We start from the raw sequence: 72,089 nt of genomic DNA, 5'->3' as shown, positions 1-72,089 counted from the left end.
TTCACATCTTTCTAAGCTACTCAAAAGGGGTACTCACCTCCAGGTCATGAAATTTTTACTAACAAATAACCTTCTCTCAAACACTCAGCATGGGTTTCACCCATCGCATAGTACCACTACAGCTCCCATATCCTTCACTAATCCCGTAAACCATCACAGGAATAACAACTTTGTATCTGCCATCTTTCTAGATCTATCAAAAGCTTTTGATATGGTCTCCCATTCCAAAGTAATAGATGTTCTAACTGAACTATCCTTCTCACCATCTGCCACAGCTTGGTTTAATAACTATTTATCTGGCCATCAACAATCTGTCCTATGGCAGGGTGACCTATCTCCATGCCTTCCTTTATCCATTGGTGTCCCCCAAGGATCTATCTTGGGCCCTCTCCTTTTCTCCCTCTTTACTAATAATCTACACACAGCTATTCTACATGGTTCTAGAATACAGTATGCAAAGGATTCAACAGTTATCTGTGCTGCCACTTCTCTATCAACTCTTCATTCTCAAACACAGGAATCTTTCACTTCTGTTGAAACATGGTTAGCCAATGTCCATCTAATCCTGAACGCAAACAAAACTAAATTGTTACTCTTGTAACCTAACAAGACATCTATATCATGCCCAACATTTAACATAATAGCCAAAGACAATACTGTGATCTCCACAACAACCCATACAAAGCTTCTTGGAGTGGAAATAGACAATACCCTAAAATTTGACTTGCATGTTACCCTAACAATAAAAAAGTCCATAAGAAACTTGGACGTCTGTATATGCACAAAAGGCTCCTGACCAAAATGGCCAAAATTACATTAGCATAAACCCATCTGCTCTCCAATATACTATAGGCCTCTCCAATTTTAACTAATCTTAGGAAAACTGACCTATCTATGCTAGAAGTTTGTTATAATAAAATTGCTAAGTTTGCATCTAACTGCCCATATAGAACACATCATTGTACAGCTTTAAGGATATTAGACTGGCTTGAACTTCCCAACATTATTCTTTACAACCAACTCTCTCTAACTCACAAAATCATAACACAACCAACCAGAATCCCTGCACTACAAAATCTCATCCTTCCTTACAGTTTTAGCAGACCACTTTGCTCTAAAAATAAGAGCAAACTCACCATCTACAAAGCCAACAACACTGCAGGAGAATCTTTATTTTCCAGCTATATATCTCATATATGGAGCTCCCTTCCTAACTCCATTCTGTCAATATTGTCCACTAACCACTTTAAGCCATCACTTAAAGCTTATCTAAAAAATAAGTGGCTATATTCCTGTACTAATCCCTCATGAATCCTCTGATATATCACAGTATGCCCCAACCATTTCCAACTTCTTCCCCTGTGTTTAATCTTTTATTCCTACCGGCCTGTCTTATCCTTATATCTTGACATAAGTCATATTTTACAAATAGTACTAGTTAAGTTCAAAGCCTACGTTTTGTTGTCATGATGTAACAAATTTGTATTTTCTTATGTATACTACATTTTGTTTACTTTATTGATTATTGTAATTCGTGCATTAAAATATACTGTTACTCATGGAGCTTTCCTCCCCAGGCCCCCATTGAAAAAGACCTATGTCCAGTTGGACTTTCCCAGTAAACAAATGTTAAATAAATAAAAAAATAAATTAAAAAATGGAACTACAATCATAAATACAAAAAATAATCACAGTTTACCTGCTCTGTGTTTTGAGCAGTGGAGGCAAACATTTGCCAACATTAACAGTGGCAATGTTGTGTTAAAATGTCAATCATTTAAACAATTCCTTTCTATTATTTTGGAAAAAAATTGCCCCAATCCTAGAGGTGGTGCTTGGGAGGATAAAATTAGAATATAGATAACTTGTATGGCAGCATAAGTTGGATGCCACTCACTTTTCTGGTATAAATGATTATGCTTCTTTAAAACCATTTAAACTGTGATTCATGTTTGTATTTATGATTGTAGCTCTATTTTTAGCTGGAATGTTAAGTGTCAAAAATCTATAAAAATCTTCATACAATTCTAATATTTAATAGATATATTTTTTAAAAAATCGGGATGAATTAAATACATATGTTATGTAATTTAATTTAAAGATTATTTTGGATTACACAAACTATTTTAAAAGACAGTTTTATTAAGGAATAAGTATTTTTACAAGGAGCAAGTGTTGTATGAATAATATTTTATAAAGGTTACTGTATTTAATTTAAAGGAGATTAATCTTAAAGTGACTTTTTAATTATTCATTGATTTAACTACTTGATTAGTTGGCATGTGATTGTTTAACACTGTGCACTGCGTGTGTGCATGTGTGTGTGTGTGTGTGTGTGTGTGTGTGTGTGTGTGTGTGTGTGTGTGTGTGTGTGTGTGTGTGTGTGTGTGTGTGTAAAGTTTTTGTTCTGAAGAAGTCCTGTTTCTTTGTAACAGGGATGAATAAATAGAATTAAATCATTACTTTTTTATTTCCATCCACCTATGCTAATTATTTGGAAAAAAACATTCAAAAGCAATGTCATGTTTAATAGGTGGTAGTGACAGACTTCTATAACTGCTATTATATCCATATTATGAATGGATGCAAATGGCCGTACACTTACAGAAAAAAGGCAAATAATGTTGAAATATAGTATATGTATGGTACAAATAGTAATATTGCAGGAGACACAAGTGGATAGAAATGAGCATGCAAATTTAACAAAGAAAGGATTTCAGGGTGGCTATTCAGAAGAATAACAGGATAAAGAAAAGGGGAATACTGTAACATTTATTGCTAGACGGGGTCAGTAATGATAAAAGATGAAAAAAGATAATAATGGCAGATTTGTGGTAGTAAGGGCTGGCTGGTAATGGAAGATTAGCTACATGTGTAATTATATATATTATAAACTGCTGTTATGGAATTTAAGACAATTTTGGGAGACACGACCAGCTTTCAGCAAGAAATATTATTTATGGATGGGCTACAATATTGAAAGTGTATCAAGGGAACTAAGAAGAGAAAAATATAACAAAAGATGGTAGGTTCCTGAAAAAAACTATATCAGAATGTTTGGTATGGAAGATTTATTTATTATTTATTTGTCTTTGTTTACCGTGAAAGTCTGACTGGGTAACATCCATTTTCAATTAAGGGTCGGGAAGAAAAGCTTCATTTGCTTACACTGCATTATACTAAGTTCCAGATAAAAACAGAGTAGTTACATTTCTATTTACATTTATACACAAACAGTTGTTACATTTATATATTCTACATTTTACAGAGCTGGAAGTTACTAAAGAGAAAGCCTGCATGGAACTTAGTGGACTGTACAGGCAGCAGTTGTGTATAAAAATTGTTTTGTCATTTCAGTGAGAGGTTCAGTGTATACTGTTTAAGGATAGTATTTGGAGAGTATTGTATGGTGATTACAAAGTCTCAACCTTCAGATGAGCATGTGCAAGACCAAGATTGGTTAAGATGTTGTTTAAGAAGTGGTTTAAAACTACTGAGTTTGTCAGAGTTTTATTTGTGTGGGGATATTATTCCAATGTTTACCAACATATTGGGTGTAGAGCTAGTCTCCTGCAACATTATTTTACTTATTTGTAAGTAATAAGAATTTGTTACTAGAGCGGAGGTTCCTTGCTGAACAGTAAGTCAATAATATGTTATGTAGTGCAGATCATTTTTCTGGATGATGAATGAGTTTGTGTGTTGGAGTTAGGTGTGAATATGTTATGTAGATGTGTAGCTCAAGTCAGTTTAATTGTTTTAAGCTGGGACAATGGTGGGTCCTAAAAGGGAAATCTGTGGCAAATTTAACTACTTTGTTGTAGCAAGAGGCAAGTTTCTTTCTTTGAGTATTGTTTAAGTTTGTTAGGATATGAGTGGGGTATAAGAGAGTTAGCAATAAGAAGGTGGTGGCTAGAGTTCTTCTTGCAGTATCTGTAAAGAATCCATTGATCATATAAAGGGAGCCTAGTTTTTGGAGAGTAGATGTAATGATGTGCAGTATATGCTGGTCATATTTGAGATTATGCCTAGAAGTTTATTGTGAGTTACAGTTTAAATGATAGTATTACTAGCTGACATTATGGGGAAAACTTGCTTTTGATTTTGGGAACCTTTTGAAGTAAAATGCATTAACTTAGTTTTCTTGGAGTTGCTTAGGAGGTTTTATTCTTTGAGCCAGGTTTCTACAGAAGAGAAAAATTTATGGGTAATGTCTTGAAGCTTATTTATTGCTGAGGCCACAGTTATTAATGTTTAGTCATCTACATACTGAGCTAAACTACTATGGTGAGTGGAGGTGTGTAGGTCATTAATGTTGTTGTGTCTTTCGGCTTTTCCCGGTTAGGGGTCGCCACAGTCCAGTCTGCTAATGATTGGCAGTGGATTTTTACGTGCCGAGTTGCCAGCCCTGATGCACAACCTTCAACGAAGGTACGCCTATTCACGCATGTCTCCACACAGAAGATGCTCTAGCTGAGAATCAAACAGGACAACATCTTACTGTGAGGCAACAACGCTACCGCAGCACCACCACCGCAGTACTGTGTAGGTCATTAGTAAATATATTAAATAGGAGAGGACCCAGGATAGAGCCACGAGGGAAACCTGTAGTAACTGGTTGAAAGGATGAGTAGGTTTGTTGCCATTTAACAGCTTGTTGCCATCCAGATAGGTAACTATAAAACCACAACAAGGAGTACTATGAAGGTTCTATTGAAGAAAGTCGAACAAGCAGTTGCTGGTGCAACACAGTATCAAATGCCTTTGACAAGTCTAAGAACATGGTGGACACAAGCAGACCAGTGTTTCTATATTGGTTTATTATATTGGTAAAATGTAGCAGAGCAGTAGTGCTGCTGTGCTGGGACCTAAAGCCATTTGTTTTAATAAGAATAGGTTATTTGACTTAAGGTATTATATCAGCTGAATATGGATGCATTTCTCTAATATTTTGGAGAGGAGGAGAGAATCCGAGAGAATCAACCTTTGTGCAGTGGTATGATGTTGGATTTTTTTCCACAGTGATGGAGCATATCTTTCTGCTGTGGACCTGTTAATTAGTATGAACACAGGGAAGGCTATGACTTCTGCAGCCATTTTTAGGTAATCTGATGGTAGTTGGTCTACAGCTACAGAAGTAGTTTTTAGTCTAAGGATCAACTTCCTTATGAGCAAGGTTGGTACTGGGCTAAAATTGAAGAGCTGTGGGTGGTTTTGATTTGACAGGGCTGGAGAGAGGGGGACAGATGTATTACTATCTAAGAGAGATAATACTGATTGTATGAAGTAGGAATTAAACTGTGTGGGAAACGTCTGTCATATTGTCTGTTGTCGGAGTGGGATTGGTGGTCTTGCCAGGGTGGAATATTATATTTAGTGATGACCAAAAAAGTTTTGGGTTGTTTTTATGTTTGTCTTGTCGGTTGGTACAGTATCTTTGCTTATCCTGTTTGACATGGAGTTTGCAAGATTTCTAAGATGTCTAAATTGCTGAAAGGTATTTGAGTTCTATTTCCATACCAATTTTTCCAGGCTTCATCCCTTTTTGTCATGATTTTTTTGTTTCTTTTGTCAGCCATGGTGCGAGGTTGGACATTACTCTTTTAATACGTACTGGTGCTACATTATTTAAGGTTTGTAAGAATATGTTGTTAAAGTGTTCTACAGCAGTATCAGCAGTTATATTGTTTTAGTTTTTCACTGAAGATATCTTTCCTGAAATTGGCTGAATTTTCTATTTGATTATAGATAATATGTTTATCTGGTTATGGTGAGTTCCAATATTATATGTTGATATGTGATCACTTATGCTATCTGAGAAGCAGTCTACTTTTGTCAGTTTGTCTGATTTGTTTCTAAGAATCCAGTCTAATGTTGAGTGTCTGCCTGAAGTTTTACTGATTCTAGTAGGTATGGTTGGTAATTGTCTGAAGTTGAACAAGTTTACGGATTCAGTGGTGGGCATAGTGGGTTTTATGAGTTGCCAGTCTATATTTAAGTCTCCAAGTATTATAGTTTAATGGTTAATTTGTTGGTATATCCAATGCAGGATGTTTCTAGCAATATCAATGCTATTCCTTGGTGGTACATCAATTGTTGTTAAACACATAGTTTTCCTATTGATTTTTAAGCATGTTATTAGAAGTTCAGCCTTGTTAAATGTGGGCATTTCCTATGGAAGTAAGGTGATGGTTAGGGAATTTTTAAAGATGATTGCTACACCACCTGCACGCTTGTTTGTTTGTCTTGCCTGAGTATATTGTATCCAGAGGGGGGTCTCATTATCCTTCATTTCATTTTTTACCAGGTTTTAGTCGCTATGACTACATCAGGACTGTATGTGGCAAGGTAGGCATGTATGTCATGAATTTTATTGCACATACTTCTTAGGTCCATTTTTAGTAAGGTGAGTTTGTGTTCTGTTTTTTTTTTTGCTGAAATGTATTAGGTGACTGTTCTATTTGGATTTGGAAGTGATGGCTTTATGAACAGTTGAACCTGGGTTGGGGTAAATATCCCTGCTAATTTTTGAACTGATATTTTACAGAGGGAAGAGTTTGGCCAGTTATTTTAGGCTTGGTTTGGTATTTGAGCATACATTTGGATACTTAGTTTTGAGATATTTATAGATAAATAAATCAGATATGGTTTGTTTTTAGAGATAGGGTGTTATGGAGAAAGGCAGGCTGAGTATATGTTGATATGCTTTGTGAGAACTGGTTGAAGTCCTAAGTATTTGAAGGAGGTGGATTTGATAATTGGTGATGAAGGCTAGTAGAGTGAGGTGGAATAGTAAAATAATCTGAGTTAGGAGAATCTTATTTAACTTGGATTTTATTTTTGGTGTAAATAAAGATTAGAAAATGTTAGGACAGTACTGGGAGCATAGGATCATAGGAAGTTACTAGGCTATTGGCCCTGAGGCCCTTATAAGCCTAGCCAGGAGCTTAGCCTATGTTTAAACAAGTCAGCATCCAATGCCCCTGTCACACAGGGCCACAGGTGGAATCCCAGGGGTGTATTTTCTGTTTCCCATCCAGTTATCCGAGTTGAGCTTAAAATGGGATAATGAGGTATTCTGGGATAATGAGGTACTCTGCTTGACATGGATAGGGGCTCTATTCCACAGATGGGAGAGTCTCTGGGTCACAAATCTGTCCCACCAAGTCCTATTGATGTCACAGATCAGGTTGAGGTTGCGCATGCAGGTTACTCGAGTGAAGCTTGACTTGCGAATATGCAACAGTCCCATCAAGGCAGGGTCTGAGATTGCTTTGTATGCCAGACAGAGGTCACCTCTGAGGAGTCTGTATGAAACTGAGTAGAATGACAGGGCTTTTAGTCTATCTGTGTATGGTAGATGTTTGAGGCCCCTGATTCTCCTAGTAAGGGACCTCTGTGGTCTCTCCAGTTGCTGCATGTGCTTTGTGAGGTACATGCCAAAAGGGGCATTGCACTCAATAATGGGCCTTATAAGGGAAGAATACAGGGATGTTTTGATCTACTTTTTCCTGGATGAGATACCCTTACTTATGAGGTGGGCCATGTAAAAAGCTTTCCGTACAACAGAAACAACATGTTGGTCAAAGATCAGGTTGCTATCAACCTGAGAGCCCAAATTCCTCACGACTGATTGTGTGCTTAGGACATTAATATTAATGATTTGTGGGGATGTCACTCTCCCCAAAGTAGATTATGCATTTTTTGGTATTCAGCTTGAGGCCATGTTTCTGGCACCAGTCATTTGTTTGAGTGAGAACCTCTTGAAGGATGTCTACATCACTAGGGGCATCATTAGGGGAGTTGATGACAGCATCAAGCTTTCAGTCATCTGCAAACATGGTCAGCCATAGCCCACTGGTTTTGGACTGCACCTCAGAAAAGTATATCCCAAATAACAGAGGCCTAAGACTGATCCCTGGGGTCAACCTCTCATTATCGGTCTACTGCTTGAAGTGGTTTCCCCTATTTTGACTAGGTGGATTCTAACAGTGAGCCAATTTGCTACCCATCTGGTAACATATGGATTGATGCCTAGTTGAGAGAGTTTATCTATTATATCCTAGTGCGGAATAGTGTTGAAGGCTTTGGCCAGATCAAGGTAGGCGGTCTGCACTGGTTTCCCCTTTTCCATGGTTTTGGTGACTGTCTAAAGAAAAATAAACTCAATGGTGCAAAGGAAACGCACAGGATAACTTCCCCACAAAAATGTATTGTCCAAAATAGCAGCTCCAAAAACGTCAAGGTAAAACCATAAACGCATTAAATAAACAGCACAGCGTACAACATAGACTTCTTCAGATGCCTAACCTTAAAAAAAACATATATATATATATATATATATATATATATATATATATATATATATACGCAAAGCAATCAGTTAGTTAATTGAATAATGGAATAAAATCAGTGATGTAATATCTTAAAGAGTCACAAACATGTAAAAACGAAAAGGAACATTTCCAAAAAATATGTAAATTATTATATAAAAAAATCTTTCTTCTTAAAAAAGTGTAAAAACAGAATAAGAAACTTCGTTGTGTCCATATATGAACTTATGAATTTACAACTTTGATTTTCTTACGTTAAAAATTTAATTTGTAGTTTAGATAAAAATAAACAGATTTCTCATTAATATTTATAAACTGGTGCCATCTGCTAGCCATTTCTATTTATTATTGTTTTTGATGTTCAGCCTTTAAAGTTTAGCTGACCTTAACTTTAGTAATGGTTTAATGGAAATAAAATCATTCAAACCAGGGGGGTGATCTGCTTGAAGAGTTATCTGCCACCATAGTTCCTTATACTCAATCAGATCCTCCCATGGACCACCCCTGATATTAGACTTAATTTGTTCTAAAACCAAAAACCCAAAAGAAGCTCCCTTACATTCTTTACTATGCTTAAACAGTGCATTTGTTTCTTTCCCTACCGAAATGTCATAGTTATGTTCATATATTCTTCTTTTGAGCATCCTCTCAGATTTGCCCACATAAAATGACCCACAGGTTTTACAGATGGCCAAATAAATTATCCTTTTGGTTTCGCAGTTATAATGTTCTGTATTACAGATCCACCTCTTCCTACTCACCAAAAAATATCTTTCTACATTAAGAATACATGTACATTGACTACATCGGCCACATTTAAAGGTACCTATCCTACCCTTGTTAATTGTACCCCCCATCTTATTTTCCAAAATAGCTTTAATACTGTTGGAATTTTTGTAAATTATTTTCTGTGAAATGTCAGCAAGGTTCTCTAGATCAGAAATGGAAACAAATTTTTGCCACGCTTTCAAAAATATCTTTTTGACACAACTATTCACCCCATTATATTCCAGTATTAAGGCCTGTACAAATTTTTCCCTCCGGTCTTCATTAATGACTTTATTAAAGTTGTCTCTGCTATTTTTTATAGGTTTGAACTTACTCAACCTTCCCTTTACTACTTCTTCCCTTATTTGGGTTGCAAAATTCAATTCTCTAAAAACATCTTTTGAAGTAACTCACATTCATTAAAAAAATCATCTGCACTAGTCATTCTACTACCCCTCACAAATTGTCCTTTGACAATATTTTTCTTGCAGTGCATAGGGTGTGCACTCTCATAATGCAGAAAGGAGTTACAAAAAATCGTTTTTCTATAAATTCTACTTTCAAAATGCCTACCTGTTTTATATATTTCGATATCCAAATAAAATAAATTATTTTCAGAGATATTATGTGTAAACCTTAAAAATCCAATTGTATGGTTAATATAAGTAATAAATTCATTCAATTTATCTTTTCCTGCAGTCCAAAAAATTACTATGTAAGGGAGCTTCTTTTGGGTTTTGGTTTTAGAACAAATTAAGTCTAATATCAGGGTGGGTCCTTGGGAGGATCTGATTGAGTATAAGGAACTATGGTGGCAGATAACTCTTCAAGCAGATCACCCCCCTGGTTTGAATGATTTTATTTCCATTAAACCATTACTAAAGTTAAGGTCAGCTAAACTTTAAAGGCTGAACAACATCAATAACAATAATAAATAGAAATGGCCAGCAGATGGCACCAGTTTATAAATATTAATGAGAAATCTGTTTATTTTTATCTAAACTACAAATTAAATTTTTAACGTAAGAAAATCAAAGTTGTAAATTCATAAGTTCATATATGGACACAACGAAGTTTCTTATTCTGTTTTTACACTTTTTTAAGAAGAAAGATTTTTTATATAATAATTTACATATTTTTTGGAAATGTTCCTTTCCGTTTTTACATGTTTGTGACTCTTTAAGCTATTACATCACTGATATTATTCCATTATTCAATTAACTAACTGATTGCTTTGCATATATATATATATATATATATATATATATATATATATATATATATATATATACCTGTTTTTTTGAAGGTTAGGCATCTGAAGAAGTCTATGTTGTATGACGAAAACGCTGTGCTGTTTATGTAATGCGTTTATGGTTTTACCTTGACGTTTTTGGTGCTGCTATTTTGGACAATTAATTTTTGTGGGGAAGTTATCCTGTGCATTTCCTTTGCACCATTGAGTTTATTTTGGTTTTATTTCGGTGCAATTTCCACTATTTGGTTTGGTTTTGAAGTTATTTCGGTGGACGAGAGATGGATATGTTTCCAGCACCTGAGGGCAGGGGGGCAGAGGAAACAGGTCAAACTCGTAAGCTCATAGGGCAACTTACCGAATTGATTGACCTGTTGACTCCTCTTAGCCAATCCCTGCTTTTGATGTATGGTAATTTGGCTCAGCGTCACATTCCAGGAACTGGAGGTCAAGAAAGACAGGACGAACAACCGAGGGAGCTTATGGACGTTCTACAGGACGTTGGCGATCCTAAGGAGTTTTATGGTCCTACTTTTGACCCCGCTAACACTCCTAAAGTTTTCCAAACTTGTACTAATGGAATTAATCAATCTAAAGTTACTTGCCCTGAAAAGGGGAACAAACAAATAGATGCCAGAACTAACATTACAGGTACTGTGTCTTCTAATATTTCTAAAGAAACGAAAGACTGGCTTCAAGTTAAATATTCTTTTAAAACAAAGACTAATGTTTTTAAATATAATGGGACTGGTGTTTCCTATTGTTCTAAATTGGACGATTTGTATAAAAAAATGTTTAAATATAGAACACTTGCTATAGAGAATGAATATCTTAACGAATGTATTTTAAGGGAAATTGTACCCAAAGGTCTTAGAATATATAATATGCCTAACAATGTAGAATGTGATTCTGAATTTTATTTTGAGCTTATTAAATTGTTTAATAAATGTGGTTTGGACATGCTGAAATTAATGATTAGAGAAAATGTAAGATGTCAGGAATTATTGCAAAAGGACATAGAGGAAATTGATCAGCAAATTAAGTCTGACCTAATATTCAATATTGAAGAAGAAAAAGCTAAATATTATGATTTAAGAAAAGAAATTGATAAGAAAAGTGGTGAACTGGTTAACAGGAAAATGAATAAATTGGAAAGGGACATAACAGATTACAACAATAAAACAAGTTAACTTAAACCTAGGTACATTTACAACAGGTCAAATAGATATAACAGTGTAACATTCCCTGTGGAAAATGAAGGGAATGGCAGTATGTGTTTCGATGATGGCAAGAATATGATAGAGATTATCCCCCTTTGCGTAGATCAGAGAGACTGAACAATAAAAAGGGTCAACAGGATGCAAATTTTCAAATGAGGGGGGGAGAAGGGGGAGGGGGAAGTACTAAGGTACCAACACCCAACCCACCCCTCCATTAATACAGATGATATCTTGGTTGAAGGTAACAAATGCACTTATAATAATTTTGTAATATACAATTTTAGTAACATTTTAATAAGGAAAGAGCACTTTTTATTATTTTCAAAAGGGTTTAAATTTATCCCTTATAAGAAAGGTGACATAGCTAAGAGTCTAATAGACATTAAAATGTTTTTGAGGAAGGTAAATTTAAACATAATGTTACCAAAGAAGCAGGAATTTGGGACAGGGGTTTTAAGACGGAAGAGTACTTTTAATCCCCCCCCTACACCCTCAACTGAAAAACTTGGAAAGGGTTTTGGAATTAGAAATAAGGAAAGAGCAGAATAACCTTTGTTTCAGGGAGAACTTGACAAAAATAGAAAAGGAATTATTGTATGAATTAAAAGGAGATAGAAATCTCAGGGTGATGAAACCGGACAAAGGGGGTGGCATAGTATTTATGGAAAATATATTATATGAAAGTAAAATGCATAGTATACTATGGGACGACACAAGATATACTAACGTCTCACTAAATGAGATTAACATTGCATATAACAATATAGACCTTAATTTAAATGAAATACTACATGAGGGATTGATTGATTATAACACCTTCATGTTTTTGAAGGTAGACAAACCCAAAACACCCACAATTTTTGGTATACCCAAGACCCATAATTCAGAACAAGATCCACCATTTAGACCAATTGTATTGGCAGAAGGTTCCAAAACTTACGCATTGGCTAAATATGTTGATTCCAAATTAAAAGGCCTTTGGCTTAACAAAAATACGGTATTAAGAGATTCGTGGGATTTACTTAAGAAAATCTCTGATGGATTGTATCATGACAATCTTTTATTCGTGACCATTGATATAATTGACCTCTTTTCTTCTATTCCCTACAAGGAAGGGACAGAGATGTTAGAAGATATTGTATATGAAGACAAAACTTTAACACAAAATGACAAATTAGTTTGTACATGGTTAATGGATTTAATATTAAAAAATAATTTTATATATTTTAACGGTGAATTTTATAAACAAATTCAGGGGGTAGCTATGGGAGCAGCCTGCGCTCCCACCTACGCCAATTTAATTCTTATTAAATGGGAAGAGAAATTTATATTCAGCACAGAATTTAAGGACTGTTGGTGTTTATACCGCAGGTTTCTTGATGACATAGTAATTTTTTGGACTGCAGGAAAAGATAAATTGAATGAATTTATGACTTATATTAACCATACAAATGGATTTTTAAGGTTTACACATAATATCTCTGAAAATAATTTATTTTATTTGGATATCGAAATATATAAAACAGGCAGGCATTTTGAAAGTAGAATTTATAGAAAACTGACTTTTTGTAACTCCTTTCTGCATTATGAGAGTGCACACCCTATGCACTGCAAGAAAAATACTGTCAAAGGACAATTTGTGAGGGGTAGTAGAATGACTAGTGCAGATGATGATTTTTTTAATGAATGTGAGTTACTTCAAAAGATGTTTTTAGAGAGGGGGTACCCATTGAATTTTGTAACCCAAATAAGGGAAGAAGTAGTAAAGGGAAGGTTGAGTAAGTTCAAACCTATAAAAAATAGCAGAGACAACTTTAATAAAGTCATTAATGAAGACCAGAGGGAAAAAATTGAACAGGCCTTAATACTGGAATATAATGAGGTGAATAGTTGTGTCAAAAAGATATTTTTGAAAGAGTGGCAAAAATTTGTTTCCATTTCTGATCTAGAAACCTTGCTGACATTTCACAGAAAATAATTTACAAAAATTCCAACAGTATTAAAGCTATTTTGGAAAATAAGATGGGGGATACAATTAACAAGGGTAGGATAGGTACCTTTAAATGTGGCCGATGTAGTCAATGTACATGTATTCTTAATGTAGAAAGATATTTTTTGGTGAGTAGGAAGAGGTGGATCTGTAATACAGAACATTATAACTGCGAAACCAAAGGGATAGTTTATTTGGCCATCTGTAAAACCTGTGGGTCATTTTATGTGGGCAAATCTGAGAGGATGCTCAAAAGAAGAATATATGAACATAACTATGACATTTCGGTAGGGAAAGAAACAAATGCACTGTTTAAGCATAGTAAAGAATGTAAGGGAGCTTCTTTTGGGTTTTTGGTTTTAGAACAAATTAAGTCTAATATCAGGGGGGGGGTCCTTGGGAGGATCTGATTGAGTATAAGGAACTATGGTGGCAGATAACTCTTCAAGCAGATCACCCCCCTGGTTTGAATGATTTTATTTCCATTAAACCATTACTAAATTTAAGGTCAGCTAAACTTTAAAGGCTGAACAACATCAATAACAATAATAAATAGAAATGGCCAGCAGATAGCACCAGTTTATAAATATTAATGAGAAATCTGTTTATTTTTATCTAAACTACAAATTACATTTTTAACGTAAGAAAATCAAAGTTGTAAATTCATAAGTTCATATATGGACACAACGAAGTTTCTTATTCTGTTTTTACACTTTTTTAAGAAGAAAGATTTTTTATATAATAATTTACATATTTTTTGGAAATGTTCCTTTCTGTTTTTACATGTTTGTGACTCTTTAAGATATTACATCACTGATTTTATTCCATTATTCAATTAACGAACTGATTGCTTTGCGTATATATATATATATATATATATATATATATATATACCTGTTTTTTTTAAGGTTAGGCATCTGAAGAAGTCTATGTTGTATGACGAAAACGCTGTGCTGTTTATTTAATGCGTTTATGGTTTTACCTTGACGTTTTTGGAGCTGCTATTTTGGACAATAAATTTTTGTGGGGAAGTTATCCTGTGCATTTCCTTTGCACCATTGAGTTTATTTTGGTTTTATTTCGGTGCAATTTCCACTATTTGGTTTGACTGTCTAAAGAAGTCAATCAAATTTGACAGATATGACCTCCCCTTGGCAAAGCCAAACTGTGTAGGATTAAGTATTTGGAGGTTGCCAATGTCCTTGTTAATGAGGTCCATGATAATCCGTTCCATGGCCTTGCAGATCAGGCTAGTTAGGCTAATGGGTCTATATTCCCTGTATCAGTGAATGCTTCACCTTTGTGCAGTGGGATGACAGTAGCTGTCCTCCACTCAGCTGGGATAAAGCTGGTACTCAGGCTTTGGTTGAATAGGGCGTCTAATGGTGCTGCAAGTTCATGTACGATGCAGCCTGGGATGTTATCAGGTCCCATGGAGGCTGTATTTTTTTTTTTGCCTTTGAGAGAGCAATGATGACCTATTCCCTAAATATAAGGGCAGGGGGGCAGGTACTGTGGATGTCCTGATTTACTGATGGGGGGACAGAGGGATGAAGTTTTCACTGAATCTGTCTGCCAGCAAGTTGACTATATCAACGGCATTTGTGTATGTGGTGTCCTTGACCACGAGTTCTGAGCTGATTTGGTTGCTTCCTTTGAGATTGCAGATGGTTTACAACCAAAATCTCAAGGTAACTTACCTTGACAGTGAGAAGGATGAAAACAGAGCAGTAGAGAGGCAAAACTGCAAACACAATTCCTGTCGACTTTGAAACATCGAAACTGAGACTGTGTTTGCAGTTTGAAGCGTCAATGTTTTGAAGTGCATCGCACTACAGTGGGGATCAGGAAAATTACCCTTTTCCTCACTTTAGTGCGATCTTGGAGTTAGAATATATAAGTAGCAGGGGGTGGCCCCCTGCAAAACATTAGGAAATTTTCCGCCTCGTAGTGGATGTTTTTCTTTGGATGGTGAGTGGTCGCATGTCAATTCTTTCCTTCACAAGAATCGACATTCTAAGCAATCAGCATGATGCTTTTTTGTTGTTCTGGGTTGGGGATGTGAATGGCAGAGGTAAGTCATCTCAACATTTTGATAGTAAACCATTGCGGATATATGTGAATAAGGCCTTACGATTGTCTCTAGTAGATATGGCCACTTTGGACTCAAAGTTTGCTTTGGAAGATTTCACTAGTGCTCTTATTTGCTTGTTCAGGCTCAGAAGAGACTGCTTCCAACTGGGGTCTTGCTCTTTCTTAGTCCTGGACAGCAATTTATGTTATTAATGTTATAGAGTTTATTTATTGCAGATGTCCACCAGACAGGTTTACTCTTCCTTGTGGAGGATGATATTGTCCTGTCAAGTATTCCTGATTCTATGCATCTATATAAATGCTCGTAATGTACTTTGGTGCACATTTGGACATTGGTGCCAGTTCCAGGAGAGGGGGAGGGGGCAGTGAAGCTGTTTATATCATCCCTCAGGAAGTTGTAATCAGCTTTAGAGAAGGTTTTTGTTTGACCTTAGCTAGAGGGGGGTCGGGGGAGATTGGTTGTAGAGATGTAATTTGAAAGTTATAGAGGGCAAGATAATATGTGAATTCACTAGTAGGAACTCATACAGAATTTATATATTATTCCCAGAGATACAACAACTGGGATAGATTGGATAGAAAATATATCTCACAATAGCATTTGCATTTAATTGAAAGCTTTGACACACATTCAGTATCTATTTCAGATTATGCACCAATAAAAAAATAAAATAAAAATGCAGGAAAAATTAAATAAAAATGAAAGACTGTCATTGTCCCACATATTTGTTAGATAGAGAGGAATTTAAGGAAAGAGTGAAAAGTATTCAAGAGTTAATAGGGAAGATAGAAATTTCTTCAGAAGAGATAGCCTGTGAGTGGAAGAATGTGAGTTCAAAAATATGGCAGAAATAAGATGGAAAGAGATATGGGGAAAAAAGTAATATGAATTATTTAGAAGAGGTTAAGTACTGTAGAATAAGAGGAATCTCACAGAACAAGAAAAGGAGCAGCTGAAAAAGTGCTAAAGAGAAAACGAGGAAGTATTTGAATAATACACAAGAGTTTAGACAGGTTGCTGTTAAGAAACAAGTGGCTAGATAGGTTGTGTCATGATCTACCATATAGTAGGTCCCAGGTTCGAGTCCTGGCCAGTCATACCTTTTTTAGTTGGGAGGTTGGTATAATGGGTAAGGTGTTTACATTACAGACACAAGGTGCAGGGTTTGATTCTTACATGGGGTAATTGGCTAGGCTTAAAATGACCCTCAAGGGCAGTTAGCCTAGTACTAATCTATGAACCTATGAACCTATAATGACAACACTAGGGCGCAATAATGTTTAGCACATCAACTTAGGAAAGAGGTTGTTGCCAAACTTAGGTAGCCTGTAACAAAAAAAATAGCCAGAAATGCTGTAGAGGTATTATGGACATTTGAGAAATTTTATAATACTCTGTATAAAGCTGAGGAATGTGAAAACCAAAAAAGGCACAAATTAAAGTATTTATGGAAGAATTAATTATGCTAAGATAAGAGGAAGATGAGGCTCAACAATTAATATGTAAAATTGCAAAAGAGATAAAAATGGTGATGTATAAATAAAGCAACAGTCTATTCTCCAAAAATAGGCAGTACTCCTTTGGAAGCTAGGAAGTAAGAAAGTGATAAAGTGTTTAACAATATTTTGTAAAAGGGGAAAGTATCAGCATCTTGGGAAAAAATGTGATGGATGTATTACCCAAAGTGGGTGAAGATCCTTCAGACACAGCTTCATATAGACCCATTTCTATATTAAACCATGATTAAAAAGTTTGTATGTCTACACTAGCTAAGAGAATGACAAATATGTTGCCATAATCGATAGATATGGGTCAATGTGGTTTTGTGTTGGGGGAGGCAAACATTTGACAACATTAATAAAACAATAAAGATCTAGAGGGAAGCAGAGAGTAAGACAATAACACTATTTTTGATGGATCTTGATGCACTCAAAACATCAACAGAGTCGGCTGGGATTTTATGAGTAAGACAATGGTACCACTTATTCTCCCTGATAGAATAATAGAGATAATTACGAGGATTTGAGAAGGCTTTGAGGCAAGAATTAAGGTGGGAGGGTTCCTTTCTGACAAGTTGTGTTTAAACAGAGAAACAAGGCAGTGGAGTCCTCATTCTCCTTTTTTATATAGAGACATTAACAAAGAAAATAATCGACTCACAAATATGCTCATATGTCCAAAGGCAAGTCCTAGGCTAGTTGCCCTTGTGGGCTATTTTAAACCTAGCCAGTTTTCCTTTTCATGCTTGAATCAACCTATCCCATGTGGTTAGAGATCGGCCTTTCCCATTCCATAGGCAATAATATATTGCCCCTAATGCTAATAAATTCATAAGTATTCATTTATTACCTAATGATAATAAATTCAAGGATATAACTGGTATGGTAATCAAGAATAATTAGTTTATTTGCAAATGACATTAATTTGTTTTTGATAAATCCATAAAAGGATATTTCTATCTTGTGGAATATTTTGAGTCCATTTCAAGTCTTTTCATGATCATACCTCTCAACCTCTTACAGCAAGAAATCTGGATAAAGCCATAAATAGAAGTGGGGCAAAGGTCCAAAAATAGGGACAATTTTTAAATATTGCCCTTACAAACTTAGAAAGTTGATAGACTAACAGGTTTGGAATTAGCATGGATTTTCTGAAAGGTATGAAATCTGAAACTCAAATGTCTATCATTATTTTCTAACTTCAGACTCTAATGATTTGCCACTAATTTGCCAGAAAACCACAATTTTATGAAAAACGGAACAAAAATATGAAGCAAAAATCTGGACAGTCTGCAAATATCTGTACAGTTGAGGGGTATGTTCATGATATACAAATAAAGACAAAACAAAGCCTATAGCAGTAAACTATGTACCTACATATGAATTAGTTCAGCTAGACTCATGCTTATGGGGACATGGTAAGATGAAGTACTTATGGCAGCTAAGAATGTATGAGAAGAAACTAAACAAAAGACAATACAAAAAATTGAGAAAGTGGAAGTTCGAGATTATGGATATGTATAAGATTCTCTCAGTGAAAATGTTCCAACTTCCTTTAGTTTTATATACAGACCAAGTATATTTTTATCAACCAGAGGATAAGTTCTGGACCATAACTAATGTGAAAAAAATAATTTGGGAGGGGGATAAATTGCTTCTTCCCACAGAACAAGATCATTTAGTATTTCCTGATCTTAATGGATATTTTAGAGATATTCAATTAAAGCTCATACTACAACACATGCAATAAGTGATAAATCAAAGTGGAATGGGAGGTTGATGATGAAACAGAGGGAGTTTGAGATGTAAGGACAGGGAAGGATTTGGATGCAAGTCCTTAAGGAGAGTAACAATAACTATCCAAATATTATATTTATAAAGTAGCAAAAATATTCTAAGAATTAATTCAACACAAGAATGGAGAAAGGAAGAAAGAAGTACAGGTATAAAAAGTAGGCAAGAGGAGGCTGGAATTTACTGCAGAAATTTAGCAAAGGAACCAAGGTTTGGGGAACTAATATCTAGGGAGGGAAAGGCAGCATCATTTCTCCTAAGTCCAAAGTATTCTGTTTGTGCCACTGTTGTCCACATCTAAACTCTCCTAATCACAAAGCCACCTCTGCACCACCATTATTCATATATTTTTATCACAGACCATGGCAATCTTTATATGCCACTGTTATACAGATCTTCTTTTGCTAGCATATGATATACATATGTGGCACTGTTAACTCCATGTCCACTTTATAACCCACATTACTACTCTTGGTCCAATATTACCCATATCTCAACTTCACAGCCATCTCTACTATTTCTGTGTAAAATATATCACATTACAGCTCCTTGATTAACCCACAGAAAAGTCAGAAAGTAATCACTGTTAGGCACAACTAAATTCAACATTGCTTCACAGCCCACCAGTCATTCAGCTAACTCCCTTCTTAACTTTTTCTTTAAAAGCAAAAAAGCTTAATAACTAGCCCTCATGGTTCTAATTTAATTTAGATATATTCCCCAGGTTCCACTTCAAACTTGTCCATAAGAAATCAGTCTACAGCTCTTCTGTATACACACACACACACACACACACACACACACACACACACACACACACACACATACATACATTATATATACATATATATATATATATATATATATATATATATATATATACATCCTCCACAGCTAGTAGCACTAACCTCATGTAAAAGATGCTTCAAAGGCAAAAGAATGCACATGTATTATATTTGTCAAGTTCAAAACAGCTAACCACTAGTTGCCTGTAACCCATCTATTGGCTTCCCTTTTATTTAAACTAAACTCCATTCAAGTTATTTGTTCACCTAACTCAAACAAAACTCAAGTTAAAAAGATAAAAGGAATGCCACTTCTCTTTGCATTCATAAAATGTATTATCCCATACTCTGAACAGACTTCATTTGCTTCAATATTTCTACAAATAAGTGAACATTCATAAAAACTGTTCCAGCAGTATAGAAATTTCTCCCTTCTGAAATAAGAAATATCTCATGTATTTCCACATTTTAAGTATTAGCTTCCCAACCAGCTGTCTGACCTGTGATAGATTTATTAATGGATAGATTATACTTCTACTACCCACTCCCTCTAACTAATCAAAGTTCAAAAAGTCAATAAAAAAATTGCCCATGAAGATATGTTTATGAACTGCCCCATGTGTTACAAACTAATTCAGTCTTGACTATTTCTTAAAAGTACCCCAACATGCCATCTACCCTTCCTCAATATTATATCTATGTAACCGCATTATCTCGATAAACTCAATATGTCACTCTTCTCACCAGATACATGTCTCTTAATTTACTCTGAACTCACTATATTTATTTTGAACAGCTACTATTCTGGAAACTGCTGCTTTTCACTGCAGAGTGTCACCAACTTTAATCACACAGTATTTAGCCACTTTTTTATATCTTGTGCCATATGTATTGTTTTGTTGTGTTATATATGTGCCCAGAGCATTTCTAAAAAGGGTCAGTGGATCAAAAAAGCCATCTGCTACTACCTCGTAGCAAATACCCCCTCAGTCTCAAGCAGTTTTATGCCACTGCCACCCACATTTCACACATTTCACATCAATGCCATCTAATATCACTCAGTACCCATTAATAACACATCACTGACAAGTACATCTCACCTTCATGGGTGAAAATATTACCTTTATACCAATACAACCATGTCACCTCAATAACACCAGTATCTCTATGCAAATATCACATCACCTCACCCTTCAAAGCACATTGCATGTAAATGTCGCAAATATCTTACCTCCTCATTTGTTAATATCACTTCAGTGCTTGTCAGAAAACACAAAGAATAGTCAAACATGTTTTTGTCAATGATGATTCAAAATCTGAATGATCATGATTTGCTTTATTGATATGATGCATGTAATTCACAATATATACGACTGGAAAAGCCAGAGGATATTACAATGTGTATCATTTTTATAATGTTTTGTGGGAGAAAACTTGAGTACCTAAAGAAAGCTGACTCAGACATAGGGACAATGTGCAGACTTCATACACACACTGGTGTTAGGCTGAACTGAAACTGAGACCTTGGAACTGTCAGGCAAAGATCTGAATCACTGAATCCCCGTGCTGCCCAGGATGAAGCTCATTAGCTGTTTACAGCTTTAACCCCGGACCTGTAGCTATATCTTCTGGCTCTCTTTGCAGATCCCCACACTAGTGCCCCGTAACTGTTCTCAGAGTTGAAGAATAAAGAAGATCTTCTCTACTCCTATAAACTGTAGTAAGCTGCTTGCTACACTTAGAAAACACGGTCTCATCTTATTTAAACAACAAATTAGAGGTCAAAAATAGTTATGTTGGCAAATATTTCTGGCTGCTGATAAATTCCTGGGGCTTAATCTTTACCTGCTACTTAGTATAGCAATATATGTTTGCACCATTTGTGTGTATTCTGTTATGTTTTTCAGACTGTTTATTTTTAAATAAGGAGATGCCCTGGAAATCACATCACTGAGACATCTACTTTCAACACTTTTAGTGTAAACTGGTTATACAATAGAGCACAGGCGTAATTCCAGAAGTTGGAGCAGTATCAGTAAAGGTAGACGCAGTCTTGAGGGAAGACACTTTAAGGGAAATTGTTCTTGATTGTGCTTGATGCAGAGAGCTGCATCTGGAGATGCTGGGTGTGTACCTGTTATCTTCCCAGTGAACATTCCTCACAGGTGCCAGTGGTGAGGATTGAGGCTCCTTGATTTCTGGCCCAGAGGTGGAGGGTCATCACAATGCCCATAACAAGCTATACATGTCAACATCATAGCTGTGGAATTCTGCATCAGCTAAAAGAGTCCAACGTCAGCACAAAGCAAACATAGCTGAAAGGTAATACTGGAGACAAATAGAGAACAAAGCATGGAACAGATTAGAAAGGTCCTCGTGGGGCAACAGGTATTAATCCAAGTAATATTCCATGGAGAGGATGGTTGAGTGACCACTGCTCACTGGCTATCACTCCATACTTCTACACCATATGCACCATTACTGCTACAATCATAATGAATGATAGAGTTTGCATGTGCAGAAGTGGAAGATTTAAGGACTGCATGGCTAATGAAAGTCTTGGTCAGCTATCAGACATCCATGTTATTGTTAGTAGCACAACAGGTAGTATACTTGCTTTTGATGCAGAAGGCTGTGTGTTCTACTCCCACAGTATGTAGATGGATTGCTGATGCTGTGCTGTGTTGTACTTTAAAGGGGGTGGATGCTGCAGTCCTGAAAATGTCCTCCTTTGGAGGAGATACCTAGTAACTATAAAAGACTCAAAAAATGAATCAAAGGCCAATGCTTGCACCAGAAGAAAATAAAGGGAAAGCATGATGTCATAACAAGTTCATAGGAAGTTACTAGGCATGATGTCATAATAAGTTCATAGGAAGTTACTAGGCACGATGTCATAACAAGTTCATAGGAAGTTACTAGGCTAGCAGTCCCAGAGCCTTTACAAGTCTAGCCTTGTTAATTCTAAGTATGCCCATTTGTTCTTTTTGGGTAGTTCACAGAAATAATTTATGAACTGAGCAGGCCTGTGATCAACACTGACTACTGGATGCCACCCCAGAGGTGAATTTGCAAGCTCCCATCCAATTATCTAGGTTGCGTTTGAATGGGGTCAGTAAGGACCTCTGTTTCATGTGAATAGAAGTCTATTCCAGAGAAGCAGCAGTCTCTGGGAGACATAGCTGTCTCTCCAGCATGTTCTGTTAATGTCACAATCTAGGTTGAAATCCTTAGAGCAAGTGACTCTTGTGCCATTTGACTTGTGGATGTGCAGCATTTCCATTAGGGCAGGGTTGGAGATTGCCCTATAGGCCAGGCATAAGTCACCTCTCAGCAGCCTATAAAATATAGAATAAAGTGACAGGGCTTTCAGCCTGTCCACGTAGGTCATGGTTTGGAGTACCTGTATTTTCTTAGTGAGAAACCTCTGAGGTCTCTCCAGCTACTGCAGGTGTCTGGTGAGGTATATGCAAAAGGGTGCATTATACTCTATTAATGGTCTGATGAGGGTCGAGTACAGTGGAGTTATAGCATCCCTTTACCTGTATGCTGTCCCTTTGCTCATGAGGTGTGCTAAGAAGAAGGCTTTCCTTACCGCTGTGCAAACTTAGTGGTTGAAATTCAGATTGCTATCAACCTGTGTTCCCAAGTCACACACCACTGGGTTGGAACTCAGGAGGGTGCTGTCAATATTATAATTTGTTGGGAATTCCTTTTTACCAAAGGGAAAAATAATGCATTTTTTTTGCATTTAGTTTTAGAACATATACAACACACCAAAGTAGTATCTGGAAGGCACAGCAGGTAGATGCAATTGTAGGCTGAAGACCACATTGTTCACAAACAGACAATCTGTGATCGACCAAGCAGTATTGGAGAGTTACTGTGAACGTGCTTATTCCATTTTAATAAAGATTGTCTATTTGTGAACACTGTGGTCTTCAGCCTATGATTACATCTACCTGCAATGCCTTCCAGATACTACTTTGGTGTGTTGTATTTGTGCTTTTTGGTTCGTATCTGGATTTACTCTGCATCCGGTAGTTTTTTCTCTTTTTTAGTTTTAGAACATGCTTTGGCACCAATCATTCATTTGTGTTAGCCCTTCTTGTAATATGTTGACATTGTTGGGTGACTCAGTGATTGCTCCCAGTTTGCAAACATCAGTGAACTTGGTGAGCCAAAACCCATCTACTTTGGCCTTCACTTCTGAGAAATAGATACTAAACAGTAAAGGGCCCAGCACAGATCCCTGTTTTACTCCACTAGTAATGGGTCTACCTGTGTAGGTGGAGTCACCATTTTTGACAGAGTGTGTTCTGTTCTTGAGGGAACTGGCTAACCATCTAGTAATATAAGGCTTAATCCCCAGCTGGTAGAGTTTCTCAATGATGCCAGAGTGGGGGATTGTGTTGAAAGCCTTGGCAAGGTCAAGATAGGCTGTGTGCACTGTCTTACCTTTGTCCATGGTTTTGGTGACATTCTCAAAGTCTGCCAGGTTTAGTAAGCATGATCTACCCTTAACAAAGCCAAACTGGGTTGGGTCCAGCATTTGGAAGTCACCTATTTCCTTGTTGATAAGGTCCATGATAATTCTTTCCTTTGGCTTACAGATGAGGCTAGTTAAATTTATGGGTCTGTAGTTCCCAGGGTCAGTTGATGGCCCCCTTTTGTGCAGTGGGATTATTGTTGCTGCTCTCTGTTCTGCAGGAATAGAACCAATTCTCAAGCTATGATTAAACAGAATGCTAGGCGGGTCTGCTAAGTCTTGTTTTAGATTGTTTGGTAAACAACCTGGAATATTATCTGGTCCTACTGAGGCCATATTTTTGGCCTTGGTTAGCAGAGAGATGACCTGTTCTGTAGAGATACTAGGCAGAGGGCTGGTGTCAGGTATGCTTTGGGATATGGTAATGATAGGGGATGAAGTTTCCACAGAATTTGTCAGCGAGCAGGTTGGCGATATCTTCTATTGTAGTATGAGTGATCCCATCTATAACCACTTTGGCACATAGCTGGGCATTCCCTTTTAAACTTCAGACATTGTTAAAGAATGCCTTATGACTGTCCTTGGCTAGGCATGTGATGTTAGGTTCATAATTTGCTTTAGAAGACTTTACAAGATTTCAGATTTTTTCGCTTAGGCTTAGGAGGGAACTCTTCCTCTGCAGATGTCCCTCTTGCTTTTAGACAGCAGTTTCTTCCTCTGTTACATAATATGTTTATACATGAAGTCCACCATGATGGCTTGTTTTTACTGGAAGACCTCGTTTGGATCCGGCCAGGTACAGCAGAGTTTATGCAGCCCCTTAAGTGTTTTTACAGAGCATTAAAATACACTTCTGCAAAGTGATCATGGATGTATGAGATTGTGGGTGGTATAAAGTTTTTTATACCATCACTTAGTAGGCTGTAGTTAGCTTTAATAAAGTTTTTTATATTTTTTGTTCCTGTGAGGGTGTCAGTTCCAGTAGTTACTTCACAGGAGACTAATTTGTGGTCTGACCTAAGCAGGGAAAGCATCATGCATGGGGAAGTACAGTGACCCCCCCCCCTTCATGTTGGTGAGTACTATGTCTAGAACATTAGATCCCCTAGTGGGGGTGAAGACTATCTGTTCCAGAGCATTTGTGTTAACAAAGTCCAGGAACCTCTTGGCAAGCATGTTTTTGCCCGTGTATGTTTCCCAGGCTATGGAAGTATAACTGAACTCTCCCATGACTAAGATGTTGGGCTGTATCATGAGGTATTCCAGTAAATCGAAGTAGGTGGTGTGCTTATCCTGGTTCATAATGGGGGATCTATAGCTAGCAATGATGTGGGTTGGTACTTTCCCAATAGTTAATTGGACATGGAGTAGTTTGAGAGAGTCATGCTGTTTGACCAGTCTCGAAGTATATTTGCTTTTAGTGATGATGGATACACCTCGACCTTTGGTTCCTTCACACTCATTTTGAGGTTTGAATGTGTGGAAGGCATTGTAGCCTTGCACAGCCGGGGTGCTCTCAACAGCCTTGTCCTATGCCTTGGAAACTGCATGGACGTCAGCATCCTGCAAGGTGAGGAGTGCTTCCAGGGAATGCAGTTTTGTGTTTAAACTCCTAGCATTAAGAAGCACGACCCTGAGTTTGTCTCGATTAGATTTTGTTACGTTGGAAGCTAAACTATGAGAGTACAACCACCTCTTGTGGATGCCTTCTTCTATTGGAATCATGTATAATACAGGCAACAATCAAGGAAGCTAAGACTGCCATCTGAAAATGCTCTAAAGCTAGAAAGGAAATAAAGTAAGTGCTATAGAGGAAAGGCAGCATTAGAAACAAAAATAATGCAACATAATGTCATGAACCACAGTGTTAAATGCATGTAATAAATCAAGTAGTATCAAGTCCAAGCAATATCTTTGATCCTTTAATAATAAAAGGTCATTAAATGTCTTGATAATGGGAGTTTGTTCTGTACTGAGTTTTGAAGCCAGTCTTAGTGAAGAGGGTTAAATATTTTAATATTTTTTTAAAAATAATTCCAGCTGCACTTAAGCAACTTTCTTAAAGACCTTTCTGAAAATGTCCTGTATGCAGTCCTAATTAGACCATTTACTGAGCACAATGCCCCTTTGGAATGTACCTTTCTTGACATATTAAGCAAATAGGCTCAACAGGTTCCTAATTAAAAAGATGGTCTCTAAACTACCAGGAAAGGCTTGAAGTGCTATCCTTTTAATTGGTTTCATATAGGCTCTTACAGAGTGAACTATGCCTTACATTCTGTATGATTAGGGGCCCCATCTTCCTTGATCTCCTGTACCTTTGCAAATCAAACAGCTCCATTCATACCAGAACAAGGAACTTAAATCTCTACGAGTGCATAAATAAAATATACTGGAGATAAAAATATATTACCCACCACCTACTCATCATGTGGAATAGACTTCCCTTGCAAGTTAAAGTGATACCCTAACATCCTTCAGATTTAATCTGGATGATTGGATGGGTCCCCATAAATGTTCTCTTGGAATGACTTGCTTTTCCCCTCTTGAGAACAGAGTATAACATGATGGTGGGTACTGGCAAGGCATAAATGGTCTTGTGCCTGAACTGACTTGCATTTCCTACATTCCCAGGACCCTGCAGACTGGGCAGTGATTCTCATAAATGTGAGGAAACAAATATTATTTTTTTCTTGAGGATGGGAACAATGAAGGCCTCATTCAAAAAAAAATAGTTGCAGTAAGACCCACCCATTGAAAAACAAATGGACCAAGGATATTCATATAATAAAGCAGAACTGTGGCTGGACCACGGTCCAGACAGTATGCTGAAGGATAAAAATATTCAGCTGGCTGCCAATGGACCAAATTCATTCCAGGAATCTCTTTTAAATCACCTTTCATGACTGACTAGTTGTGCCTCTTTCAGCCATACTAAGAATTTTCTGTATGGTCAAAGATGCATGCACAGAAATCATTCTATTATACAAGTTAATTTGTATGAGGCATGTTTAGGGAAAAGCCAACATAAGATTTAACTGACTTTTCTGTCAGTATGCTACCTCTTTAAGTCTTTTACTAGATGAATGAAATTGTAAACATGCACAGTCAGTGTGACAGCTTCAGTTGTTCAATAAATTCATAAAGTCCTTGCTACAGCCAATCTTTAGGGGTAAACTTAGTGAATGTATGACATTTTCGATTCATTCACTTGCAATATCCATGAATCACAATAGAATGTCACAGCCTGAGTCATTAAAGTACAGCAATGGCACATGCTAATTTCCAGATTAATTGTAAAACACTATGTTACTTCTAATGTAAAGTACAATACAAAATGGTACAGCTCCAGTTGGTGCTCTCCACCTTTCCAGGCCAACATCATGCATTTAAGAAAATGCCTTTTAAGTGCACAGTATCATTATGTAATTCAGCAGTACAGTGTTATGTGTTGGTATCCAAAGACATCAACATCATTTTTATATGAGATATCTTCCTTTAGGACAAACCATGTAGCCTACATTTATTCTTAACAACGTATGTATGGCTGTTTTCAATACTTCTCCATTGCTATACAGTGCAATCCAAAATGTCACAGTGCCACTTAGATCTCCCCCATACCAAGCCACAGCTTGTAAGTAAATTTTGTGTATTTCAGAAAAGTGTATTATTATACAACAGAGCTATGTTAGTGATCCATCTGATAACATACAGGAGCAGATTCGAACTCCAGTCAAAAGCACTACAGGGTCAAATGCTGGCTTCAGGAATTATTTTAAAATAATATTCTTCTACTTACAGTGCAAGATCTATGCAGGACACCACCAGCCCTGCATCACGTATAGCCCTTGTCATTATACAACAGTGTTGTGTTGTTCTAACAACTGTCCTCTCTTTTGTTGTTGTGTCTTTCGGCTTTTCCCGGTTAGGGGTCGCCACAGCGTAACTCCGGTCCACTATTGATTGGCAGTTTATTTTTACGTGCTGAGTTGCCAGCCCTAACGCACAACCTTCAACAAAGGTACGCCCATTCACGCAAGTCTCCATGCAGAAGACGCTCTAGCTGAGAGTCGAACCTTTCGCGTCTTACTGTGAGGCGACAACACTACCGCAGCACCACCACCGCAGATCTAACTGTCCTCTCTTTTGTAATTAGGAATTATGGTGTTAAATGTTGGTTTCTGCAGACATTTTAAAATGCTGAATCTTGCATTATGCCACTGCTACATTCTGTTAGCCCTGTATACATAATATCAGCATGTGTCAGCTGAAATCATGCCACACCACCCAATTAGGAGACTTTTTTGTAGAACGTCCAGATTTTTGCCTCATATTTTGTTCTCTTCCTCAAAATGTGAGGTTTTCTAGCAGATCACTGAGGATTGAAGTCACAAAATAATGACACACATTTGAGTTTCAGACTTCACATCCTTTAGAAAATGCATGCTAACACAAATCCTGTTATCCTAGCAACTTTCTAAGTTTATAAGAGCAATACTTAAAATCTGTCCCTACTTTTGGACCTTTGTACCCCTATAACACTGGGCTTTGTACAGATTTCTTGTGCAAAGAGGTTGAGAGATATGTTATCATACTCAGTCTTCACAGTTTTGGAAAAAAATCCAGCAACTACACATTTAATTGTGCTATGGAAATATTACATCATTTCCAACTGCAAATACAGTTATTTTACTAATTAGTGATTCGGAATGTATTAGCTGTAATTACATTGCCTATTCCAACTACCAATTGAAAAAGTAACAATAACAATATTCTTTTTTTGATCATTCAGAATACACAGTACTCACAACCATTATACACCATGCATTCCAAATCAGTAAAACAGTCGCATTAACATGGGAGCCTCTGTCCCCTACACCACGCGAAGCAGGAGCTTAACTCCTATCGTCCCTTAGTTATATACACCGACTCCACGGTCACACAATTCTCACTACAGATATTCAAGCACAGCAAAGATTAATTAAAGGCAAAGTCAATGAAAATAGGATCTCTGCTAACAATGTGTGTGTGTGTGTGTGTGTGTGTGTGTGTGTGTGTGTTGTGTGTATATATATATATATATATATATATATATATATATATATATATATATATATGTATCCCACCCCTACCCTACAGACGCCAACAACATATACTACCACACTTACACCCTCACTCACACCTAACCCTAACCACCCTAACCTCCCCACCCCTATCCCTACATCCCGTCAGTGTTCTCAGTGTGTGTCTGTGTGTGTGTGTGTGTGTGTGTGTGTGTGTGTGTGTGTGTGCCATGTGTGTGTAGATCATATATATATATATATATATATATATATATATATATATATATATATATATATATATATAGAGAGAGAGAGAGAGAGAGAGAGATGTATATCACATATATTCTTAAGAAATTAGTTTTGATTTTTATGCAGATTGCAAGACCAAGAATTTAATATGTTACACTAAATGCACAATATGTGAAGCCTTCTACATTGGGAAGACCAATAAAATGTTTAAATAAAGGATTCTAGAACACATGGGGGACATACGTAATCAGAAGAGTATGAGTGCATCAGCTCAACATGTTATAGAGAACAGGAACAGGCATAGTTTTAAGTTTCTTGTATTAGAATTAGTGTCTGAAAGTTTGAGGGGTGGGGACTTTAAGAATATCACTGAAAAGAAAGAAATGAAATGGCTGCTTCTTTTGAAAGGAAATGTATTTGCAGGGCTGAATGAACATGTGCCTTTGAAGCCAGTTCTTAAGTCTCAGCCCCTTAAACAATATTTAAATGTCAGACAAGTGTTTATCTTTTTCATGATACCATTGGTTCTGATAGGTTTTCCATGTCACTGTTTTAATATTCATGTTCTTAAAGGGGTGTGTTGATATAGTACATCTTTACTGGCCAGTTCCTTGCTCCAGTGGGCTGTGTTTGGATTGGATTGACTGTGTTAGATTGGAGGATTGTTTTCATTGGGGAATGTCATTTTGAAATGTATATGTGTGTATATATATATATATATATATATATATATATATATATATATAATTACTGAAGTTTATTAAAGTTTTAAGCCGTGGTGTCTGGAGCTCTAGTTTTTCTTTTACATTATTCATCTAGTTACAGTAGGGCTTTACCTGTTTTTTCTGGGCTAGAAAGCACACAAAAGGGCTCTTAGTGTAGTCGTTGTTTTGGCCAGAGGGCTCAGTGAGTTTTCTGTATTTCCAGTGCTAGAATGAATTTGGCACATTTGCACAGACCTGTTCACTGTGTCATGTGCATTGTACAGATGCAAACATTTGGAAGCATTGGTTATTTTCATTATACTGTGAAAGTTTACTGTGCTATAGCACCTAGGACTATTGCTGCTCAGACAGCATCTGATTTGACACTAGGCAGCATAGCTGGTTAGGTTAGCTGCAGATTACATCATGTAAGCATACAACCCTCATCCAGTTACAAACACCCTCCACTCCTATTCCTTTCAAGAACACATTAGGAACTACAATCATGGATGGGCATTTTCCTGATATCTATGCATCCAGCTTGGTGGACATGGGTATCCTGAGGCAATGTAACATTTGCCTTATGTATGCTGATAACCACTTAATTCTCAAACAGACAAATACAGTACGTGAGAGATGCAGTTAAACATTAACAGTGGAGTCTAGACTCTCACACACACAGACACAAAAAGCAACATCAGGTTGTCAGTGAGTCACACACATCACTCACCATACTCACAAAGGACCACATACATGGACCCACATATGTGGAAGTGCTCACATGTGACTTACCCAAACTTCAAAGGCCTCTCAGGCACAGTCTTCAGAAAGTACACAAACAATTCCCCTAGCAACACATAAAGCCACATCTCATTGCACCTCAGCTACCAAGCCCATAAGGTGAAACACTCCACAGCCGAATATTCTGGTCATAGGAGACTCCATTGTGAGACAAATTGATGTCCCTCTTACCAGGCTGGATAAAGGGAAGGTTACATTTAGTTGTCTATCTCACCAGATGGATAGCCAACTGGCTCATGGACAGGACACATGGTTAAACTGGGTGAATCCAGATCCAGCAAAAGGCCAGTTACTACTGGTGTGCCACAGGGCTCACTACTGGGACCACCTCTGTTTGGAATATAATTCTCTGAACTCAAGGCAAATGTGGAAGGCCTCTGGATGACAAAGTTTGCCAACAACTGCAAGCTGGGGGCAATCACTGAATCCTCCAGTGATGTACATATCCTTCAGTAGGGTCTAGAGCAGACAAATGATTGGTGCCTGAACCATGACCCAAAATTAAATGCAAAAAATGAATTATCATACCCTTTGGGACATCAAATGCCCCTGCAAATTAAAACATCAATAGCACTCCCCTTAGAGTGAACTCAAAGGTCAGAGATCGAGGTATGCAGATTGATAGTAACCTGAGTTTTGACCGCCATGTGTCCACAATGGTGAGGAAATCCTTTTATGTGTGCATAACTTATAACTAAAGGTATGGCATCCAGATCCAAGGAAATTATACTCCTGCTGTATTCAGCCTTCATTAGACCAATAATCAAGCATAGTATGCCATTCAGCATGTACTTGACTAGGCACTTACAGCAGCTGGAGTGACCTCAGAGGTTCTTCACAAAGAAAATACAGGGTGTAAACAACATGAACTATACGGATAGACTAAAAGCCTTGTCCCTTTACTCTGTCTCCTACCAACTATTAAGAGGTGAGCTATGCCTGATCTACAAGATACTCACAAATCCAGCCCTGATGGAGCTGTTATGCATCTGCAAGTCAAACATCACAAGCGTCACCTGATCTAGGGATCTAAATGTAGTCAGCAACTCAAAAAAACATGCTGCAGAGACAGATATGTGTCTCAGAGATTGCTCCTTCTATGGAACAGGCTTCCAATACACATTAAGCAAAGCCCTTCCCTGGCCCTCTTCAAATGCATTTTGGATCAATGGATGGGGAATCACAAATTCACACCAGGGGAAGTGCCTATGTCCCTTAGGGATAGGGGCAATCTGTAAGCTATTCAATGCATAGGCACAAATCCATGCCATCCTCTTGCCAGTAGGGCCATATATTGGGTAAAATTTGGTTTTATTGGCTAGACTTGTAAGAGCCCTTAAGTAATTAGCCTAGTAATCTCCTATGAATCTATAAACAATTTTATTAACTCTTGCTTTTTTTTCATAAAGTTTTGCAATGCACATCTATATTTTACCTGTTAACTGAAGATGCCCATGAAAGATAAACAAAGTAACTTATAAAAAAACAGTATTTAATCTCACCCAAAATAATGTAGAGAAAGTTAACTTCTCAAGCATGATTTCTAATTCCTGTAAGAACTTGGTGTGATGTAAATGCAATCTCCCCATTTCTAACTGATAATAACAAAACCCTTCCCTTGGTGTCTTTGCATTACTTTATATGGTTAAGCTAATTACATTGTGCCTTAACCAAAATAAGCACTGCTGTCTTTCACTTTTTCCCGACTATCAAATACCTTACAAACCCATGGTTATTTAAAGCAGATTTTAACATGATTGCTTAGGTATATTTCTATATCTACATATGACCATTACTGACCAACATTTCTTTTACAACTATCTTCCAAAAGGGAAGTCATTAAAATCTTACGGTTCATTTACATATAGCCAAGGTGGCTACTGGACCAAAATCCTTGAACATTTTATTTACTTGATGTTTGTTTTATAAATTATTTTTAGTTTGCACAAAGCAGTTCATTTTCCCATTCAGGGCTGCAGAACCCACATAAAGGTATACCTTCCATGCACTGGGTTTGATTTTTTTTTTCTCAAATTTTTTTTTTCTTTTTCAAATACAGTTGAATAAATTCCATAGTATTTGTATGTAACATCTTAAATAACTATGTACACTATTTACATCAGCCTGACTCTATAACACAGCTCAGTATATACAATTACGTTATAGGTATAACAATCCAGTTATCAGAGTATACGTTCAGTTATTGTAAAGTGTCAATTAACAATAAGATTTTTTTCCATGAATTGTTAATAAATGGCTTAGGATGAATCCTTAATTCTTTAATTATAATTTCCAACAATGCTGTTGTCTTCAGTAGGCTGTAGAAGTCTTTCAAAGTCGGTATTGTGTTTGTATTCCATCTTCTTGTTATACACTTCATTGAGATTGCAAGTATTGTCCAAACTAGATACATATTTGACTCATTCAAATGAGGACCTTCGTACACATTTAATAATACTAGAGCTTTAGATAAGTTAAACAATTCATTAAATAAAGCTTGTAAAAAGTTTTTAATACCATTCCAAAATGGTTTAATTTTAATACAAGATTCCAATCTGCATTGTGTATTTACTCACACTTCCAACATATTCCCTTTGTGGAAGAATTCATTTTAGTAATTCTATCTGGAGTTAAGAATGCTCTGTGCAAGCATTTCCAATTAAAAAACTTTCCAGTATTGTGTAAAGGATGTATGTTTTATTGGTAATAAAATATTTGATTTAATTTCTTCAGTTAGCTGTATATAATATAATGTATATATATTTGTTATATAATTCTAATATGAGGATTTGGGTGTTGTTTTACAATTTATCAATATCTTGTAAAATTTCAAAATACTATTTCCCCTGTCATAATCATTATATATGATTTCATATAGGTATTTCATAAGTTTAGGTATTTCTTTAATTAAGAATTACTAATTATTCTGCATAAATCTTGCAAATACATCAGCATGCTTTGCATAGTTAATCAATCTTGTTGTGGAATTTTGTATGTTGTTTCTATTGTTTGCATATACAGAACTTTTAGTTCTTTGATACATTGAAACCAACAAACATATATTTTCTGTTGTCGGGAATTAATTATTTCTCTGTATATTTTATGTGGATAGCTCTTTGTAACTATGAATGGTGTTAAAAGATCAAACCAGATTTTTAAATCTATATTTCCAATAATAATTTTCCTAAATGAGTCAATGTAATCATTAATCATATGAGTTTTAGTGGGCTTAGTTATGTTATATTGCATACTAATACATAATATGTGCCATGGCAAATTGCTTTTATCTGTTATTTGAAATTGTTTTTATAAATCAAATTCATTTATTGATATTACAGTTAGTAATTCTTTCCAATTTGCAAAATAATTTGGACTTATCCAGTCTGATATTGTTTCAGATATTGATGCTTTTACATATGTTTCAATATCAGGAAAGTATAATCCTCCCTGCTTCCATGGTCTGATATGATGTATTAAAGCTATTCTGTTTCTTTTGGGAAACCATAAAAATTTTATTAGGCATGAGTTTATTTCCTTGAGTATATTCCTTTCTGGTAACAGTTGTATTGCCAAAGCTATATAAATAATCTTGGGTAGCAAAACAATTTTTATTAACTGTGGTCTGTCTTCAAATGTTAATATTATTTTGTTCCAGTTTTCCACAGAGATTTTAATTGTATTGATGATATCATTGTAGTTTTTTGAGACTAATTCATTATTATCCTTGCATAACTCAATTCTTAGATATTTTAAGGTAGATTCTTGTTTCCCTATAATGTGATTCCCCTTCATCTGCAATTCTTTTTATTTATTTATTTATTTAAAAATAAAAATTTTGATTTTGATTTATTGAAATGGAGTCCTGAAGTCCTGTAAAATGTGTCAATGAAAATATCTAATTCTTCTAATGTCTCTTTTGTATTGGATAATGTTAATAATATGTCATCAGCAAAGAGCATTACTTTAGAATTGTATCTGCTCCTTTGATTTTTGTATTGTTATGTACTGAATATGCCAATATTTCAATAGACAAAGCAAATAGAATCAGTGACATGGGACATCCTTGTTTAGTACCCTTTGTTATATGTATAGATTCAGAGGTGAAAGGACCTAGCTTAACATATGCTAAATTATTTGTGTATATAAATATATATATATATATATATATATATATATATATATATATATATATTCTTTAGTCGATGAATAAATTCAAATAACACCAGAATTTTGAATAAATAGTCCCAATTTAGGGAATCAAAGGCTTTCTCTATATCTAAGCCAATTATGAGTGTTTATTTTCTTTATTAATATAATCTATAAAAGAAATTATCCTTTTAATATTGTCATGTGTGTGTCCATGATATATAAATCCAGTTTGGTCATTATTTATTGTTTTGGATAGTGGTATTTTCATTCTGTTAGTTAATATTGTCATAAATATCTTATAGTCATTATTTAATAATGATATAGGTTTATATGAGGTAGAGGCTTGGGATTTGTTTTCCTTTAGGAATGGTGTGATTAAGGAATATCTACAAGAGGGTAGTATTAAAGCTTATGACTGAATTTCTAATAGAGTTTTATGGAAGAGGGATAGTATCTTTGAAAGAAAAAGTTTATCTATTTCCATAATTATGACATCTATACCTGGAGCTTTATTATTTTTACCCTCTTTTATTGCATCTTTAATTTATTTGTAGGATATGGGTGCTTGCAGATCTAGTTTTAATTTTTCTGGTATTTTTTTTATATTAGAACATTTTTCATCTAGATTTAATTGATCAATATGTATATTTTCTTTTTGGAAATGTTCCATATAGTGATTTCTATAGGCATCAAGAATGTCGCCTATATACGAGACATTTTTCCCTTTCTTTTCATGGAAGATACTTTTAATTTTGTTAGCTTTTGATTGCATTTTGATTCTTTTGGATAAATTATGTAGATATTTGGGAGAAGTGGCCATGGTATTAATTTTAAGTTTTCTAAAGTTAAACTAGTTTTATGTGTTAAAATTTTGTTGTATTTATTGTTTAATACTTCTACTTTCTTTTTCATCTACAAATGATTTTGATTTTTTTCAGCTTTTACTGACAAACATTTACATTGTAGATCTAATAATTCAGAATCCCATTCTCTGATTTCTTTTTATACCAAGTAAGGGTTTTACCATATATGTAAGCTTTTAATGAGTCCCATATCATTATTTTGTTTTTCTCTGTGGTGTAATTAATATCTAAGAAGAACTGTAATTCAGATAATAACCAAGGTTTGAACTCTAGTCTGAATTTTAGTTATACATACTGCAATTCCTGAGTTAACAATTAATGGTTTGTACTCATTTTGAAGTTTTAGTATCAATGAATTGTGGTCTAAAAAGGGGCAGGGGGTGATTGAGAAATTAATGATTTTAGAGCGTAAGTCATGGACAGCAAATATTTTATCTGTTCTAGTTTGGGTACCAAATCTGTGATCTTGATGGCAAAACAACAAAGATTTATTTGAAAGTATCTACAAGATTAAATGATTCTACCCACTTGTTTAAAGTTTTTGATACAGTAGATGTGCACAGTGGCTTTTTATTTGTAGTTTCAGAAATATCAAATATACATTTAAAATCTCCTCCCAATATTAAGTTGCCTTTATAATTATTGGAAATGAAATCCAAGTGTTTTTTAACAGTTCCTGATCCAATGCCTGGGAACCAGTATAGATTGGCTAGTGTCCATATTCCGTTATTATGTTTAACTATTACTAATGCCATAAGGCCTTCTTTATCTTCATACTTACAAATGATTTCTGTGTTAATCACTTTTGTTTTCCATAAAACTGTTACCCCTTTTGTCTTTTGTCTTTTGTCTTATAAGTGGATTGTGCCAATATCATATATTCCTTAGGATTCCGTTTGAAATTGTCATTTGTTTTGAAATTAGTTTTTTGAAAGAAAACAATTTGTGCTTTGTTCAGTTTTAAATATTTCAGTAGATATGATCTCTTGCTTGGATTGTTTAAGCCACTGATATTTAAAGATAATAAAGTTAAATCCATCTTAGATTATTTAAACTAAGTATTTTTTTTTTGTTTTATTGTGACTATTAAACATTTTCCTCTGATAACAATAAAGTATATGTTTGAGCTTTTAAAGGAAATTATCAGTTTTATTCTTTGAGTGTTTACCAATAAAGTAATGTTTTGGTCAGGCATACTAAAAATGTTTTTGTGAAATAACAAATTTAAATTAATAAATGTTAACAAAACTAAGATCCGCACTAGCCATGGAATGAAAATCATTCCTAATTTCATATATAAACTTATATCCATCAGATTATCACTCATACCTTGACAATCCAGAACATCTGAGCTCCATAAATTGAATTTTCATATGGAGAATATTTGTAATAGGAATAAGCAATATTTATATTCTTTTGAACAGATATAGTACTATTGTAGATTAGACAGAATTCTAATACAATATAAATGTATACTTATTGTATAAGCAATTAATATTTACATGAAAGAAAGATGACAAGCAATTCAATCATAGTAGAGTAGAATGTATCATATATAAAACCTCAGTAAAAGATTATAGCACACAGTTATTTAACATATTAACCCTTATTGATGAAGTCTTTTAAAACTTATTACTTAATATAAATAGATGGTAATAATTGTGATGCCCGTGCCCTGGCCCAGCAATCAAGGAGCCTCAGTCCTCACCACTAACACCAGGGAGGTTGTCTCCTAGAAGAGGAAAGGATAACTAATACACACAGTAAAGTACAATTTCCCTTAAGTGCACACAGAGATCACAGTCAGTCTGGGGCTGGTTGCTCCCTAGCTCACCAGGTCCCCAATAAGATTCCCCACTGGCACAGCTATAGGGTCCAGGTCTCAGCCTAGCTGGGCAAGCTAAAACCTCCAGTACCCTCTCTGTCCAACCAGTGCTTCGTGTCCCTGCCCAAGTAGCTGACACAACACACACACACACACTTTGAGAAGAGGTTATGCAACCACACAGAACCTCTTGTGAATAGGCTGGCACAGGTTCTCCAGCTGTGCCTCTATTACCCAGACCATACGGTAGTAATTCCTGCCACCACCCAGCTGATAATTATCAGCTACTAAAAGGCCCTTAAAAGGGTGTCCAATTATTACTGTGCAATATTATAATCCAATGGTAGTATGACTAATCAGTCAAGGCTTAATTTGGTGTGACTTAGAAGTAAAATCTGTAAATATGTAATGTACTTTAGAAGTTAAATTATCTCTACATACACCAGCCACAGGTAAATGTTTTAAAATATTTAATAATAAATAATTAAAACACAAGACAAAACTACTACAGTACAATGCTACTCAAGTTCAGAGATCACACAGAAATGTAAAACAGTATCATAGGAAAGATCTGATTTCAAAGAAAAATACTTAGTCTACCTTTCTTCTAACTTTAACTATTCCTAAGAGAAATCACAGTGCTATAATCCTACTTACATACATAAAGCATAAGCAGTGCTGGGTTAGATGTCCAAGATCAAAATACTTTCCGTCTCTCACTGAACAATAGTTTTTAAAACACTAACAAACAGCTCTGCTAAGGCCCTCCCAAATTACATCATTTTGACACTTAGTCTGCAGTTCCCAGGCCACAAACTGCATTATTTAGCAAGCTAACACCTGCTCAGGAGACTACAACAATAAAATTCATTTCACATATATACTCTAACAGAAACCAGAGCAATAAAGCACCTTCCACATGTAAATTCTGGCCCTTAACTTTAACCTTAAAACAATGGGCATGAAACCTTCATCCAGACTCACTGAAGCTGACTTGTAAAACATCAAAGAGATTCGCAAGATCTTTTCAACTTTATAAAACACATTTGAAATGCTTGGCTTTTTTTTTTTTTCTTTACAGCAGATGATAGTGTTGCAACAATCTTGAAGTTCACATTTTACAGTGTTTTCTTTCATTTAAAAACACAAGCCTGTATTTTACATTTATTTATACAACTGATAGAATTATGTATCAAATTCTACTTGACTAGGATGGCAGCCTTCGCCCATCTTCCTCCAATCTTCACAATAATATTTATACCTAATGTTTATAATACAATGTATTTTACTGGCTATATCAGAAGTTATATATCATTATTTACCAGCATTTAAGTAATCCATTTGTTTGTTGATAAAAAGCATCAAATTTGTTTTATGTAAACATTGTTGAAAGTTAGTGCATTTTAATTATCAGTGCATCCCTCTTCCCCCCATTTCCTACACATAAGGATTTTCATATCTGTCATTTCTTATTATAAAATGAATGAAATTATAGGTTAAAAACAACACATTCACTTGTTGTGATTAATGATTACAAGTTCCCTTTTCATATTTATAAATTGCCATTTTATGGCATATACTGAAAGTTTTTAGATTTAAATGGCAACATTCTATTTTGTATAATGAGCAAAGGTTAAACTGAGTGATTATTGTCAATATAATACTATTTGTTCAGAATGTGATTGTTATACATTCTGTGACATTCCTAGTTCAGGCTTCTATTGTTTCCCTTGAACAACTTTGTCAGTTTGATGTCATGTATAAAACATTAGTTACCTTGGTAACAGCTTAAGTATTATTTATGGTTAAGATGTGTTACAAAACCACAATTCAAGTTAAAGCAATTATGTGGCTTGTTATGCACATTTACTTATATGAGAAAATCATCATGCTTTCCCTTGATGTTCAATGTAGCATATGTCATTTATGACAAGTTAAGACAGTAGTGTTGTTATACACAAGCCCATGTTATTAAATCCTGTCTTTAATATCTAAATTCAGCAGACTGCTTCATCTTATATGACAATTATATATTTCATGTCTAGATTTATTAAAATCATACATTCCATAACTATTGTGTGTGTGTTTTTTTTTTTATCAATAATCAACTTAATGAGCTAAACGAAGTGCTGGGAGACCATCAATATGTGTACATGTGGTTTAAAACAGCCCTTTTATTATATAATATTTTTTTTAAAACCAAAAACGTCATTGCCAAGAATCATCTCGGAGGCTCCTCAGAGCCGTTAATCATTATTGTTACAATGTCTTCCTTTATCATAGCAACCTGGGAGCATCTGTTTCTGTTAATGTGTCTGTGTACTGCATACCAGAGGATCATGATGCACCTGAAGCAAAGCTTCACTTCACCACAACTTCAAGCCCAAACTCCCTCCCCCTCAGCGAGGTAGAAGCCAGGAAAAAAACAGAGAGCAAACAGATAAAAAAAAAAAAAAAACCTCCCAACAAGCCACCACAACAGGAGACCACATACTCCTCCAGCCCTCCCACCTCTCACTCAGCAGACGTACAGACAAACCATTCTCCACCTAAATATCCCAAACCACAGCTCCATCCGCCCTCCTCCCCCAGACCCAGGCCAAAACACCAAATGTCCCCTCCCAACACACAAGCACCAGCAAACCTCAACCACTAGCCACAACCCACAGCCCCCCGGTGATGAAAACGGCAACACACAACAGCTGCCAGACACAGCTGCATCCACATACACCATGTCAGGCTCAATAAAACAGCACTCAAAGCTACAATACCCACCACAATTGACATTAATTGTGTTTAGACAGAATAACAATGACATCTGCACTAGCCGCCAGACATGGCCTCATCCACGCACACTACATCAGGATTGATTGAACAGCACTCAAAGCTATGATACCTGCCATAACTGATATTAACTAAGTTTAGACAGAATAATGATAATAATGATGACATTTATACTAAGGGCTTTCTACTATTATTCAACCAGGATATACATGACATTTATAAATCATACTTTAACTACAGAAGGCATTTCTCCATGACAGCATCTTCTCTTTTCTTCAAAACACTCTACTGTTACTGCTATTATATATGATGCTAATTTGTTACATTTGACTCTGAACTCTGATGAATGGTACCCTGTTGAATTAGTTATTAACTACTTACATTATTATAAGTAAAATCAATGAAAAACTGAACAAGATAAGTATTCATTGAGTTCAAGTAGGGGAATAGAAACTTCTATGTTTGTATTATATGTTGCTTTGTTTGGCTTATATATAATGTAAATAGTAACCCATCTTGACCTACCTTTGTTTGTGAAGAATTATTGGACTATTTGAACATTCTGAATAAATCATTACTGTTTCACAGTTGTTTAAGAATCCCTCCTTTTTTTAAAATAAAAACACATGACACGTGATGTACCATATCAGTTGATACTTTGAGAGATGAAATTGCAAGAGTTATTTTTTTGGGACAGCTATCTTGGAATCAGTGTTTTGTTTCTTCTTTCTAGCATCAGTCCAAGGATTTGTTTCTTTTATTATCTTAAGAGTAGGGGTCATCCATTCAATTTCTTCTGGGATAGACACTATGTTGTTGTTTTTGATGAATATACTAGCTTCTTCAAAGTCATTAAAGGTTCTCATCTCATTGGCAAAAATTATTTTATATTGGCTAGAAAGCCCAGCTGTGCTTTAATGTTGTTTTGTTTCAACAGTTTTATTATTGGCCAGACTTTTTTCCTTTGTTCTAGTATTCTGGAAGAATAATCATTGTCAAACCTTATCAGGCTTTGATTGTATTTTAAGGATGATTTTCTCCAAGCAGATTTTAAAATTAGCTCCTTGTCCAGAAATGAAAGAAATTTTATAACTATGGATCTAGGTGGAGTATTTGTTGAGTTAGAAGCAGGTTTCCTCAATGCTCTATGCACCCTTTCAATCCCAAATGAAAGTTCCTCTTTCAAGTCTAAAAATTCAGGAATCCAGATTGTTAAAAATGAAATAATATCTTCTCCTTCAGTGTTTTCAGGCAGACCAAAGATCCTTATGTTGTTTCTCCTTTCCCTGTTTTCTAAGTCATCTATTTTGTTAAGCAGCCATATATTCTGTTTAAGCAGAAATTCTTTTTTGGAATTCTTCCTCTTTGAGACTGCCTTCAATGTCATTTAGAGAAGTCTCTATATTTGTTATTTTGTATGGTGTTGCTGTAATAGTTCCTTAAGAGTATCAGTCTGTTTTTGAGAATTTAATTTGAGGTTTTCTAAGTCATTTTTAAAGCCATCCATCTTCAAAGATAGTTCCTGTAAGGAAGATGTCATCAGTTGCAGTTCTTTTTTCAAAGCAGCATCTGGATGAGAATTCCTTGAGTTGTTCATATTCAGTGACTCAATATATCTCCAAGATACTTGACAGGAAAATTTTTGTATATCTCCACCAAAATTGATATTTATGTACTTTAGTAGTTTATCTATAGATTTCTGACATTTTAAACTTGAAAATAATAAAAATGTTCCTATATTATTATAGTAGTTTATGGAGCTCTCAAAATTCACTGCTCTCAGTTAGCCATCTAGGCTCTGCCCCCACTGGATTTGATTTCTTTTTTTTTTAAAACAAGTTTATTGTTTTTAACATACAAAATAAATATCATAACAATCTTATACAAGCAATTAAAATGTAAATAGTTATAACATTTAATAAAACAACCAAAATATTTACAGAGACATCCACTACAAATCAAATCAATTGATTAAACTGTAATGTCTTACTAATGAAACTAAGATTTTTTTAACAGGTTTTGTAAAGTATCCCATATAGTATAGTAAGACGTTTTTCTAGAAGTTCTTGACTTTATTGTCATTAATTCCATATGACACACTTCTGTCATAACATTTTTAAATTCATTAAATGAAGGAGGAGTATCTGAAATCCAGTTTCTGGTTATTATTTTTCTAGCCACTGCTAGAATAGACCATAACAAGGGAAGTTTAACTTTTTTAACACTTTTAGGAACAGGAGTGTTAAATAATATAAGTGATTTAGAGACAATGAAATTATCTGTGAAAAGAGCCTGCAAAAAATCATTGATTAACATCCAATTTTCCTTCAATTTTATACGGTCATAAAACATATGTGCCCAATCAGCATTTATTTCTACATTACATCTCTTACATAAGTTGTCTTTATTATTTATTTTATTCATCATTAAAGGTGTATAGAAAGATCTATGTAAAAATTTCCAAGTAAAAAGTCTCCAATTAATGGAAGAAGTAGTTTTATAAGCAGATTCCAATATATATTGTATATCTTGTTGTTTTGGTGATTCACCATTAATGGAAATAAAATAATTCCAATAAGTATCTGAAATGTAATGAGTTTCTTCTCTAATAATTGTATGTATGTGTGAGAGCTTACCTTTATCAGAAACCCTATGTTGTAAATTTAATATCAAATAATCAATCAGAATTGGGACAGATTCTTTAACTGTTAAAGACATTGAATCAAGTTTATTAATAAGATGTTGTCTAAAAGTCTGAATTTCTAACCAACATGTTTCTCTCAAATCAAATTCTTGCTTTAAGAAGTCTAATTTTTTTACTTTGTTGTCAGACAGCAACTGATAGCAATACTTTAAATCATTCTCTGTGACTAAAAGAATTCTTTCAGAGGTGGTTGATAAGAGAATACCTTGTGTATACATTATAGGGAATAGGATAAAATTCCATTCCTTATACTTAGGATGCATAAATATAAAATTACGATATCTAATAATAATATTTAATGGGTAACTAGCTAGATATTTTGGTGTAATAGATGAAGTACAAAATTCCTTCAATAACCATAACATGGGGTTATTTACAATAGTATTTTTATGTATTAAAGAGATTTTCATGAAGTGAATGCTAATTAGTTCCCAGTAATCTTTCCATTTTGCAACATATGACTGATCTATTAACAAAGTAATAACTTTTATAATAGAAGAGATAGTATATAAATTAAAGTCTGGGAATGAAATGCCCCCTTGAGACCAGCTATTAGTATGTTTCTTTAATGCAATCCTAGGTCTATTAGGTGCCCATAAGAAATTTAACAATAGTGAATTCAATTTCTTAATAATTATTTTTGTAGGTGGGAGTATTATTGATTGTATTAAATATAATATCTTAGGGAATATTATCATTTAATAATTGTGAGTCTCTCTTCCATGGTAAAAAAACATATTGTTCCAGCTATTGAAAAGATTTTGTATATTATGAAGACAGTTACTATAATTATTATGTATAATAGATTTAATATCTTTAGTTAATATTATACCTAAGTAAGTTATCTGACCTGAGTTGGGTATATATTTGTGAAAATCATTAGTGAGGACATTTTTTCGTGTGTATATAGGTAATATTTTAGTTTTTTCTTCATTAAATATTAAACCAGAGATATTTTTAAAATCTGTCATTTTATCAAATAATGACTGCATAGAAGAGTTAGTTCCTGCTGATGTAATTAGAACATCATCTGCAAAAAGTTGAATTTTAGATATTGTATTTTCATCTATATCAAATCCTACTATATCAGTGCTGTTTCTAATCAAATTAGCCCAAGGCTCCATTATTAAAGTAAATAATAGTAGAGAGTGGACACCCTTGTTTTGTACCTTTTAATATGGGTATTTTTTGTGAGACATATGTTCCTATCTTAATGTAAGCCAATGCTCCTTTATATAGATGTTCAATTAGATTCACAAATGCATCAGAGAAATTTGTACACTTCAATAAGATAAACAAGTAGTCCCAACTTACTGAGTCAAATGCTGAACTTATATCAAGACTAATAAGTGTTAAGTCTTTCTTTTTCCTGTTTGCATAATCAATTAATGTTAAAGTTCTTCTTATATTATCAAAAGTATTTATATTTATAATAAAGCCTGTCTGATCTATATCTATTATACCTGGAATGATTGTCTTTAATCTGTCAGCAAAAATACTCATAAACATTTTATAGTCAACATTAAGTAATGAAATAGGTCTATATGAAGTGCATCTGGTTGGGTCTTTATTGGGTTTTAAAATTGGTGAAATAAATGTGTATTGCCAGGATGGGGGAGTTGTTAACTCATTTTGAGCTAAAATAAAAACCCTATGTATTAATGAGTAAGTACTTTTAGGAAGAATTTTATAAATCTCTGGTATAATACCATCATTACCTGGTGCTTTGTTTGATTTAAGTTTGTTTATTTGTGTAATAACCTCTGTATATGAAATATCTTTATCTATTAATTTAGTCTGTTGTTTATTAAGTTTTTTGTTCATGTTTGTAGTTATAAATTTCTTTATTTTATCTTTAGAATCCATGTTAATGTTATTGTGATTAATTTTATGAAAGTGATTTCTAAATTCATCTAATATTTCTGGTAAACTAGAAACATTCTTCTTTTTCCTGAGAGAAAATTTCTTTGATATGATTTTGTTTATTCAGCCTTTTGTTTTATTTTTAAGTCTATGTAAGTATTTGGGACTTATTGAGTAAGACAAAACTTATATTTCTCTAATGTTATTTTGACTTTATGAGTTAAAATTTCTTTGTATTTCTCATTTAATTTATTTATTTCCTCAATGACTTTTTTGTCCATAATATTTTCTTTATTATTATGTTTATATGAGTCTAATTTGCATTGAATATCTAGTAATTCTTTGTCCCAAGATTTCCTTTTATTATTATACCATCTGATACTTTGTCCATACAAATATGATTTTAAAGCATCCCAAATGTAAACAATGGAGACATCAGGTGTAGTGTTTAAGTCTAAGAAATGTTGCACCTCTGTAAGTATATAATCTTTATAGTCCTTTAGTTGAGTTAAGTATGCTGGTATTCTTTTGATCTGGACATTATAAGTACTCTTTACCATGAATTAAAAGACAATTTAATTATGATCTGATATAGGACATGAAATGATTTTGGAATTAATTAAGTCTGTTACCATTTGGTTAGAAATAAAGACTCTATCTATTCTTGAATAAGTTTTATATCTGTTAGAAAAAAAAGTGTATGGTAATGATTTAGAATCTATCTGATTATTAATATCATTCAAATGATATAAATTAATAAAATCCTTTAAATGTTTTGCATTAGATGTAATGTTCCTCTTTCCTGTAGTAGTAGTAGTATCTTTTTCATGTAGGATACAATTAAAGTCACCTGCTAAAATAATATCCCCTATAGAAAATGATATAATCTTATTGAGATGGTGTTTCACTGTATTAGTGCCAATTCCTGGTATCCAATATACATTGATTAATGTATATACTTTCCCATTAATCTGTATTGTAACCATACAAAACATTCCTTTATCATCTTTATAAGACTTAATAGTTTTAGGTATGGGCATATTTTTGTTCCATAAGATAGCCACTCCTCTTTTTTCTGTGTGTGTTCTGAGCTAACCAAGACTGTATATTTATTAGTGGCTAATTTATCTATATCCTTTTTCAGGAGATGTGTTTCTTGAAGGAATATTAAGTTGGCTCTATGCAAATTAATATATCTCATTAAACTTGCCCTTTTACATGGGTTATTCAATCCATTAATGTTTAAAGAAATTCCTTTTAGAGATACCATTTAACTTCTATGAACATATAAAACATATAATAAGAATAATAATTAACAAAATAAGTATTATTATGTCTCCTCCTTTAGGTGTTCCATTAATTATAGCTGTATTTAATGAAAATCTTATGGAATTTTGTGTAAGTTTTACTTTTATTTGTAGTGACAATGAGTTTATAAAATGTGATGTGGATGTCAAAACTATATACATACAACAATAATCAGGTGAAAATAATGTTTGGATTAAACATTGCACCCAGCCTGGAGTTGAAAACTCCAACTTCGAGTAGCAAATACCACTCAAGTTATCCCCCTATCCTAAGCAGCAGTACTTCAGCTGCCACCAAATTAATTCAATACTAACTATTATTAACTAAAGTTAACCTCATTTAGCTTGATTATCTATTATAACAAAGCTAAACAATTTTTATAACAGCTTCATATAAACATATAAAACATTTAGAAACAACTAATATTGCTATGTACATCTATTCTGTATAATACACTCATAATCAAAATAGCATTCTAACAATCTTGATAAAGGGAGCAAATAAGAGAGAGAGAGAGAGAGAGAGAAAAAAGGGGGAATATCTATATGGTAGTTTAATAAAAGTTTGTAAGAATAAGTTCTTATTATATGTTTATGTTCATTTGAATTCAATAACATATATTATCTTAGGCTATTATGGTTCAGACATTACTTATATTAGGGTATTCCCACTTTCTGCCATAGTAATACAGTTGAAAGCTCTTAAAACTTTAAGTTACTTGCACCAAAAGCTTCCTTCTCATATTTATTATTGCCAATTAAATAAATATTTATTCTCATGCATAAGTTAAAAGAACATACTGCACAGCAATGTTGATTCCTAGTTATACATAAATCATTGTGATGAAAGCCATCTCTTTTTTATATATCTGAACTGCAGCTTTAAAATGTGTTACATGACAATTTCTTCTAAAATATAATCATAATGATGCATGTACTTGTCTGTTAGTCAAGGCAAATGATTTATAACATTACATATGTTTAAATCATAAGCATTTATATACATCAAAGTGCTGCAGTCATATAAGCTTTCAAAAACAAGTGTACATGTGTTTTACCTTCTATGCCTTCTAAAATATCTCATTAGTTTACTGTGTCATATTAAGTCATTTAAAATCATTTTAACTTTTATATTTTATAAATTACATCTTAAATAAGTAAGTTATTATAAAGAAAAACTCACATTTAGGTGTCATAAAGTTCGTTTTTCATCACAAAGTCGCATTTACAGCAGTTATACTTCCTGAAACAGTTTACTTCTTGGATCTGCGATGTGTCAGTGTGAAATCAGGGGTCAAAGTTCAAAATGGCTGCTTTCAGCTTCTCTGTGTGTATTCTGAGTGTTGAAGCTTTTAAAATGACTCGAGGACACTATTCACGAGGAAACCCACATCCCAGATTGTCTCCCATAACATTCTGGCGGGAATTTTAGTAAAAGCAAGTGACTGACATTCATTTTATAATACAAATGAATCTAAACAGTGCAAAACCTTCTCAAAGCATTTTACAAGTCATTACAGTCTCTATGACAGTGAAACCAAGCCTACAGTTGTTTAACATAAACACAACTTATTTTTATATGCCCCATTTCATTTTCTTATACAGATCTTATTACATACACATATCAGTATTATCAGAAGCATATAATTTTATAGAGAGAGAGAGAGAGAAAAAAAAAAAAAGGGACCTACAAAGAGTATCTACAAAGATATATTACTTGCTGTTTGTTTTTACAAAGATATATCACTTGCTGTTTGATTTAATAAAGTGGAACATGAGACATATTACTTTCAACTACTTTAGTTCTAGTTAACTGCAATTATATCATGCCATATTATTTGAAATAATGTATTAAGTAATTAAGCCATGGTATAATATTTAGCAACAGTATTTAAACAGCATAAATAATTTTAAAAAACTAATAAATTATTTTTCCCCTTATTTCATATTTTCCATCAAACCTCTCTCCCTGCCCTCCCCCACCCCTCACTGAATGTATAGTTTAAAGAGAATGCCATTATTTAAAACAAGAAGAGAAAGGAAATGTATCAAATTACTAACCTTAGGTCTCTTTATCACAAAGAGAAACAAGTTGATTCATAACAGGTTATTTGTTCCTCAGAAAGTTTGATTATTTATAAAACAAAATCAGTTCTTTGCACACAAAAAAGAAACTTTGAATAAATCCTTAAGATATTTGTGGCTTTCTTGAAAATGTAGTAACTGTAATTAAAGAGTTCAAAGAAATATAGAACATGTCATTTGTTTTTTAGTCTTTTTTGCTTCTCTGAAGTCTTCCAAGAAGTTCCTGTTGCCATCCTCTTTAACGAAGGGCTTGCCCATTCCATATCTTCTATTTTATCTAATATTTTATTTTTTTTAATATACAGCAAAGCAGAGTCCAAGTCTTCAAAAATTCTAGGCCATCTGGTAAAAAGATTTTTAGTTTGGAAGGAAATAAAAGATGAGTTTTGAACTGTGCTTTCTTAAGCTCTCTTATTAATGGCAAAAAAACTTTTCTTTTTGTTATTACCAAGGAAGAATAGTCATTGTCAAAATGCACAGTTGCCTCATTAATTTTAATAGGAGCTTTAGCCCATGCAGCCTTTAATACGATCTCCTTGTCATAAGATGATAAAAATCTTACAATAACTGATTTAGGATACTTTTTATTTTTATTAGAATTAGATAAAGACCTATGGGCTCTTTCAATACCAAAAGAAAATGCTTCTGACAGATCTAAAGTTTTGGGAAGCCAAGTATTTAAAAAGGAAGTAATGTTGTTACCTTCTATATTTTCTGGCAGTCCAAAAATCCTTATATTACTGCGTCTGGATCTGTTTTCAAGGTCATCTAGTTTGAATTGAAGGTGTGTGTTCTGTTTCAATAAAAATTCAATGTTAATTTCTTCTTCCTGAATTCTGTTGTCCATATCATTAAGAGTCTCTTCTATACCTGTAATCTGGGCTTTCTGATGTTGTAAGTCTTGATGTAACAAATCCATTTGTTTTGTGGTTTTTTTCTATAAAGTTATCAATTTTAACATCCAGTCTGTCCATTTTAGTTGTTAGTTGCTGAATAGTTGATAGTAGAGACTGAAGCTCTTTCTTGATGCTGGAATCCTGACTGTTAGCCTTACTGGAACTCATTCTGAACAGAGGTGATGAAAGAGAAATTTCCAAGAAGATTTCTGACAGGAAAATTATTTAAATTTTCTTTCTTTTTTAGATATTATTCAAGATACTAGTATTCCAAACGTTTTTAGAAAGAAAATTATTACATTAGTTGAATTTTAAAGTAATTATTTCCTGTCAGTGTAGTTATGTTGGTGGAGCTGAAGAAATCTGCTGCTATCCTGTGTTCATCCTTGGCCACGCCCCCACTGGATTTGATTTCTGAAATACAAACATTGGGTTCCTTACTGTATTATATTAGAGCACCTGTACTTCACAAATTTCAACATGATAAATTTAATGGATTCAATCTGGCAATGGAACTTTTCTCTTGTCATACAGAAATACTGGCAGTATCGTATCTTTCAGTAACTATAGCTAATGCCATTCTTTTGTACGATGAGTACAATGAGCATACCATAATCTGAACTCAGTTCTGAGACTGGTTTGGCTCAGCTTATTGTTTTGATACATTCATGTTAGACATTGCCTTTCTTAAAGTAAGAGTGACCTAACTTGAGAATCATAAAGAAAGGGGTGCAAGACTTACTCTTTTATGTTATTTTCATGTGTTGTCATTGTGTGAAACTCACTTATGTAATAGAGTACATGTGTTTGCATCACTGGCACATGAGTAAATAATTTAAGGAATCAGGACCAACCAGTTTTATGCTTACAGGTTCATAGGTTGGTACTAGGCAATCAGCCCTAGGGCCTATACAAGCCTAGCCATAACAATTCCCTGGATATTTCTTCCCACAATATTTACTTCCCTGGATCCCTGTCTAGCAGGGCAACTGACATGATCCCCGGGGTGAATTTCCTATTTCCCATCCAATCGTCAAGGTTCCTTTTGAAGAGGCCCAAAGAGGCACTCTGCTTGACATGTATGAGCAGTCTATTCCAGAGTATGGGGAGTCTCTGGATCAGGAACCTATCCGTCCAGCATGTTTTGTTCATTGTGATGACAAGGTTTAGATCCCTGGAGCATGTGGCTCTGAGGGATTGGGATTTCTTTAAGTGGAGCATGTCCAACAGCTCAGGGTTTGACATGGCCTTGTATGTTAAGCAAAGATCGCCTCTGAGTAGACAATATGCCACAGAGTATAGCTGGAGTTTTTTTAGATGGTCAGCATAGGGTATCTGCTTTAGGCCTGTGATTCTTTTATTGAGAAATTTCTGTGGCCTTTCCAGCTGTTGCAGATGTCTTGGGAGGTACATACCAAATGGGGCATTGTACTCTATAATGGGTCTAATGAGGGATGAGTACAGTGGGACAATGACCTCCTTTTTTCAGGGTGAAAAGTCCTTAGTGATGAGGTGTGCCTCATAGAAGGGTTTCCTGACTGTTGTAGTGATGTGGTTATTGAAGGTGAGCCCACTGTCCACCTGTGTCCCCAAGTCTCTCATCACACTTTTGGTGTTTAGTGTACTGCCACCTATGTGGTAATTCATGGGTACATGTTTTTTCCCAAAGGGGGTAACTGTACATTTCTTGGCATTAAGCTTGTGCCCATGGCTCTCGCACCAAGCATCTGTCTCTGTTAGGCCCTTTTGTAGAATATCTACATAATTTCAGGATTCAATAATGGCTCCCAGTCTGCAGTCATCTGCGAACTTTGTTAGCCAGAGTCACTTAGTGTTGGCCTGTACTTCAGAGAAGTAGATGCCAAACAAGAGCAGTCTCAGGACTGAACCCTGAGGTACTCCACTTGTCACTTGTCTGGAGCTGAATTTGGAGTCGGCTACTTTTACAGTCTGGGTTCTGTCAGTAATCCAGTTGGCAACCCATTGAGTGACATAGGGATTTATGCCCAGCTTAGTAAGTTTATCTATGATTCCAGAGTGGGGGATGGTGTCAAAGGCCTTGGTGAGGTCCAGATAGGCTGTGTGGACTGTCTTACCCTCTTCCACAGCTCTGGAGACTGATTCAAAGAAGTCAATCAGGTTCAGGAGACAAGATCAGCCCTTCATGAACCCAAACTGGGTGGGGTCCAGTGTTTGAAGGTTGCCAATGTCTTTGTTTATAAGTTCCATGATAATGCGTTCCATGCCCTTGCAGATCAGGCTCATCAGACTGATGGGACGGTAGTTCCCGGGTTCCAAGGTGGATCCCCCATTGTGTACTGGGATAACTGTAGCAGTGCGCTACTCAGTGGGCATGAAGTCTGAGGTGAGGCTATGATTAAACATGACACTTAGGTGAGGTGCCAGTTCATTTTGTGGTTTATGTAGTATACAGCCCAGGGTGTCATCTGGTCCTATGGATGCTGTATTCCTAGCTTTGGAGAGTCCGGTTTCTACCTGTGTGGCCGTGATTACCAGAATTTGGCAATCTTTTGGTATTGAGATGGGCCCTTTAGGGGGTGAAGTTGGCACTAAATCGATCTGCCAGGATATTGGCAATATCCGTGGGATCAGTATATTTAATGCCATTCTGTTGTAGCTCAGAGCAGATCTAAGCATTGCCATTTAGATTCTTGACATAACTATAGAATGCCTTGCGGCTGTCTTTGAAATCTTTGGCAATTTTATTTTCATAACTAGTTTTGAAGGATTTTATGAGGGATCTCAGCTTCTTACTGAGGTTGGTAAGGGAGTTTTTTGCATCCTGGGATTTTCCTCTTTTCTGCAACAGTTTCTTCCTTCTGTTGTATAGTTTGTTTATGGCAGGAGACCACCAGATTGGCTTCCTTTTTTTGGAGGAGAGCATCTTGGTTCAATTTTGGATGGCACAATTCATGCACGAGTGGATGTGTTCGTACAGTGCCTTAGTGTAGGATTCAGCAGTCGAACTTTCAGATACCGTCTGCATGGGTGTCATGAAGTTTGTCACTTCTGACTTGAACAGCATACAGTTGGCTTTGGAGATGTTTTTTATGGAGGTTTCCTTACTGGGGGTTGGAGGTGGGATGTGGATGTCAAGGGTGATTTGCTTACGGTCAGACCTGACCAATTGCGTTTCATGGTATTATTAGTGGAACCTATGTCAGAAATGAGCTTTGTGTTCTCAAATTAGCTCTGCCATGTATTTTTATGGAGAAGACTGCTGCTGGGGAGCATTTATCATGTGCAGTAGTGTATGATCAGAAATTTATGTAAAATTATAACTGTGCTCAAAGCTGATCCTATCATAAGATAGTCCCACCTTATAACAGTTAGCTCAACCCATTTGGTTGCTTGCTGCAGCACCCCCCACCCTAGTCCTTGCTTTGAAGTCACCCACCAGCACTTCATATGGTATTTTCATCACATTAAAAGTTGCACACTTAGCACACATGCTGGAAGTGGAAATTTTCTCCATTTTTTTAAGAATATTTTATTGAAATATAACCTTTTGTAAGCTGAAAAATGATATTTAAAAATTGTCTTTGTTTGTTGTGCCACAGCATGAGGCCTCTCAACACCTTTAGGCAACTCTTACCATACCCATGCACACTAAAAGGGAGGAAAGGCACAGTTATCATCTGCAAAGTAGGGCAGGGCACAGTGGCAGGGAGCAGCAATGTTAACGTGAATGGGAAGATTACAGGCCATGGATGTGGTAACCATTCATGCAGCTACAAGGTTATAGGAAGCTAGAAATCATGTCCTACTGGGTCAAAAAGGAGTTTCCATGTTGTGAATACTAGCGGAGTGTGCCATGCACTCTGCAATAACAGGAAAGGAGGTAACCTGTCCAGTGGGTGATACAACACTTCAGGAGTATGTATGGGAACTCTGCCATGGTTGATCATGTAAGGAGGCAGTAGATGGTTGGCATCCATAAGTCCAGGAATGGGCACAGCTCGGCAAGGTTCTGAGGTCAACAGGGAATAGAAATGGCATGGAAGTGAGGAAACCAGAGTGACTGATTAGCCCAGAGGTGTGCCTTGACTGTAGAAACAGAAGAGCACTGGTCATGACAATGAGAATGTACATAGTTAGGGTTGGAGGCAGCTATGGATAAAGGTGTCAGTGTTGCAGTCTCTGGCACAGTGTGCTATCTATATATGGCTACCATGAGACACGCATCTTCATCTGGCTGCCTGCTCAAGGATGCAGTAACAAATGAAAACACAGCTACCACTGCCCTTAGCAGACATGTCTACTCCAGGTCCCAGTATGTCATATCACTCTGCATGCACTGCACAATGTCACATAGTGGTTACAGTGGTTGCAGTCCCTCATACAAGCCACAGCATACTCAACATCTCTGACAATCCATGTGTAATTGTTGTTTGTGCCTGGATCACTGAATTGCACATCTGCTGATTGATGTCAACGGTGAAACTGGGGACAGGGAATGTTCTAGAGTGATGGTAGCAACAGCCACCAAAACATCTCTAGCCTAATGTGGATGCATGCACCTTGGAAGCAGTATGGCTCACAGATGCAATCTGTGGTGATGCCTCCTGTGTAGCTTGTGCATGACTAACATGGACTAGAAATCCACTGCTATACATAGCGGATGATGAGGGGTTCATCTGGCACTCCACAGTCATGTTATCTGTGATGGATGTGTGCCTACCCTGCAGCTGCAGTGTTAGTGTTGCTGACAATGCCCCTGTATCAGCAGATTGTGCCACGTGCATAGTGCCATCAGTGTAAGTCACCGGTGACCTGCTGACATCAGACATGTTGCTATTTGTTGTGCTCAACCCTCTATCAGTGGGAACTGTGAAAGTAAAGATAACATACCTGTGGAAGTGCTGGAACATGTGTGTCACTCCCACCAGTACATATCACACAAATTAATATTTGTCAACTATCTGCATATCCTTTGTGCACACATATTTATTGTGGTAAAGGTTACCAGGGCTGCAGCCCGATGTACTTGGAGAAAAGATATGCATGTGTGTTCTGCTTATAAACACATTCACATTAGTGGGTCACTGTACAACAGTAATGGAACATATTACTAACCTTGCACATTCCCTGTAGATACTCAGGCAGTCATCACTAGCCTACCTCCCACATCCAAGCCATTTCCAAGCATAAAGGGTCGTCACCTGTCCTGGACAGGGTTATTTGGAAAGTCCTCCATCTCTGCAAGATGCCCTTGTGTTGGTGATCCACCTCCTGTGGGGGACCTGTCCCTGGTGATATCCTGTGCCTTGATCTTCACATCATCATATTGGTGACCCTGGTGCAGTTCTACTACTATCTTGTTGTTATAGCTGCCCACAGCATTTGACACCCTGCACTTCTCCCTTCTACAACCGGCCCTAGAAAGCTTGTCTGCTTTACTTATGTCAAAGATATACATTCCACATATGCACAGGTCCTGCAATAGCATTTATGTGTCCTTTGTTGTGATTTTTTTCAACCATTGCTGTTCTATCATTCCCATAGCAAGACAATTATGCCTGTAGACTGCACATATAAATCAGAGTTTGTGCGTGTGCCTGCATGACTGTCTTTGGAAGAACCAATGTTGCAGCTCTATCAGCTTGCCTCCATTTCATAGCCACAAACCTGTCTCTTATATGCTATCTCACCCTGCGCTATACTGACAGCGTAACAGGCATTGTACCACTTCTCACCATTATGCAGCACCTTGCTGACAGTATATGGTGTGATTTATATAGAGCATGCTTCATATCAGCTATAGCATAGCTTGTGGTCTGTGTGCAGATTGTATAGTGTTGCACCTCCTTCAGCAGGACAGTAATCTGTCGTGCCCCTGTGCTTTGTTCCCTGGCAGGTTAAGCCCTCCCATAGAAGGACAGTTAACATGTCATGTTCATGTCTTCTGTCACCCCACACTCTGCACTGCTCAGTAGCTGTTCATGTTGCTGTCATGCACCTTTGTGTGCAGCCTACAGTCCTAACATCCATTACCAGGTACTACACCTTACATTGGACAGGTTAGTTCCACTGCTGATATCACTGTACCCCACACTATGCCCCATCACGGTATGTCTATATGGCGATAGAAACTATTATCCACTACCATTTTCCATTTACTATGCTGCTCATCATACTGCAGTCTCTGATACAGGGCTACACCTGGTGCAGAAGACAGACCTAGGTTTTTCTCTTTCTGCTGCACAACAATAGAGAGCACCTCTTGGAAACATATTATGCCCCTGGTATAAAACTGAAGCCTGGCAGCAGTTTACCAGGAAGTGAGTCATGCCTCTGGTATCATCTGCATTTGTGAGCAGTGCACTCATAGGCGCAATAAATTGCAGAGACACAACCCAAGCTGCTTCAACAGTGGAAAACAAAGGTTAGTGAGTGAGAGAGAGAGAAACGGCATTCTTTGGTAAGTATTTTGTAATGGTTTTGCAATGCCATTGTTTGACCTCAGGCTTTTGTCGTCCTTGCCTTCTGTTGGTGGGAAAAAGCTGTACCAATCATTGAATTCATAAAGTCATAAATCTTATACCATAAGAAAAGGTAGCATTAAATCAAGATGCCTGCCTAAGGAGAATGGACATGCTCTCCAGGTGGACAGCAGATGCTGTAAACAGACAGCAATCTTTTAAACATGAAATAAATTAGCCAGGCACATGTATGAATATGCTGTATATTTTGTCTTTTTGTTTTTTCCTCTTTTTCTCCACAGGGTCTGTTCTGATGGAGGATAAGGTATGTGTAGATTAGAGCATGTGTATGTACCTTTAAGAAGCATTTCCAGATATAGCATGTGCATATAAATACAGAGCACGTGCAGGCAGCAGTGTCATCTTGAGAGAACAGCCAGAGTGTTAACATGTACAAGTGTGGTAGTCAGTCTATTTATTAGTTTATTTAAGTTTAATTTACAAAGCCTCATTTCTGATGTGTTAATGTGTAATAAAGCTGCTTGAACTGAACCCACGAATGTTCATCTGCTTTATCATGACCAGACCAGCGACAGTATGGTAGCAGCTACCTGTGCCTACAATGGCTAACATGCCTGTGATGGGTCACCAACAGTCTCCAGATTTGCATCTCCTCAGTGGGGATAAACTTCTCTTTGTGGAGGATGACCTGGAAGGATTGCTGGTGATCTCTGTGGCCACTTGTCATGAGAGGAGTGGCACAAAGATTTCCTCCTGAATCACCTAGATGCAGGTGCACCAGCTGGTGATGGCCAAAGTGGGCTAGCAGTATGAGATGATAGATGAAAATTTTTTGAGGGGGTAACATCAGAATAAAAACAGAAGCATGTCCACCCCCAATATCATTTCCTTTATACCTAACCACTTAATCCGTTCCTCCCCTAACTCCACCCCTTCCTGTCTGCTATAACATTCTAAACACCTGGGTCTATATTAGATCACTGAATGCTTAAAAAAGCAAACAGTGATTAATCGACCCTATGTAAGTGAAAGCTTACAATGTCGAACTGTCAGAACAGCGACTTTTTTCCAAGGGAAAAAAATCGCTGTTCCAACAAAAAAATAAAAATAAAAAACAATACACTTTAAACATTACATTAAGTGGGGGGGCTGTGCCCCCCACACACCCCCTACTTAAATATACCAACTCCGAGACTGCACTACAGTGCCAAAAAAAGGAAAAGTAATGAAGTGGCCAAGCGAATTCTTTCCCAGGGAAAAAATTAGCTTAAAAGCCGCTTTGGTATTTTGTCGTTTCAGTCTTTTAAGTTCGACCAAGTTGCATTCGAAAGAATGCGTCTTCGGTCTTCTAATAGGAACCCAAACACCTTACCATCCCCTACTTATCACTTCATAGTTTAGTCTGCTGCTAATCTTCCTTCTTTCTAGATATTCTCTACTCTCCCTACAGGTTGTTTCACTTACATTTTACTTCAAATCTCTAACAGGTCCAACAACTAACTTTTCCTAGTCCCTTACCCACTCCTCACTCCATCCCAATCCTACTTCCCCACCTTAGGCCATGGCTTTTGCAACCCTCTCTATTTTCCTCTTGCCTCCATTATTTCTCCTTCTCATTCTTACATCTTATACTACTCCATTACCACCTGTCCATAGAGATCCCAATAATCCCCATATTGTTTCTCATCTCTGCAGTACTCTATTACAATATCCTTCTCTATCTTTTCCATGAACATCCCTCTGCTTAAAATCAAACTTCCTCCCCCTCACTCTCTAGCATCTAAAACCAAGACTAAGTACTTAACTTACAACCCATTTAATTTCATACTTTACCAACTTCATGTAACCCTGCTTCTATCAGGAGACATACATCCAAATCCTGGGCTCATCCATCACCCCACCATGCATAACTTTACCTCTCCCAACTTAATAAACTCATCCTCTCCAAACAAACATATTTCCTTTTACTCTATGAATGCCAGTAGTATTCTAAACAAAGTTAGTGAAATCCATGCCCGGATAGCCTTCCACACCCCTGATGTCATCACCCTAACTGAGACTTGGCTAAAACCCCAAACCTCTGATAAAGACATTCTCCCCCCTGGTTATAATATGCTCCGCATAGATCGCCAAAACAAAAAAGGGGGTGGCGTTGCCATCCTCTACTCCAACCACCTCACCATTACAAGTATTATGAAACCTATCTCATCCTTTTCTCCTGCTGAGCTACTTACAGCTAACCTTAAAATAAATGACCACACCACTATCACAGTAGCAGCCATCTATATACCTCCAGGAGACAGCATTCCTCTGCTTGAAAATATTCTTTCATACTTTTCTCAACACATCCCCAATGAAACTATCCTCCTTGGGGATGTCAGCATTAACTGGTTAACTCTCAGTAATCCAAACTCTAATACTCATATTAATTTATATGGCTTTACACAGCTAATCTCCCAACCTACCCATACAAACAACTCTCACACATCTAGTACTCTTATTGACTGGGTACTTGTATCTAATCCTTCCAAATATCATAACCCTGAAACCCTACCAAACACCCTGAGTGATAACTCCCATATAAAAGAGCTTAGGTTCACTCGCCACTTCTCAAAACCTCCTAAATTTATCACTTGTCATAAACTCTGTAACTTCCATCCAGAAACCTTTAATGCCCTCCTCTCTAAAGTAAACTGGAAATTCCTTACCCAACTCCCACTAGAAGAAGCAGTCCTAGCTTTCAACTCCACCTTCCTTAGCATCTTAGACTCACTTGCTCCCCCTCGCAAAGTCAGAATTAAGTCCACCATATCTCCGTGGCTTTCAAAAGCCACTTGTAGCCTTATGATAACTACAGACAAACTATGGAAAAAATGGTCACAAACTAAGCTCTCTGCGGACTTACAAAAATACAAAGAACTCTGAAATCTGACAAAAAACACATAAACAAAGATAAAAAGGACTTCTATAACAAACCTCCCACAGACCTAAAATCTAATTCTAAAAAATTCTGGAACTCTATTAACCAAATATTACATCCCGGTAATCTGAACTCCCCCAATCCATGCCCAGACAAGACATCTGAAGAAACTGACACTGTCTTCAATACCTATTTTATCGATTCAATATCTAAGCTACTGAAGCCTAACCCAAACTCCTCTACTACTAATATCTCCCACTTTTCTGAACCTACTCCTAATATTATCTCCTCAATTACCTACTCTCTCAAACCTGTACCTACTAGCTACATCAAAACTCTACTCTCTAAATTAAAACCATGCCCAGCATCAGCTGACAATATTCCTTCAACTTTTCTTCTACTAGCAGCTGACTCTCTTGCTCTCCCTGTAGCTATCCTAATTAATCGCTCTATCTCTGAATCTAAAGTCCCTTCCATCTGGAAACAATGCTGCACTCTAACTATACACAACGGAGGTAACTCCTCTGATATCTCCAACTTTAGACCTATCGCTATCCTCTCCCCTCTCTCTAAAGTACTAGAAAAATGTATTAATAAACAAGTTATACAGCATCTAATACAGAAAAATCTGCTTACACCCACTCAACACAGCTTCAGACCCAAACATAGCACCACTACAGCTCTGTTATCCTTCCTCAACACCATCTCTATAGCCATGGATGACCATAAACTTATTTCTTGCCTATTCTTGGACTTCTCAAAAGCTTTCGACACTGTCTCACACTCTCTTCTGCTGCACAAACCGCATAACCTCAACTTCTCCTTTGATACTGTTGCATGGTTTACCGGCTACCTCACTGATAGATCTCAGTCAGTGAGATGGCACTCTGCACTCGCCCCTCCTCTCCCTGTCAAAATGGGTGTACCTCAAGGGTCTATCCTAGGGCCTTTACTTTTTTAGTATCTTTTACCAATCAGTTCTATACCTCCTGTCCTCAGTCATCTTTAGTGCAATACGCAGATGACTCTGCAGTCATCACCACAGCCAACTGTCCCTCTAAGCTCTTCTCAGTTACTCAGGCAATTTTTAACTTAGTTGAAACATGGCTGTCCAACAACCAGCTCATCCTTAACCCTAAAAAAACAAAGCTGTTACTCTTCCTACCTAAAATGTTCAACATTATTAAACCCTCCTTCTCCATACAGTCCCTTAATAACACTCCCATTCAGGTAGAATCCAGTACTAAGCTCTTAGGCGTAACCATAGATGATCAGCTTAAATATGACTTGCATGTTAATAACTGTATCAAAAATTGACTCATTCCAAACTATGACTCCTTTACCGTAACAAGAAATTCCTTACCTCTGAAGCCAAGATTACTCTCGCTCTTACATACATTCTACCCAGTCTAATGTACAATTCTCAGATTCTCACAAATCTTAACTCAGCACCCATGACCAAACTGGAATCTACCTACAACAAGGCAGCTAGATTTGCTGCCCAACAGATCTACAAATCCCATAATTGTCTCTCTCTAATACACCTAAACTGGCTTGAATTACCCCACCAGCTTCTTCTCTCTCAGCTCCAGATCATACATTCTGTCCTATACCAGCATTCCTACTGCCCAGCACTATCCTCTCTCATCTCCCATTATTCTCCCTCCAGATCTCTCAGAAGCTCTAACTAAGACCTACCACAAATCTACAAACCCAAGTCTAAATTTGGACACAACATGTACAGCTATCATCCCACCATTGCCTGGAATAGGCTCCCACTAGAAATCAGGACCCTTACACATTCTAAACAATTTAAGACAGCCACCAAACAGCACTTTAAAAGTCACTGGTCCTGCCACTGCACTCTCCCTCCTTAAACATCCCGTACTTCTTACACCTTAATCTTTCTACCCTTAACCCACTTTTCTCAAGTAGCTCTCTCTAATCTTCCTTGACTACTCTTTCTACTGTCTTCTAAAATCTAATTAGCAAATTGCCTCAGAGAAACATTCTATTGTTATTGTCTTGCCTTCATGCAACTACATCATGATAAAACTGGGTTTTTATAACCACTTACCCCAAAAACTATACTCATCTTAATGACATATTTCTTTTTATACATCTTGAAATAGTTATGCTATACTCCTGATTATTGGCACTGTATAACATTGTATTGCTAATTAATGCCTTGTAATAATCCTGTAACATTGCTGTTTAATGCTAATTTATATTGAAAATTGTATAATATGTTGGAGCTTTTCTCCCCTGGCCTTCGCAGAAAAAGGGCTCTTCAGCTCAGTCAGACAACCCCAGTCAACAAAAGTAAAATAAATAAATAAATAAATGGATTCTCTATTTCCAGGAGGATAATGCACGTGGTATAAATGAAGCTGTTTCTTTAAAACTTTTTTTGTATACACGTCCATTTAAACACTAGTACATGCTGCTTTTTTAAGAGTTAATTTTAATAATTAATTGATCTTAATGAATACTGCTGTTTGACTGGATGTCGTCTTTTTTAAAAACTCTTAAGATTTTGTACTCTGTTGTTGTCTGAAGAAGCGGGCTTGAACCGTGAAAGCGGTTCCCGTTTGTTTTGTTTTATTAAAGTCTTTGTGCTTCTGCTTACTTGGGTCTTGGTTGTTTTTAACTTTTTTATCTGCTTTGTACTTTTGCCTTGGCCCGGAGTTCTGTTGCATTTTACTTTGTTACGTTTTGAATTTGTTTATTTGCAACTGACAATATGGCAGAAGGAAATGCTGTTGAACTGGATTACAATCCTACATGTAACCGTGATCAGAATACATGGGTAGATCATTTAACAATGATTTTATTACTTGAAACCAACCCTCTTTTTGATGTGGGACCTATTATGAATGAACAACTAACTATGGATGAAGGACAATGGACAGCCTATAGGCTGAAATACAGAAAGCTGGAAAACAAACTGTATGAATACAAGAGACTCCAATGGCAAAGGTTTCATTTGGAAGCTGTACTACACCACAAGGTAATACCCAAAGGGCTATGAGTGTTAAATATGCCCACTTATGGCAATTTATACTCAGCATTGCTTAAATGCTGGCAGATGCTGAACCTTAATCTCAGCAAAGAGTATATGAAATTACTAATTGATTTCTTTCATCTGAAATAAATCACCCTGAAAGATGAGATGAAGCATTTACAGCAATATATACTGTCATCATATGGGAATGAAGTTATCCTGGATACTATGGACAATTTATTAGACAATGTTGCTGCATATAAGAAAAGTATTCATGCCACTAGGATAAGAAAACTGCAAAGAGACTTTGATTTTAGTAAAGGTGCTGTCTTTTCATGGCCTAGATCAGAAGGGAATTCATATCTGACTGCATTGACAGCAAAAAAAGACAGATTTAGTAATGAAATACAATTAGAAGAATGACATGCCTCCATCATGGTTAATGAAGTTTAGGAAGCAGCACCTGTAACCATAGAAAAGGAGAGACCAGCCATTCGTACAACTTCCTCAGGAGAGGAGGTCCCGCCTCCAGGTACCACTGTCAATCAGATTACTTCAGCCTCCATAATGGCGATGGAGAGAGTTGGACATATGAAAAATAGAGCTTCTATTTTTAGAGGAATCACTTCCAATAAATACGAGGAGGAGAGGAGCCAGGTCACGGAACCAAGGGCAGAGAGGGAGAATATGGCAAATACAAACCAGGGAGGACAGAGGAGTCTTCAGGAACACATGGAGCAACTCGCAAATAATTTAATTGTGAACATTTCTTCCTTTACTCTTACTGAAGCACAAACTTGTCTTTTGAACAAAGGACTCTCTTATGTACCCTCTAAAAGGTCAGATCTTACTGATGTTTTATTAAATTTGAAAATGTTTGCGAGAAATGTTAGTATTTTAGCTATGTTTAAACAAGATAGTCATTATGATGTTAATTATTTTAGAAAAACAAGTGTTTTCATTCCAAAAATGCATTTCAGTGTTGAAGTATTTACAAATATCTGTGAAAGAGAAATAAGAGTTATTTAATAGGAAAAACAAACCAGTTTTTTATAACTTAAATTCTGATGAATATCAGGCATTGTCAGAACTTAAATAAGTTAAGTCAATAGAGATTCATCCAGCCGATAAAGGCAGAAGAATAGTTATCTTAGACAAAGACATGTATATAAAAAGAATGGAAGATCTGTTGCAAGATAGGGAAATTATCATTACTGTGAATCGTACAGTAATACAGACTATTATTGAGAGAGTATTGTTCCTGATTTTTGACTTTTTAATGTTACATGCCATTAAATAGGATTTATTTAAATATTTTTCTATAGAACAGCCTACAGTCCCTGTAATATATGGGCTCCCCAAGATACATAAAGATCGTTAGAACCCACCTATGCATCCTATAGTCACATTACCACAGTAGTCAAGAAGTCCTTCTATGTGGCACACCTCATCATAAAAGGGTTTTCATCCAGGAAAAAAGAGGTCATTGTTCCCCTCTACTCGTCACTCATTAGATCCATTATAGAGTACAACTCCCCTTTTGGAATATACCTCACAAGACATCTGCAGCAGCTGGAAAGGCCACAGAAGTACCTCACAAAGAAGATTACTGGCCTCAAACAAATGCCCTATACTGACCGCCTCAAAAAACTCCAGCTTTACTCCATAGCATATCGCCTACTCCGAGGTGATCTCTGCCTAACATATAAAGCTATGTCAAACCCAGAGCTGTTGGACATGCTACACATAAAGAAATCCCAGTCCCTCCAAGCTACATGCTCTAGGGACTTAAACCTTGTCACCACAATAAACAGGACATGCTGGAGGGATAGATTCCTGTCCCAGAGACTTCCTATACTCTGGAACAAGCTACCCATCTATGTCAAGCAAAGTTCTTCATTAGCACTCTTCAAGAAAAATCTTGATGAGTGGATGGGAAATAGGAAATACACCACGGGGATCACTTCTGTGTCTCTGCTGGACAGTGGCACAGGAAAATAACTTTCTTGGGTGGTGTAAGCTATGGTACCTTGCTGGCTAGGCTTACGTAGGCCCTTGGGCCGATAGCCTAGTACTTACCTATGAACCTATGAACCTATAGTTTCCAGCAGGGGGTGGGTTACTGAGACTATATCCATTTTTGTTGAGAAAAGTTTGCATCCAGTAATGGACAACATTAACGCAGTGTTAAAAGATACTAAGACTTTTCTTTAAGATCTTTTTGAAGTTATAGAACCTCTGGATAGCAGTATTAATTATTATTTTGTCACCATGGATGTAACTTCTCTTTTTACAGTCATACCAAATGACTGGGGGATAGAGAATGTTAGAATGTTACTAAATAATCAGCATGTTTACTTGAATGATAAGATCAACCTTATATGTAGTCTCTTGGAGATTATCTTGGAAAATAAAGTTTTCCTTTTTGGAAGCAAATTCTATCTCCAAAAGGTTGGCGTAGCGATGGGCACAGCATGTGCGAACAGCTAGACCAACCTAGCATTAGCTCAATGGGAGATGGAAAAAGTGTTGACTGATAATGACTTTTTTCTTATGTACACTGGTATAAACATTTTGTTGATGATATTTTTATTTTATGGAAGAATCATTATTACAATTTGTAGAATTTTTGCACAGCACTACTTCTTTTCTAAGGTTTTCCATCAAATATTCTCAGCAAAGTATGAACTTTCTGGATGTCAACATTTATAAGTCAGAAACGGGTACATTAAAAACAGTATATATAAGAAAGAAACTAAGAAGAATGCGTACTTACACAAAAATAGTACGCATCCTCGACACATTTCGAGGAACGTACTTAAATCACAGTGTCTTAGAATTATGAGATTACATAATGATGATGAACAACTATAAATAGCATTTAACAACTTGAAATCAGATTTTATGAAGAGGCTATAAAGAAAAAGAGATTAACTCTTGTATTAAATCCATTATGCCAGAGAGGGAAGGGTCAGGGAGACCATACTACTCAAAAAGAACAACAAATACTACTGGAGCATTGACAGCACCAACTAAGAACAGTACTAGATTTCTGTAATGATATAAGTGCAGTATGTGAAATAATTAAAAAGAACTAGAATATATATTTTGTATGGGAATGATGAACTTAGGGATTTTATTACTGATAGACCGCAATTTTCTTTTAAAAATAATAATTCCCTGAAAAGATATTTATGTTATAAGAAACATAACCAGATATCTAAGAACATTATTTCCCGTAGATGTGGTATGTATGCATGTAGACATTGCAGTGCATGCAATTATTTATATTCAGGCACTTGCTTCATACACCCACATTTAAATTATTGTATAGATTTCTCCTTCTATGCAGATTGTTCATCTAAAAATCTTGTTTATTATAGTTTCTGTAGTACGTGTGGAGTTTATTACAGAGATAAAGCCAACCACAAGCTCAGAGAGTGGATACAAGAACATGTTCATGATATCAGGAACAATAAGGAAACTAGTGCCTTAGCCAAGCACATACTTGCATCTGGTCCAGAACACAAATTTAAGTTCTTTGTTTTGGAGATGATAGATGAAAGTTTGAGGGGGAGTAACATCAGAATAAAAACAGAAGCATATGAACAGAAATGGATTCTCTATTTCCAGGTGGATAAAGCATCTGGTATAAATGAAGCTGTTTCTTTAAAATCTTTTTTGTATACATGTCCATTTAAACACTAGTAAGTGCTGCTTTTTTAAGAATTAATTTTAATAATTAATTGATCTTAATGAATACTGCTTTTTGATTGGATGTTGCCTTTTTTAAATTCTAAGATTTTGTACTCTGTTGTTGTCTGAAGAAGCGGGCTTAAACCGTGAAAGTGCTTACCTTTTGTTTTGTTTTATTAAAGTTTTTGTGCTTCTGCCTACTTGGGTCTTGGTATTGTTTTTAACTATTTTTATCTATTTTGTACTTTTGCCTTGGCCCAGAGTTCTGTTGCATTTTACTTTGTTACATTGAGACCTGCTCTTAGACCCTGAACAATCGTCCTGTGTGGTTAACAGAGTCAAATGTCTGGGTATCCCTGGCTATCAGGCCACTGGGAAAACAGGTCTACCCAAGATATCAACCATGAAGGTAACTGAGTTCAGAGTGGGTTCTTCTCTATGCAAGTTAGGCAAATCAGCCCACTGTATTCAACCTTATGTCCCATCATGGTATTTTTCCCTTCTTTGTGTGTCATTCTTCTCACCCAATTTGTAGTTCATCCATCCATATTATAAACTGTCCTCCCTGTGTCTTGTCTACTTCTCTCCAGTGTTGCTTCTATTTTGTTTGCATACATTCCCTGTCAGCCACTATCTGGATTTTATTTTTGTCTGCCCCTACCCCCTTCCCTACTCCCTCCTTTCTAAGAGCACATGTTCTTTGCCACCATACTATTTTTTCCCTTCTTCATAATTAATGGAAGACTGGCACATGTTTCCTGGACAAAATGTTTCTTTTCTCTCTCTTCAGGTTATAGTGCGTGGTCCTCTGCTTGCTCATTTCTGGCTCTACTATCTCCTCCTTTCCTACATATTTTAACTATAAACTAAGTTGACACTTAGCTGTGCTGGCTCTAACAGGCCAGCAGTGCAGTGCCCATGTTCCATCTACAAGGTGCTTTTTGGCATTTGTGAATGTACATAGTACCTAGCATGCCATTTCACTGTGCCTCTTGCACTGGTCATGTGACCAACCATAGCATGGCCCTTGCAGTAATGTGCTGACTGCCATTAACATTAATTACATTGCAGTCCCTTCCCCAGCATAGCATGTCAGTGCTATGTCAGCAGCACCATGTCACAATGTGGTACATCTTCAGTGACGCTGCAGCATTACAGATCTTTCTGAATACATCCCAAAGTTAACACAGACATGTGAGTGAGTGAGTGAGTGAGTGAGTGAGTGAGTGAGTGAGTGAGTGAGTGAGTGAGTGAGTGAGTGTTAATTTCGGGATTCTAGATGAACTATATTTACTGCCCCATGTACAATTTTATAAATATAGCCATTTGGGACTGGAATTATTTTGGCTCGGTTTAACTTCTCACAGTGAATTTATTTCAACCACTTATATAATTCCAGCTATTCTACTAGTTAACTTTTAATAAGTAATTTCGGCTTCACCACTGCTGCTACACTTTTTTTTATTTCTTCTTGATCATTAAAATGTGAAAATTTCATCTACTGTATTACATTTTTTGAAGTACAAACATATGAAAATGCTCTGAACCATAAATGAGCACAAAAGAAATGATCAGCAGAATTGCTGAATATAGTAAACATAATGTGCAACATAATTTCAGACTGCGGTGGTGGTGCTGCGGTAGCGTTGTCGCCTCACAATTAGACATTGCCCTTTCGATTCTAAGTTAGAGCGTCTTCTGTGTGGCGACATGCGTGAATGGGCATTCCTTCATTGAAGGTTGTGTGTTAGGCCCAGCAAGCCACCACATAAAACTCTACTGCCAATCATTAGCGGACCGGCGTTCCGCTGTGGTGACCCCTAATCGGGAAAAGCCGAAAGACACAAAATGTGCAACATAATTTCACTGTAACTAGCAGCAGCTGAGGGACAAACTTCACTCTGTGGTGTGTTGCTTTTACCATAGTGTTATGAACATGTTTACAGCACTGCTAAGATGTTGTTGTGATAGCCACTGCAACGTGGATGTTGTTCAGCAAAGAAATGTCACAACTTTAATTATCAATAAGGAACTTAATCTATCAGTCACACGCTGATGTACTCAATATTCTGTGATAGCATGTCACCAGCAGAGAAAACTCAATCCAATTACTGGTATGCAAACCTCCATATCTGTCTACTAAGTTATACAGTTATATAGTTATACTGTACCTCATTAAACTTCCACCACTCAGACAGAATGTACATAAATCCTTTTTCTTAAACTCTGTGTTTCTTTTTGTGAGAAATATTGAACAGCTCATACTGGATTGTGAAATGCACTTTAACAGATGTGAAATCAATAACAGAAGTTCCCAAAAATAAATATTCAATATGAAAATCTTAATTAGTGCATTTACTGACAATTTTGGAGCACATATCCCACACAGTGGATGTTAAAGCATACTTGCAAAATGTCCAGTCCAAAAGCACCTTAGGAATACTGAGTTAAGTGTATCATACTAAATAGCCCAGTTTATTTTCTTAATGGACTATGGATCCAGTCATCAAAGGATTGCTACATAGCAAAACATTATCTTACTTATCATTTTATTATTAGAATTAACAAACAAATAAATAAATAAATATTAGAACCTGTAATATCTTCAATGTTCCAGCAAAGAAAAAAACAAACAATTCTTTCAGAATGGGCTAAAAAATTATAAATGCATTGCAACTTCTCATCTTGCAACACAGATCAAGTGTAATGAACTACAATAAGCTGTAATTCCTACATACAAAGCTATTGTGTAATAAAGCTGCACATAAAGCAATTATAACACAAGTAATACAGTGTATATCTGTGATTATGCAAGTTGTATAAAATATTTTTTCTAGGCATTTTTTGCCCCAATGCCTGTTAACTATTAACTTTCTACCCTGACAAGACCCTTTCTTTCATCAGTTCCTCAGATTTCATCTGGAGCCAAGGCAATAGCTCTCACTGACATGTCAGAAGAGTATTTCAATGGCCTAACCTACCCCGTGATTCAAAGGAGGCACAATTAACATCACTTGGAAGTTTAATATGCCTTGCCCACAGGCATGCATGCTTTCACACACCCAATAAAAAGGTATCACCTAACTGTGGCTTAGTAAGCCTAGCACACCCCCAGGTCACATATTTGCACCCAAGCCTCTCTACCGAAGGAACCTATGCAGTACACATCTGGATTTTCCCTGCCCACTGCACCTTAAGATGGACACATCCATCCTCCCATCCAGCAGTGTCAAGCTCCTGAGTTGCTAACTGAACTCTTACCTGGGTCATGGTGTATGCCACTGGTATTACCTACCTGTATAAAATAAAATTATTTCTGGTAACTGAGTTATAAAATAATTAACTGGGAGTATAATATTCAAAATACTATCCTCTTTAATCAATATATACCATGTCAGGAAAAAGAGATATTTGCATAGTGTGACATTTAACTTCATTGTGACAGTTCAGTTCTTCGAGTAAAATGGTCACTGACAATGATACAGAGCATGTCCAATAAACAGAAATCATTAAATAAATCAGTACTTTTAAAATATACATTTATTTTAGTAACATGGCATTAAAAGATGTGCATTTATACCATACTAAAAAGTATTCAAGGTTTTGAATAAAGATTTTTATTTAATTATATGTTGATAAATACATCAAAAACTAAGCATATGAGATTTGGGAGACATAAACTCAAAGGTAAATATTTAATACAGCACACAGTCATTGAAACTGTAGACTCATTTAAGGACCTGGGTATATGGGTAGATTCAGCTATGAGTTTTTCTAATCATATCAACCAATTGGCTAATGATAGTTATAGAACTATAGGTTGTATAAAAAGATGTATAAAGTCTAGGAAATCAAACATAATGAAGTCATTGTTTGTTAGTTACATTAGACCCAAACTTGAATATGGAATAACAATATGGAAACCCTATAGGAAAACAAGCATGAATAAACTGGAAAGAGTACAGCAGAAATATACTAAGGGCATCCATGGATGTGAAAATCTAAGTTATTATGAAAGACTAAAATATCTGAACTTGTACAGTGTCTCTTACAGATATTTAAGAGGAGATCTTATTCAGGTATATACAGCATTTAGGCACAACTACCCCTGGGAATGTTTGGGGTTATCAAAAAGTACTAGAGAATCGTCAGATAACCTATGTAGAAGCTTCAATAGGAATGAGAAGTGTACTAATTGGTTCTCTGACAGAGTAGCTGATGCTTGGAACAGACTACCAAATTACATTAAAGCAAGTACTAGTTTAGATATGTTTAAGAACAGCCTGGACATTTATTATGGGAACAAGTGTTTTGGCATATTGGCAAGCTAGAAGGGCTTTAATGCCCATGCTTGAAACATTTGTATTTATGTATGTATAGCAAATGTCATACAATCAACAAATTAAGCTGCATTCTACACTACCACCTTTTTAATAACCATGACATGTACAATGTATAGCAACTACTTCACACTGACTCATTAATGAATTCTACAATTATCCTATTTTATAACATATCAATTACTTTAATTCATCCGAAATCATATTTTTACTGATACACAAATGCAATAATTACAGCCCCTGTGTTTCCAGCTTTAGTTCCATGCTTCAAATTTTCAAAAAGCATTAACAGCTTGGAAGTAGTGATTTTCCGTCAATGTGCTTACAGTTTAACAGTGTTATGAGAGAAATATATAAAACACCAATCTAGTTTTGTTTTGCCATCACTTGTGCAGACTGCAAGGTCTCTTGGTGATGCATTTACTATGAAATATTGATCAGTGGTTACTAAAGGATAAAAATCAAAGAAGTGGCAAACCTGATGCAGCACAGTTTTTTCAATGTATGAAAGTGCAGAGGGAGACTAGACCACACATGTCAAGTGACAAGCTTCATACAGTTTGCTAATAAAGTACAGACACCTGGATTCCCAATCCTGTCTGTTTAAATCAATAAAGGTAAAACAAAAAGGATATAGTTTCTTTTTTCGGCTACTGAAAAATAATTCCTAGGACCCATGTTATTTATCTATATTTTTGCTGTTCACTGGATTTAATATTACAAAACAACTTTTTTGTGTTTAATAAATACTATCAACAAGTTTCAGGTGATAGGTGCAATTACAGCTCCATTTTTTGCTAACTTGTTATAGCCAAACTCAGAGGACAGAAGTATATGTATCCACTGGACTTTTTTCACTACAAAAAAATATGGTTTTATACGAGTTTTTGGTGGTGCTGTGGTAGCGTTGTCACCTCACAGCAAGACGTTGTCCCGTTCGATTCTCAGCTAGAGCGTCTACTGTGGAGACATGCGTGAATGGGCGTACCTTCGTTGAAGGTTGTGCGTTAGGGCCGGTAACTCAGCACGTAAAAATCAACTGCCAATCATTAGCGGACTGGAGTTCCGCTGTGGCGACCCCTAACCGGGAAAAGCCGAAAAACACAACAACAACAACAACAACAACAATGAGTTTTTATACAGCAAGGTACAGGAGAAAGTTTTCAACAATCCACAACTGAATTAAATAAAATATTTTTTTAAATATTACTTTCTAAATTTCAAAAGTATGCATTTTGCAGATGTTCATTTATGTTATGGTTTAACTGAAACCAAATTGTCTTCCAAAGTATACAGAAAATAACCTTTGTTCATATGGATTAAATAGGAAATTGTCAAGACTGACAATAAAAGAGGATGACTTTGTAATTGGATTACCTGAGTTAAGGAACATTTTGGTATGTGGATATGCAACTAACTTTTTCTACAATGATGCAATAGAAGTGATATCCTGTAGGGAAATTCAGAATATGTCTATATTACACAAAGCCATTCAAGCAACAGCTTTTGAAAATATACATGAATCAAGAAAATTTTAGGTTTTCTGTGTCTGCAACTCACATCTCTAATAATAAACGCATTAATAATATTATAAAACAATAACTGGAAGATCCTGATGGGCAATAAATATGTATTTAGGATTGCAGGAAATTAACCTAGGTTTGTTAATTTAAGAATACCCCATTTAAAAGAATTATTAGAAAAGAATGATGTTGTTACACACAGGCTTTGTAGCAACAGACAAAATGGTATGTAGAAATGCAGCTGCAGCTCCCAGTGTCAATGTATTCATCTATACCCATTTATATTTCTGACACCTACAGATAAGATGTTTGCTATCAAAAGATGGTTAACACAAAACAGCTGTTTCTTTAGCAATGTCTTTTGGATACAAAAGCTTTTACATAAGAAAAAAAGCAATAGAAGGTTAATCAAAAGGATGTATGAACATTTGCATGCTATACATAGTAAGGATAATTAATTCTTTAGTCAGGCACAAACTGGCATGTTAAAACATACTAAATAGGTTCATAGGTTCATAGGTTTATACTAGGCTATCTGCCCTAAGGCATTTATAATCCTAGCCCAAAGTTCTGTGGCTTACGCCACCCCTTATATGAAAAAATACTGTACCCATTAGTTTGTTG

This window comes from Protopterus annectens, chromosome 15.part0 (genome assembly GCF_019279795.1).
Source record: "Protopterus annectens isolate FY-2018-M chromosome 15.part0, PAN1.0, whole genome shotgun sequence".
Taxonomy (NCBI): Eukaryota; Metazoa; Chordata; order Ceratodontiformes; family Protopteridae; genus Protopterus; species Protopterus annectens.
This window is presented reverse-complemented; position numbering follows the sequence as displayed.